This window comes from Schistocerca piceifrons, chromosome 4 (assembly GCF_021461385.2).
Source record: "Schistocerca piceifrons isolate TAMUIC-IGC-003096 chromosome 4, iqSchPice1.1, whole genome shotgun sequence".
Taxonomy (NCBI): domain Eukaryota; kingdom Metazoa; phylum Arthropoda; class Insecta; order Orthoptera; family Acrididae; genus Schistocerca; species Schistocerca piceifrons.
This window is the reverse complement of record NC_060141.1, coordinates 195,510,561-195,582,649: the sequence shown is the minus strand read 5'-3', so window position 1 is coordinate 195,582,649 and position 72,089 is coordinate 195,510,561. Positions and strand designations below refer to the sequence as shown.

General features: G+C 45.1%; 1 protein-coding gene across 1 annotated transcript; it reads left to right on the top strand.

The window, feature by feature from the left end:
* The first annotated feature begins 36,447 nt into the window (after positions 1 to 36,447).
* Positions 36,448 to 62,701, top strand: LOC124795726 (paired mesoderm homeobox protein 2B-like). Its single transcript, XM_047259808.1, has 3 exons — positions 36,448 to 36,630; positions 61,873 to 62,343; positions 62,627 to 62,701. The coding sequence occupies exons 1-3, from the start codon at positions 36,448 to 36,450 to the stop codon at positions 62,699 to 62,701; spliced, it is 729 nt and encodes a 242-aa protein (XP_047115764.1).
* Positions 62,702 to 72,089: the final 9,388 nt, after the last annotated feature.

Genomic DNA, 72,089 nt, shown 5'->3' with positions numbered 1-72,089 from the left:
CAACTTACCCCTCTCCGCAGCCGCACAGTAGCGGCAGAACGCCGGATCGTGATTGGCCTTGGCAGTAATCGTCGCAAAATGCTCTGCCATCGTCAGAACGTTGTCTGGAGACACCGGTATCAGCACTGCTGCTTTTGGTAAACGACTGTTCAAATGTTAAAATGTGTGTGAAATCTTATGGGACTTAACTGCTGAGGTCATCAGTCTCTAAGCTTACACACTACTTAACCTATATTAACCTAAAGACAAATACACACACACACACCCATGCCCGAGGGAGGACTCGAACCTCCGCCGAGACCAGCCGCACAGTCCATGACTGCAGCGCCCCAGACCGCTCGGCTAATCCGGCGCGGCGGTAAACGACTGCATTTACGAGAAATCCTCTTGATGGTTTCCCATATTTTTGTAGAACAATTGGAACGGTTGAGCCTTGACTCTAGCAACTCAAAAGGCTGCGTGGTAGTCTGCTGTGGTACTCTTCAGTCCACAAATGTACAGGTTGCCTCCAAAGGTGACCTGAGGACTGTGGAATGGATGTCAGCGATTAGATGGGTCACTCGTGTGATGTGATCCACACATTCCTGGATGCTGCCTCGGTGTTCTAATGCAGTGGGTGCGTCGGTTTGCTGTCGGACTACCTGCCCGCGCCGACCGCTGCCTACCATCCCACAATCCGCCAGTGCAGCAGTCAGGTAGGGTCCGCCATCCAGTGTGCCCACACACACACGGCCACGTGGGTCGGCGACCTGCTCAGCGTTTGGGTGACGGGGGGAGGGGGGGGGGGGTCGACCAGGCAGGCTGTGAATGGGCAGCTTAAGAGAGTTAAGTCGATGACATGCTAGTCATGCGCTGAGGCTGTCTCGCCACACTGCTACGTATGAGGAACAGTACCCAATTGAATGCGAACAGTAGTCCAGGCATGAATAAACATAACAGCAGAACCTGCAGCACATAAAAAAGACTGCCGGGTCGGTCGACGAAGTATTGTGCGTAAAATCGAAACAACAACTCAGCAGAAAACTCAGAAGGGCTCTGTTAATCAGTCGCGCCGATAAAACCAGAGAGATCAACTTATTATTTATTTATTTATATAACTAACTATTTCTCCACTTCAGCACCGCTTCTAAGCAATTGCAGTTCAGAGAAATAGACCCTCTGAAAAATATCCGCCCAAAAATTTCAGTAGTAGCCTGCCTGTGTCATGAAAATTATGTAAGTACTTTAACAGCAACAGACTCACAAATTGGACAACTTTATAATTTACGCAGTATAAAATCGATGTATGCACTCACCGTTATCAGATTATGATTGTGTTAGTGGGGGGAGGAGTGGACGACATTTCCTTCAGTACTTTACGCCTAAGTTTGGGAAGTCAGACCTCCTGTGTCGTATTATTTTTTCTTGTGAACGGCCTCTGTCTTTCTGTTTTGTCTTACTCAACTTCCTGTGATGTGCTGGTTCTACCAGCTGGTTCACAAACCGCGTCGTCTCGAATGTTTTCAGAAGCCGATCACGCGACAAGCCTATCTTTCTCAAAAGAAACTGAAAAGTGTCCTATGTTAATCATATCTCCGTATTTGCCACCTCCTGGTGTCTACTGGGACCACAGCTGTAGTTGTTTCTAACATGCGGTTGCTATACCACCGTCAGCTGTATTTACTGGTTTTATTCCTATGAAACTCGTTTCGATGTTACCAATACACCGTCTTCAGGCACTTCTGTGCTGCTCGGTGATCAAGAAGGTGTCGGGAGTCACTACAGTGCTTTGCGTAGAAGATCCAGAAAATAATCTTGTTCGGAGACCATTCACTGCCGCCATACGCACCACACACGATAGAAGCTTTGTGGACGCCAGGTTTTCTGCGGATAGTATGGTGATGTTTCCCTATGCTTACGTGATAACGCAGCGACACAGAGATATTTGAAGATGGTGTATTGTAACACCGAAATTGTTTACATGTAAATAAAGCAGTAAATGCCGCGCGGGATTACCCGAGCGGTCTGAGGCGCTGCAGTCATGGACTGCGCAACTGGTCCCGGCGGAGGTTCGAGTCCTCCATCGGGCATGGGTGTGTGTGTTTGTCCTTAGGATAATTTAGGCTAAGTAGTGTGTAAGCTTAGTGACTGATGACCTTAGCAGTTAAGTCCCATAAGATTTCACACACATTTTAACATTTTTTGAACAAAGCAGTAAATATAACTGATGGTGTTATCTTTACTGCATAGAAGACTTGCAGCATTCTAGAATTCCTTGAGATTGTTGACACTCTTACCTTTCATACTCTCTGGAGGACGACGGTTCAAACCCGCGTCCGACCATTCAGATATAGGTTTTCCTTGATTTCCCTAAATCACTCCAGGCAATTGCCGGGATGGTTCATTTGAAAGGGCACGTCCGATTTCATTCCCCATCCTTGACACACTCCGAGCTTGTGCTCCGTCTGTAATGACCTCGATGTCGACGGAACGTTAAATTGAGTCTTTCTTCCTTCCTTTACCTTCTGTGCGACTCCGCGTAAGGTAGCTGAGAAATTCAGAAATGGCTCTGAGCACTATGCGACTGAACTTCGGAGGTCATTAGTCGCCTAGAACTTAGAACTAATTAAACCTAACTAACCTAAGGACATCAGACACATCCATGTCCGAGGCAGGATTCGAACCTGCGACCGTAGCGGTCGCTCGGCTCCAGACTGTAGCGCCTAGAACCGCACGGCCACTCCGGCCGGCCCTGAGAAATTCGGTAATTGATACTCGGCATGTAAAACCATGAACGCCTCCAGTAAAGTGTTCTTTGACGCGACGGAGGGTTCCATATGCCCTCCGCCTGCTCACCACGTCATAATTCGAACGGGAAACTGCCGAAGTGAGAGGCTCGAACTGCCCTGCAGTTCGGAGTCTGAGGCAGGGCAGGCCGACAGCACTTGTTGCACTCCGCCGAAGTGCTGGCCAAAAGTCGAGAGGCGACGGCAGCAGCGCGGCCGAGCGCGGACGGCTGCGCTTCCTCGTGTTTTGCACGGTGCGCCGCCCCCGCCGCCGCCCATACTGATGCGCGCACGCCCACGCACGCGCGCGCACGCACGGCGCGGCGCGTCTCATGTGGCGCGGGCGGCTCTTTGCAGCGCGACACGGCCGCGCCTCGCATATTCATGCGCCGCCGCTACCGCCGCCGCCTGACAGCCGGAAATGGCCCCCCTCCTGCAGACAGTCGCCGCCGCTGCCGCCGCCGGTGCAAGACATGCTAATTGCGCCCCCGCGTGCAGATCTGTCGCGCTCATACCGATGCGGCCGCCTTGGCGCACGGCTCACGTCTCACGTGCCGGCTCTGACTCTCTCACGGCCCTACGGCCCTTCCCAGAACTGGCCGCGTCTCGCCAAACTACCACCCACAAGCGGCCTTCTCCTGCACATTCGGATTTGGCCACGCGCTTCACTCACGGCCTTTCTGCAGCCTTCATCTCTCGTATACAAATGCCGTTACATTGCCTATATCGTTACCGTAAACGCTGCTGGGGTTGTAGGTAACCGGGTCAGGGAAATGATCCAGTATGTGAAGGTGACAGTTGGGGAAATGCTGGCGATCAAAGAGTTACACACCTTACTTCCACTTCTATATCTGCGTCTACACTGCGCAAGCCATTTGATAATGTGTGGAGGTGGCTACTCTGTGTACCACTTTCACATCCTGTCCCACTGTACCACCTTCACATCCTGTCCCACTCTTTCGTCATCTTCACTGTAATCCGTAAAGAAGTTGTTGAATTCTGGTGTAAGACAGCAGGGGGATGGATAATTCAAGAGCTACACTTTATTAATTCATATGCCTGCGTCAGAAAGACGTCGAATACAGCATGTTAGCCAAATTGCTGTGTCGGAATGGAAGAGTTTACTTTTGGCAGTGGTTACAGAATCGGTAACCGGTTTGAAATATTTATACGAATAGTAGCAAGGGGCTTCGACAGTCCAGTGTCGTTTCGCAAGAGGATATTTCCTTCCGCGAATTTGCGGATTTGCCAATGACTTCCTGTAGTAATCCATGTTGTGTACTACAGTGCCCAGTTGCATCAGTGGGACCTCCTGTCAAAAGCCTGAATAACCGCCTTTTGCCGCGCAGACAGCTGTGAGAGGTGCAGGACGAGAGTCATTCATGCTCTGAAAGGTATTGACAGGGATGTGGAGCCATGCAAACTACATTGCCGTTGCCAGCTGTGTTACTCGGTTGAGGATCCAGGGTGGTCCCACAGATTCTCCACTGGATTTAAATCTGGAGAGTTTTACGGCCAGGGGAGTACAGTAAACTCACTCACGTGCTCTTCGAACCACACACGTACACAGCGAGCTGTGTGATAACTTGCGTTGTCGTGCTGATAGATGCCGTCGCGCTGAGGAAAAGAAAACTGCGTGTAGGTCTGAACATGGTCCCCAAGGATAGATGCATTCTCCCAGAATGATGAAATCATCAGGGAATCCCACGAAAATATTCTCCAGACCATAACGCTCCCGTCCCTGTCCTGGACCCTTCTGACGACCGTTGTAGGATGCTTGCTTTCAGACGTTTCACGTCCATGGAGCATAAAATGTGCTTCATCTTAAAAGGCCACCCTGTCGCCACTTTAATGGACGTCCTGTTTAGGTAATGGCGTCCAAATTCTAGCCTTCGTCGCCGATGAACAGCAGTCAACATGGGTGCACGGACCAGGCGCCTGCTGCGGAGATGCTATTGGTAGCTCGTTGGTTCAGGTGAATGGTCAGTTGCTCGACAGTTGCAAGCCTTCTCTCGCGTATTGCCATGCACGGTATACTTCAACCATGGCGGAACGCGAACAGTTTATAAACTTAGCCGTTTCGAAAATGCTTCCACCGTTGGCTCAAAAGCTAATGATCATGCCCTTGTGGACATGAGGTAAATCGCTTCGTTTCCTCATTACGACCACAACTGCACTGTTATCCGTGTCCCCCTCCCCCCCCCCCCCACCCACTCCCTCCCCACCCGCCCGCCAACAAGCGCAGGAGTTGAGAGACCGAAACGGCTAGCAATAAGATTTTATACAGCGTTACCTAGAAATACACCAAAAGAGGAAAAAATGTGGTATCGTCCTAAGTTCGCAGCGCCACACCAAAGTCAGCAATGTGTAATCGATACCACACACATTATCGATTTCCCGCTGCCAGCCCTGTGATGACTGGGAGCCGCTCCTGAAGCCACGCCCCCTCACTCAGAACGACAGCACCATCGCACGGAGGTCGATATAGAGCCGATCATGGGCTCACTCTGTCCCAGTTCGTGGCCTGCAATGAAGCAGTTAACATCCTCTAGCTAGGACACCACTGCTAATCAATTTACGTTGTAAATTACCTTTGCAAATGCTGAACTTCAAGGAAAGAGTTTGTAGTTGTGTGCATCTAGTGATGCTTTACTGTTCAAAGACAGATGTCGATATTCAACAAAGTCCTCTGGCAATGGATTGTATAAAGTTAAGTAAATCTTTTTATCATTCTTGAAATAAAGTGAACTTCGGTTTGCTGCACGATCCTTGAATAGGTTCTCAGTTCGAATATACACTACTGGCCATTAAAATTGCTACACTACGAACATGACGTGCTACAGACGCGAAATTTAACCGACAGGAAGAAGGTGCTGTGATATGCAAATGATTAGCTTTTCAGAGCATTCACACAAGGTCGGCGCCGGTGGCGACACCTACAACGTGCTGACATGAGGAAAGTTCCCAACCGATTTCTCATACACAAACAGCAGTTGACCGGCGTTGCCTGGTGAAACGCTGTTGTGATGCCTCGTGTAAGGAGGAGAAATGCGTACCATCACGTTTCCGACTTTGAAAAACGTCGGATTGTAGCCTATCGCCATTGCAGTTTATCGTATCGCGACATTGCTGCTCGCGTTGGTCGAGATCGAATGACTGTTAGCAGAATATGGAATCGGTGGATTCAGGAGGGTAATACGGAACGCCGTGCTGGAACCCAACACCTCGTATCACTAGCAGTCGAGATGACAGGCATCTTATCCGCATGGACTATCAGCTTGGAAACTATGGCTGTGGTTACCCTTGACGCTGCATCACAGACAGGAGGGCCTGCGATGGTGTACTCAACGACGAACCTGGGTGCACGAATGGCAAAACGTCATTTTTCCGGATGAATCCAGGTTAGGTATACAGCATCAATGATGGTGGAATCCTTCTTTGGCGACATCGCGGTGAACGCACGTTGGAAGCGTGTATTCGTCATCACCATACTAGCGTATCACCAGGCGTGATGGTATGGGGTGCCATTGGTTACACGTCTCGGTCAGCTTTTGTTCGCATTAACGGCACTTTGAACAGTGGACGTCACATTTCAGATGTGTTACGACCCGCGGCTCTATCCTTCATTCGATCCCTGCGAAACCCTACATTTCAGCAGGATAATGCACGACCGCATGTTGCAGGTCTTGTACGGGCCTTTCTGGATACAGAAAATGTTCGACTGCTGCCCTGGCCAGCACATTCTCCAGATCTCTCACCAACTGAAAACGCCTGGTCAATGGTGGCCGAGGAAGTGGCTCGTCACAATACGCCAGTCACTACCCTTGATGAACTGTGGTATCGTGTTGAAGCTGCATGGGCAGCTGTAGCTGTACACGTCATCCAAGCTCTGTTTGACTCAATGCCCAGGCGCATCAAGGCCGTTATTACGGCCAGAGGTGGGTGTTCTGGGTACTGATTTCTCAGGATCTATGCACCCAAATTACGTGAAAATGTATTCACAAGTCAGTTATAGTATAATATATTTGTCCAATGAATACCCGTTTATCATCTGCATTTCTTCTTGGTGTAGCAATTTTAATGGCCAGTAGTGCAATAAGTTTTTTTGAGACTGAGAAGCTTATTTCCACGAATCAGCATGGTTTTGGAAAGCATCGCTCATTCGAAATTCAGCTTGCCCTTTTCTCAAATGATACGCTGCGAACAGTGGTTGAAGAGCTACAGGCTGATTCCATATTTCTATATTTACACAAAGCTTTCGACACGGCGCCCCACTGCTGGCTATTAATGAAGGTAGGCCCCTTTGGAATCAGTTCACAGATACGTGATTGGCTTGAAGACCTTTTAAATAATAGAACCCAATATGTTACCCAAGACGGCGAGTGTTTATAAGAGACAAGGTTATCGTCAGGAGTGTCCCAGGAAAGTATGATAGGACAGCTGTTGTTCTCTGTATACGTAAACGATCTGGCAGACAGAGTGGGCAGCAGTCTGCGGTTGTTTTCTGACGTTGCCGTTGTGTACGGTAAGGCATTGAAGTTGAATGACTGTAGGAAGATACAAGATGACCTAGATAGAATTTCCGGTTGGTGTGATGAATGGCAGCTACCTTTAAATGTGGCAAAATGTAAGTTAATGCCGATGAGTAGGAAGATCAAATCTGCAATGTTCGGATATAGTATTGCTGCCGTTCTGCCTGACAGTCACGACGTTTAAATATGTGCGCAACGTTGTAAAGTGATATGAAACGGAATGGGCGTGTGAGAACTATGGTAGGGAAGGCGAATGGTCAAGTTTGATTTATCGGGAGAATTTTAGTGAAGTATGGTTGATCTGTAAACGCGACGGCATATAGAACGGTGGTGCGACCTATTCTTGAGTACTGCTCAAGTGTTTGGGATCTGTACCAGATCGGATTGAAGAAGACTTCGTATCAATTCAGATACGGGCTGCTAGATTTGTTACCTATAGGTTTAACAACACGTGTTACGGAATTGCTTCGGGAACTCAAATGGGAATCTCAGGAGGGAAAGTGAAGTTTTTTTCGAGAAACACTATTGAGAAACTTTAGAGAATCGGCATATGAAGCTGACTGTCAAACAGTTCTACTGCCGCGAAAACGCGTAACGTCCACGAAGGTAAGATACGAGAAATTAGGGCTTATACGGAAGCATACAGACAGTCGTTTTTCCCTCGCTCTGTTTGCGAGTGGACCACGGGAGGGAATGACTAGAAGTGGTAGAGGGTACCCTCCGCCACGCGCCGTATGGTGGCTTGCGGTGATCATCTAGATGTAGATGTGGGTATGTTGTAGTTCCGATCAGCCACCTTCCAGAGCAATCAAAGAACCCACAGTTACGACCGGACGATTGTAGTGTCGTCAGGTCCTAGGAAAAAGTACGCCAGTGAGCGTGTGTCACGCAATAACAGGTATATCTAAGCACTTACACACTGTACTACTCGGTACTCTGTGACTGACGTATGATTTAATACTTACGTGCAGAGTGAGTGTAGGGAGAGTACATCGACGAACGAGTAATATGATGAAGGATCAGCACCAGTTTGCTTTTGTTCTACAGTATTATTTTTATTGCCAACCGGTTTTCGTCTTACAAGGCCATCTTCAGACATTTAGTGAGTAAATGTCTGAAGATGGCCTTGTAAGCCGAAAACCGGTTAGCAATAAAAATAATATTGCAGAACAAAAGCAAACTGGTGCTTTTCATTTACTATTATAATGTTGTTCTACCAAGAACCGACGGAAGATTCTGTTAATATGATGAAGGATCGGAAAGTAACGCACAATAATTTTTGCTCCTCTGGTATTGTAGCTGAAATGTTGAAATTTCACGGCGACATAATTTGAAGTTTGTGCTACAGATATTATTTTGTTTTCATATGCAATGTAACGAGAGAAGCCTGAACTATGAAACAAACAAGACATGCATGTTACCGTCTTCAACTTGTGAAGAGCAGCGAAGTGTAGTTCGATATTTGCGAGCCAAAGAGGATAAACTGAGTGAAATTCACAGGGACATGCGTTGCGTGTACGGAGACGACTGTGTGGATCGTAGCAATGTCTCCACGTGATGTGCATTCTTCCAAGAGGGCCGTGTGATTCGCCACGCTCCGGGCGACCGATAACATCTGCAACCCTGTAAAATGTCGGCCCCATTTAGGCAGAAATTTTGAACGACAAGCGTGTGCAACCGCGAAGCGTATCACAGCAGTTCAACGTTTTCTATGTTGCGGTGTACGATTTGGTTCACAACATTAATGAAAACGGTGTCAAATTTGTTCTTGACAGTACTCGCACCCATGTTGCTGCTCCCGTCAGTGGGAAAATCGCCGTTTTCGGTTGGAGGTGCACCAGCTCCCACAATAGAGTCCGGAACTTGCACTGTCGGATTTTCATGTGTTTAGTCCCTTGAAGAAATTCCTGGCCGGCCAACGTCTTGCGACAGCTCGGTACGGGCTTTTGTCGAAGTCTCGAGAACATACCTTCGCCGAGGAGTCAAGCAGTATATTGCTCCCTCCTACGTATATATCGCGAAGAGACCATGAGGATAAAATTAGAGAGATTAGAGCCCACACAGAGGCATACCGACAATCCTTCTTTCCACGAACAATAGGAGACTGGAATAGAAGGGAGAACCGATAGAGGTACTCAAGGTACCCTCTGCCACACACCGTCAGGTGGCTTGCGGAGTATGGATGTAGATGTAGATGTAGGTGTAGACAGATGCTGAACTGAGATCAGCAGTCCGCAGATGGCTGTACTAACAGCCAAACTGACTTGCACGAGCGGGACGTACTGGAACTGGTACCATTATGGGAGAAATGTGTTGACAACATTGGTGTAAATGTAGAAAAGAAGGTAAAAGACGTAAGTTCATTTGTGATTTTTGTTTTGTTTTGTTATTTATCAAACTTTTTGGTGATAAAATTATTATGTGTTACTTACCAATCTTCCCTCACATGAGTCAGGTAAACGAGACTAAGTATCGTGATTATCCAGAATGCTAGCGAAGTAGAAGAAGTTGATAACGACAGGGGTATCATTCGAGCGAAGCCAGCTGGAAACCAGACTGAACAGTCCACTTTACGTCTTCACCAGGACTGCTACGAGCCATTCCGGCTCGAACCGGGATAGCCGAGATGAATTTCTTCATTCGCCACTGTCAAATTGCTGAAAAAGTGATTTGTACGATAGCGACCGGCTTTTGACAAGGGATAGTTAAGAAAATGGCAGCCTTTCAGTGCCGATCCTCCACCGGAGCCAAGTACGGCGTTCAGGAGGGAGCTCACTCGTTCGGCGGAAATGTCAGTCTCCAGAAAGAGGACGCAGAAGGGGAAATTATCTTCCGAGGGCGATCGACCCGCATCGTGCAATTATGACGGCCAAAAACGTCAGGGAGCCACGAACTGGCCGAAAGTATTGGAAAATTGCCGACCACTAGCAGCCGACCGCCCGGAATCAATCACGCCGCGTCAGGCGAGCAGTAACCGCCCGCAAAGAAGTTGTGTGCTCAGCGCAGGCACAGGCCGGGCCGGAATGCTGTACGCCGAGGCCGCGCTACACCACTTTGCGCGTCATCCTCTTCTTGCGGGACGGCCATCCATCACGGTCGCGCTGCCGGTAAAGTGCCTCGGGTAACGCGCGGGGCCGCGCGCAGTCGCCTCACGTACCGACCCGCATTAATGCTCGCTCCGGAAAAGAACTTTGCCTATTTTTGGCGCACTTTCCGCCGCGCATAGCTCCTGAGAAACCACGCCTGCTATGCGCCGAGGCGGCCGCCGCTGCCGCAGGCCGCATTTCGCGCGCAAGAAAGGGCAACCGGCGCACCGCCGGTATCTGCGGCGGACAGAACGCCAACGAAGACCACTGCTGCGCGGCTCGATGACGACCGACCGAGCTGAATTAGTTAACACGCGGGATGTGTTCCGAGCTGCCGTACAAGCGTTTACTGGCGTCGTCCGCAGGCATCTTGTGCTCCGGGTAGGTCTATGCCGTCCCAGAGACCTACTGTTAGTGCCTCGTGAGCATGTCATGTAGGCGGGATAAATTATACACTATTTTTCACTGGTGCACTGGACAAGTCGAGTACGTCACAGACAGTGTACACCTAAATAAATACAATTTCACATACTGTAGACATACAGTTTCTACAATAGCTGACATACTGCCAACTGGAATCTGCAATGTAAATGTATGTGTAATAATTTATTACTTTACAATCACCTAGATGCATAAAAAAATCCAAAATACCGGTTTCTGCAAATAGTTGCCGTCTGTAGATGTGCTTAATCCGCTAAAAAGCTTCGTTCGGATATACAGGGTTCATCATAATTAATGGCGTAAACGTCACACCGGTGATAGTATACAATACTGGAAACAAAAAAAGCCTCAGTAAACCTAAAACTATTTGCGAAATAATTGCTACTTTGTGGTTACCAGCCACAACTGGCTCCACACTGCGTAAAAGTCATCCCAGTTAGGTATTTTATCCACCTTCAGCAACTACTTCCCTATTTGTTGAAATAACGGGAACGATTTGCACATAAGAAATTTTATTCCTTTACAGTTTCAGGCACCTAGTGCCTTTCTTCAGAAGGTTATAACCATCGCATCATTTGCCAGCATCAAACGTAAGTTCTTTGGTCCCACACGATTACTCCTTGGACCTGTGCTAGTAGCCCTAGGGTCTGTGCTAATAGCTTCATTTCCACTGCCATTAACTTCTGTATCTTTTTCGTTTCAGCTCTAGTTTGTTTGGCGTAAGTCAAATCAGGAGGCACTATTGTTTTATATATTTTTATTTCCCCCCCAGTTGTCCTAAATTTGTTTCTCTGTACAGTATTTTGCAGGCATCCGGCTATCCTTTACTACCTTTTTCACTTGATTTTTCACTGCCACGGTTAAGTCTTTATAGCTGGTGATAACAGTCTCTAGACAGAACAAATGCGTCGACAAGGCAACATTGTGGAATACAAAATATGAATAAATGGATGAAGACGGCAAAAATAAATTAGAAGGATCATCTGGAAAGGATGGATCCTTCAAGACTAGCTAAAATTTGAAATCACGGGCGGCCGCAAGGGAAAACGACTACGCGGACGACGACCCAATAGGTGGGACAATAGTTGGTCGAGTACATCCACGAAATGAGACAGATCCTAGTCAGCATTAAAAAAAATCAAACATAAGTAGATGTATGCTGCTTACATCTGGTTACGTTTAACGCTCGCAAATAATGCGATAGTTATAACCTTCCGAAGACGGGCACTAAATGCCTGAAACCGATAGCCGGCCGCGGTGGTCGAGCGGTTCTAGGCGCTTCAGTCTGGAAACTCGCACTGCTACGGTCGCAGGTTCGAATTTTGCCTCGGGCATGGATGTGTGTGATGTCCTTAGGTTAGTTAGGTTTAAGTAGTTCTAAGGTCTAGGGACTGATGACCTCAGATGTTAAGTCCCATAGTGCTCAGAGCCATTTGAACCATTTTTTGAAATCGATGAAGGAATAAAATTTCTTTTCTGTGTATGTTGATCTTTTCAGAGCTGGTTGCGGGTGCGGGATCTCGGCTGTTCGGTAGAGAATGTGAGATTAAAAACCATTTAGCTATTTAATTTGCAAGCTGTTATTTTACTGGGCTAACAGTTTCTGCGATATATTACGCCGTCTTCAAGCCCCGCGATCGACGCATAGGAAGATTTCTACCTCGGTTCCGGTCAAAAGTGGGGCCAGCATTAGAAGACTGGTATCTATGGATTCCTACTTGATCCAGCAATCACTTCAAACATCATCTGCCGACACTGTTCTCTCGATATTTTTTAAATCTTTATTTTAAAAGAAAGTTCAAATGACTCTGAGCACTGTGGCACTTAATATCTGAGGTCATCAGTCCCCTAGAACTTACAACTACTTAAACCTAACTAACCTAAGGACATCACACACATCCATGCCCGAAGCAGGATTCGAACCTGCGACCGTAGCAGTCGCGCGGTTCCAGACTGACGCGCCTAGAGCCTCTCTGCCACAGCGGCCGGCCATAAAGTGAAGTTGATTATCTTTCTCTCTCTCTCTCTCTCTCTCTCTTTCTCTCTCTCTCTCTCTCTCTCTCTATATATATATATATATATATATATATATATATATATATATATATATATATTCTCTCTCCCTTCCTAGTTGGAAAATATAAGCACTCACAGAACTATAGTAGATGCTTCCACTACTATCAAAACAAACCAAAGACTAACACAGCCCTCAATAGTAAAACAAAACACGTGAAATAGCGGAAGAATAGTGATACGTGAAATGGCGAGAGGACAGTGATAGTTTCCAACACAGGAATACAGGAATGTAAACGTGTTAATTGAAGTGAAAGTGGTGTGTGCAAGAACTCAATAATACATGGAAAACTAAGAAGAATGAAATAAAAAACTGTGAGTATCGAAAAGAATAAAGACTAGTTACGGTAATAAGTAAAGAATGTGAACTGTTAATCATCGTAACAAATAAAATTGTAAGGGAAAAAAAAACCATGTTGTTATAGTGACCACTGAAGTCGCTTTAAAATAACGCAAATCGCGTCTGGTCTTAACGAGACTGTTATTACAGTCCCTAAACATGTCAGTTAAGCTATACAACTTGATAGTTAGACACTCGAACTCGATCGTTATGAAGATGTCTTCAGCCTGAAATTTTGCTGGCTGGAATGGCATTATCTTCAGTAATGAATTCCGCTCGAACAGGGCCCTGATGACAAGGAAAGACATTTCTGGAGACGCCCCAGAGAGCGGTCGGATACCAGCCTAACTGTCGCCTGCCATATGACGCGACAACCAGGAGTGATTATCTGGGATGACATTTCTTTTCATAGAAGGACCTCTTTGGTTGTCACCCGCCCTACACTTACAGCATAGCATTGCGTCGACGGTATTCTACGCCCCGTCTTGTTGGCTTTCATGACAAGCCATCCTGGCCTTAAATTTCAGCAAGATAATGCCCACCCACACGCCACGAGTGTTTTTACTGCTTGTCTTAGTGCTTGCCAAACCCCAACGTGGCCAGTAAGGTTCACGGATCTTTCCCCAGTTGAGAAAGTTTGGTGTATTATGGGCGAGGCCCTCCAACTGACGCTGGATTTTGAAGATCCAGTGCGCCAATTGGACAGAAATAGGAACGATATCCCTCAGAAGGACACGCAGCAACTCTGTCAGTCAGTGCGATGCTGAATGACCGCTTGCATAAAGGTCAGTGGTGGACCAACGTGTTACTGACTTGCTCAATTTGTGAAGTTCTTTCTCTTGAATAAATTATCGATTTTTTCTGGAATTGTGATCATTTGTTCGTCTTTACATGTACAGCACATGTACCGACTTCCGTCCCATTCGGATAATTCCTTCGTGGTGCGTCTTTTTTTGTGTGTGTGTGTCCTAGAATGTAGCGCCCATCACCCCGTTTTGGGGAAGGTTTCGGGAGGTTTTCCTCAGCTGTAAGCCAAAAGCTGGAACTGGAACTCTACTTTCAAATATTCCCTCTGCTACAGTACGAAAAGTGCCTGACACTACAGTGAATGAGAAGTCGAACAAACCGCGTTGCCTAGAGAATAATAAGCATGATAAGCACTCACATTTCTAATATGAAAGTGGACGATCGTAAACTAATTTTCCAAGGTAAATGCAAATCTAGTACCAGAATTTCGTTTCCAAGATTATTTTAGAGACACTTCACAGGGAAGGAGACTTCTCATAAATACGTCGAAAGACGTCTCAGTTGTGTTGTTTCCACAATGGAAATAAAATGTCCTCTTTCGCAACTGCGTACACCAGCTCGACTTCAAATGTTTACGACTTCTTAGGAAGTATGTTAATTTCATTGCAATGCACTGAAAACGGAGGAATAACACTTGGCGACTTCAAAGTAATTGCAGTGGTAGGGCCTACTGGGAATACAAGGGTTCACAGAGTATGCACGTTTATTTTGTGAGATGGGATTCATAACAAAAAATTTGGCTATGTGACTAAGATGTTGACTAAGTGAAGTTGGAAAATGAGCAAAAAGAAAAATACTCATATCCTACCTCTACCACTTGACACTAAATTTGGCATAATGAAATCGTTCACATTACCATTCATCGAATAGGCAGACTATATGCATATCTAGCGGACACAGTCGCCCATCTTTCAGCTGCAGAGATAAAGGAGTCCGCGAATCGATGATCCCGCTTTTCCACTGCTCTCGACCCACGGCTGACAGCCTGATTCTCAGTGCCTCAGTGGTCAGCCCTGTATCAGTCACTGCCTGAGCGCCGCCGCGAATGCTAATGGAATACGAGTAGCAGTTCGTCCCTCCACTTCATTCGCAGCGCGAAATGCTTTGCGTGCCCGGTTGTCAGCAACACAAGCGGCGGCGCTACGCGACCACTAAACACGAGCAACCGTTTGCGTTAAATGACCTATACAGTACTAAAAAAATTATGATCTTTTTCTGAACATGGGACATCTCTATAATGTTACGATACATCATAGCATCTTTGACACTCATATGTTTGTAAGCACTTTTTATGTATCAAAACATGTGGTGCATGTTAGAAATCTATTCTGTGACAATTCTAAAGTGTTCAGTGAGAAAAATTCAATTGTGCATCGATAAGAACGCAGTGGGAATGTATTCACATCTGTTGGACGTAAACTATGAAAACAAACATTCCAAACCGACGTTTCACGTAAGTCACATCCAATGCAAATCTGTAACTCAACCATGTGTGACGTGCTTATAATTGTGTATTATTTATATTTTAGGACAATTAATCTGTAAAAGAACGCACCACATGTTGTAATTAAAGCATGAAAACCGTCTGCAGATGAATCGTAATGATTCGAAACCGGTAACGGTACCTTTTGAATAAAGGAACTGAAAATAAATTTGTGGTTGGTTGCTGTCTCAACACCATCAACATTTGTCTTCAAATAACAGCCACGGTCTCCAGCCATGTCATCATATGACAATTGCATTATTATTCGTGTTCTCACTATTGCGAAGTAGATTTGTACTCCTGACCGAAGTCGTGTAGATGTTCAGACGCTAAACTGGTTTTTAGGAGTGATTCACAAATGACTATCGAAATCCTTCGATATGCGAAAGCCGCAGCCAGTTCGTTCCCCCCTGCTGGCCGGTACCTGCCAGACGCGGGGTGTAGGTGTGGAAAGCGGCGACCCCGGCCTTGCCTCCCCGGTCACGCCAGGCGGCCATTAGCCGGGCTGACAAGTGGCGCCCCTAATCCGGCTATCGCATGCCGGCCGCCCGTTTCCGCGGCCTTGGCCCTGCCTCCACTTCGCGCCCGGCTCACCCCAAACTACGCACTCCCGAGGGGATTACACGGACGACCAAACTCGCTTCCGAGCTCTCTGGTCCGGCGTCCGCCCACCAGTCGACACCGACTCTGTACGTCACCTGCCCGCGTACCTGCAAAATTTCATACTCTGCACAGCGTATTGGATTCACAATGCGCTTCACGCATCAGTTTTTATAAGGCTTTCAATACTGGTGTCCGAATTCTACACTACTGGCCATTAAAATTGCTGCACCAAGAAGAAATGGAGATGATAAACGGGTATTCATTGGTCAAATATATTATACTAGAACTGACATGTGATTACACTTTCACGCAATTTGGATGCACAGATCCTGAGAAATCAGTACCCAGAACAATCCACCTCTGGCCTTAATAACGGCCTTGATACGCCTGGGCATTGAGTCAAACAGCTTCAACACGATACCACAGTTCATCAAGAGTAGTGACTGGCGTATTGTGACGAGCCAGTTGCTCGGCCACCATTGACCAGACGTTTTCGATTGGTGAGAGATCTGGAGAATGTGTTGGCCAGGGCAGCAGTCGAACATTTTCTGTATCCAAAAAGGCCCGTACAGGACCTGCAACATGCGGTCGTGCGTTATCCTGCTGAAATGTTGTGTTTCGCAGGGATCGAATGAAGGGTAGAGCCACGCGTCGTAACACATCTGAAATGTAACGTCCGCTGTTCAAAGTGCCGTCAATGCGAACAAGAGGTGACCGAGACGCGAACCATTGCCTCCCCATACCATCATGCCGGGTGATACGCCAGTATGGCGATGACGAATACACGATTCCAATGTGCGTTCACCGCGATGTCGCCAAACACGGATGCGACCATCGTGATGCTGTAAAAAGAACCTGGATTCATCCGAAAAAATGACGTTTTGCTATTCGTGCACCCAGATTCGCCGTTGAGTACACCATAGCAGGCGCTCCTGTCTGTGATGCTGCGTCAAGGGTAACCGCAGCCATAGTCTCCGAGCTGATAGTCCATGCTGCTGCAAACGTTGTCGAACTGCTCGTGCAGATGGTTGTTATCTTGCAAACGTCCCCATCTGTTGACTCAGGGATCGAGACGTGGCTGCACGATCCGTTACAGCCATGCGGATAAGATGCCTGTCATCTCGACTGCTAGTGATAAGAGCCGTTGGGATCCAGCACGGCGTTCCGTATTATCCTCCTGAACCCACCGATTCCATATTCTGCTGACAGTCATTGGATCTCAACCAACGCGAGCAGCAATGTCACGATACGATAAACCGCGATCGCGATAGGCTACAATCTGACCTTTAGCAAAGTCGGAAACGTGATGGTACGCGTTTCTCCTCCTTAGACGAGGCATCACAACAACTTTTCACCAGGCAACGCCGGTCAACTGCAGTTTGTGTATGAGAAATTAGTTGAAAACTTTCCTCATGTCAGCACGTCGTAGGTGTCGCCATCGGCGCCAACCATACGTGATTGCTCTGAAAAGCTAATCATTTACATATCACAGCATCTTCTTCCTGTCGGTTAAATTTCGCTGCTGCAGCACGTCATCTTCGTGGTGTAGCTATTTTAATGGCCAGTACTGTATGTTCTGATCGTCACATAAGCTGCTGTTCGTTTCTCAGACTCTGCGAAGTGGTACATCAATTTCAGCCGAAATGGATGAGTTAGAAGCGGCCTTGCAAAGAAGTCGGAGAACATACAGCGCTATTCAAAAGGAATAAACAGATTTCAAGCATTCATTGCTTCCAAACTGCAGAAGACAGAAACTCAATTTCAGCGTTCCTGGAAAGGGAAAAGTTCAAATTGTTATGCATTCAGTGTGAACACCATACGTTACACGACAAATATGAAAATGGTGGCTCATTTCCTGCCACACACGGAGCAGCTGGTCTCTCGTTACCGTATTCACATCTTCAGCAAGAGACACCGCAGACTTTCAAGAGTGTGAGGCACAGAGGGAATCAAAACGGTGTCTTTTACGTTACCCCACGAATAAAAGTCACAGGGTGTGAGGTCTGGAGACCTGGGAGATCACCGTCGATGAAGTTCATCTTCTGCTCCTCCTCTTCCAATCCGACGTTCTGGAATGGCGTCATTCAGATAACGTCGGACGTGCTTAGAGAATTTCTCACTGTCAAAGCTTCACCCCCCTTTACCAGAATTGGAGGGTGAAGCTTTGACAGTGAGAATTTCTCTAAGCGCGTCCGACCTTGCCTGCATAAAAATTTGAACTTTTCTCTTTCCGGAAACGTTGAAACTGTGTGTCTATGTTTTGCAGTTTGGAAGCAATAAATATTTGAATCTGTTCCTTCTTTTTTAATATCACTGTAGTTACAAATCGAAGTGTTTGCAGCAGCGGCTCACAGAGCTGTGTAAGGCCTACAAACTCGAACTGACACCTTGTGAAATGAAGGTGGATATTCGACTTAACATTTCAGGTGTTTTTGCTCGACATCAGTGTTGCAAATGGCTAGTGCAGTTTGTGGGCGATGGAAATAATTCTAAGATGCTTTTTTTTACCACGTTTTTATTAGGATGCTTGAAACGTCCCCTTAGAAAAATTATTGAATTACTGTGCTGATAAATCTCTTACATTATTTGATTTTCAAACAGCTGAACAAAACTGAACGTACTCAGACATTTCGCTTTTTACCTATTCTGATCAACACTAAACTGACACACAATACTTTTTTTAGCGCAACGCAATCTGACTTTCAATAATCTCTACAAAAGAATGGCCCTGACTAACATTAACCTATACCTTTCATGAATCACTTACCTCACAAAAATCTTCGTTACTCGAAATACTGCAAAAGAGCGAGCGCCAATACTGCCAGCTAAATAAAAGATTCTAACTACTGAAGGCACTAACTACTGATAGGCATAGTTAGCAAATGAAAGATTTTGATAGAGAACAAGCAATGTATTTACCTTAATAGTGTTCTAAAGTCATAATATATATAGCTGTTCATGACATCCATTCTTACAAATGTACTGTTTCTGATGGACACACGTCCAGATCATCCGCTCTCAAAAATCCGCCATCTCACTTCCCCACATCCACCACTGCTGGCGGCTCACCTCCAACTGCACAACGCTACGCGCTGTTAACAGCCAACTGCCCAACACTATAATGGCGAATATTACTCCAACAATGCAAACCAACCACAGCCTTCACACTGCACAGTCAGTAATTTTCAAATAGAGCGCTACGTGGCGTTACCAATATAAAAACCTAGACAGCCTACTTACATACTTTCTTGTCTCTCTGTTCGGTGCAAATTTCTCAGCTGATTTTAAACTAACTTCTCAATGAGTTGGACGCTTGAAATTTTAAGCATAACCCAGAAATGGATGACTGTGTGACATTAACTCGCTTTCTTGTCGGTCTGATCAGAAGAGGTGGGAGTAGGGGGGGAAAAGTTTGGTACACCTGACACGTAGACTGCCCAACACGACTTGCATGTTTATGTACAACTGCCGTTTCACCCTTTTCCTGTTTCAGTCACGAATGGTTCATGCAAAGAACGAAAGCTGGTAAGCCTTCACGTGAGCTGGGATCTCTCTAATTTTTACCTTGATGGTATTTGCGTGAGATATGAATAGGAAGAAGCAATGTATTGGTTGGGTCAGCTGAAGAGAAACTGAAATATACCTGAAATTTACCACATGTTTCTGTTGAGTTCTCATCAAAATGTTTGAAATAGGTTGAAAAATTTTATATACGCAAGACTAAAAAGCAGAAAGTAATTACGTAAATAAAAATGAATTTTTAATATATCACGTTTTTAAATTCGGCTACACGTAATTTCTGCTTGCCCCATACAGATTCCTAACCCTATACAAATAATCCTGAAGATTTGTGGTTGTGTATTTTTAATAGCTGTGAAAATACTTGTAAAATTTAAAACGAAAATCGTGGAGTGGATGGAATAAATAATCGGTGCATGAGTAGTTTACCTCCGCAGTATTACAGTACTTACTAATTGTAAGTTCATCTCCTTTCTGTTGCGTTAAGTCCACGTTTTGCGTTCCAGATCTCTACAAGTGTTCCATAGCTATTAGAAATCCACAGTCTCAATTTTCAAGACTATCTGTATGGGGTTAGGAATCTGTAGGGGTTAGGAGGAATTATTTTATACTTTTGGGTCGATTGAGAAACATAGTAAATAAAAATTTATTTTTATTTAAATGGTTGTTTCTGTGGCACACGCAGAAGAGTCGACACTTGAGAGCTGAAAATCACTGATCAATCAGATCAGGAATCGCTGTTGACATGAGAAAGAACTGTGGTGTGGAACTTTGGTTAACACGAACTGTTGAACTGATCTTTCTGCACCAAACTATAGCTACTGATAGGCGCGTGAGCAGAGTGTTGCAACCTTTCTTTAGACAACTGACAGTGACGCTTCCTTTCATCAAAATCACCTCATAACGGTGTCATAGACACACTGGCTGTGTTCTGTTGCATGTCCTACGCGAAGTTGCTGTAGTTTTAGATAGTTTGTGATATCTTCGCCCGTAGACGTCAGGCAGCCAACATACAATGACCGCACTCTGAGGAAGGAGCTCGCCGCCCTCCTTGAAAGGCACGTACCTCTTGCAGAGAGGTGTCCTACAGCGCGTCACACAGCTTCTGTTGTACGTGAGGAGAATAAAAACGCTTCGCGCCCTACGAGCGGGCTGTCTGCCATTGAGAAGTGAGAAAACGGTGCAGACTCTGAACACATTGTCAGGCTGGAGATAAGGCCGGTATTACACTATCAAATTTCTTTGTCCAATATCTTTGTCAAAGATATTTGATAGTGTAATAGGGACTTTGTCAAATGTCGTCCAATATTTGATCAAATCTAGGGCCTCGCTGTATATTTGACCAAAGAAACCACTTGTCTTCTGTTCACTGCAATGTGACATGTTACCACATGGAGCGCTAGCATCGCTGCAGCGTTCTGTTGTCTGTAGTGTTTTTATAACCATTGCCGGTAAATACAGTTGGTGTGTGCCGACAACTACAAAATTAATAGAGATGTCTGAAGCTGATGAGGCGCTTTACAACGTGAGGCACCCTGAATACAAAAATAGATTAAGAAGATTGGAGACCTAACCTGACCTAACCTAACCTAACCTAACCTAACATAACCCTCTCCTGTAGCAAGGAATCGGAGTGTTATAGTGAGCCTGTCTTCAGAAGATGTAGCAGTTCTTAAGTGGATATTGTGCTTTGTGACATGAGGATACACTTCATTGAGCACATACAGAAATGTATGCTCATCCATTCTTAAGTAATTGATGTACGACTTGACGTCTTCCACTGTAAGCTCACGTAACAAGTTTTGTTGAATGCTTTTATCGTGTCGTCGTAAAACCCACGGCTTCACCCAGATTAGATTAGTTTTTTCGTTCCATAGATACGTGCTGAGGAGATCCTCGTGGATGTGGAACATGTCGATTTTTTTAAGCTGAAATAACAATACTAATAGTATGAATAAATACATCATTTGTTTCTATTAAAAATTTCGCCAATGGAGTAGAAGGAGTTGGCCAGTAGTAAGTCTTTCAGGCTCCTTTTAAACTGATCTTTATTTCTAACTAAATTTTTTTTGTTTGCTGGCAAATTATTGAAGATGAGTGTTCCTGAGTAGTGGACCCCTTTTTGAACTAAAGTAAGCGCTTTTAAGTCCTTGTGCAGATCATTTTTGTTCCTGGTATTGTATGTATGAACTGAGTTGTTTGTTGGAAGAAGAGATATATTATTTACGACAAATTTAATTAAGAAGTAAATATAGTGAGAGGCAGTAGTTAGTATACCCAGTTCTTTGAAGAGGTTTCTGCAGGAGGTCCGTGAATTTACTCCACAAATAATACGTATTACACGCTTTTGGACCTTGAAAACTTTTGTTTGACTTCAAGATTTACCCCCAAAATATTATCCCATATGACATTATGGAATGAAAGTATGTAAGTTTTTTCATTTTTATGTTGCCTATGTCTGCCAACACTCGAATTGCAAATACAGATTTGTTAAGGCCTTTCTGCAGTTCTGTGGTGTGCTCCTCCCAACTGAATTTATTATCAAGTTGTAATTCCAGGACTTTTAAGACTGTCAACCTCGTATGTATGGTTCCATTTTTCCCCCCACTTCTTTTCCGCATGTGCACACAATGCAATTGGAGTACGTAGAACTGCTGCGGTTAAATAACAAGTTGTTGTCAGCCATCTTGAACTTTGACGAAAAATTTGATGACAGTGTAATACCCCTTCTAGCGCTACGTCAAAGATCTTTGTCAAATATATTGGACGGAATATTGGATCACATCTTTGATCAAATCTTTGACAAAGAAATTTGATAGTGTAATACCGGCCTAAGAAGACGTATATGTATGTTGCCAAGGGAAGGAATGCTTGCTATGAATGCCTTTTTAAATGTTACTGCGTGATCCTCTGTAGTTAGAATTGTGGGATCCATATACACATTGTCAAGATGGATTGAAAGTAGATGTTTGCAGGTGCAGGGGTAGAGGTGGTGGTGATTCGACGGGACGCTTGATGTCTATTTTTAAGTGACAGTGCAGTTTGACAGGCGAGGGAAAGCTGTGTGACAGTAACGTGTGTGTGGTCATCCTGCGCGAGAATATTTAACAAGAACGTTGAACAGTAATCTGATTGGCTGGTACGTGAACACGAGCTGGAAAATCAGGCGTATCTACATCTACATGGATGCCCTGCAAATCACATTTAAGTGCTTGGCAGAGGGTTCATCGAACCACCTTCACAATTCTTTATTGTTCCAATCTCGTACAGCGCGCGGAAAGAATGAACACCTATATCTTTTCGTACGAGCTTTTCCCTTATTTTTTCTAGGTGATCATTCCTCCCTATGTAGGTAGGTGTCAACAAAATATTTTCGCATTCGGATGAGAAATTTGGTGATTGGAATTTGGTGAGAAGATTTCGTCGCAACGAAAAATGCCTCTCTTTTAATGATGTCCAGCCCAAATCCTGTATCATTTCTGTGACATTCTCTCCCATATTTCGCGATAATACAAAACGTGCTGCCTTTCTTTAGACTTTTTGGATGTACTTCGTCAGTCCTATCTCGTAAGGATCCCACACCGCGCAGCAGTATTCTAAAAGAGGACGGACAAGCTTAGGGTAGGCAGTCTCCTTAGTAGACCTGTTATATTTTCTAAGTGTCCTGCCAATAAAACGCAGTCTTTGGTAAGCCTTCCCCACAACATTTTCTATGTGTTCCTTCCAATTTAAGTTGTTCGTAATTGTAATACCTAGGTGTTTAGTTGAATTTACGGCTTTTAGATTAGACTGATTTATCGTGTAACCGAAGTTTAACGAGTTCCTTTTAGCACTCATGCGGATGACCTCACACTTTTCGTAATTTGGGGTCAACTGCCACTTTTCGCACCATTCAGATATTTTTTCTAAATAGTTTTTCAGTTTGTTTTGATCTTCTGATGACTTTATTGGTCGATAAACGACAGCGTCATCTGCAAACAACCGAAGGCGGCTGCTCATATTGTCTCCAAAATCGTTAATATAGATAAGGAACAGCAAAGGGCCTATAACATTACCTTGGGGAACGCCAGAAATCACTTCTGCTTTACTCGATGACTTTCCGTCAATTACTACGAACTGTGACCTCTCTGACAGGAAATCATAAATCCAGTCACATAACTGAGACGATATTCCATAAGCACGCAATTTTACTACGAACAGTGGTACAGTGTCAAAAGCCTTCCGTAAATTCAGGAATACGGAATCGATCTGTAATCCCTTGTCAATATCACTCACCACTTCATGTGAATAAAGAGCTAGTTGTGTTTCACAGGAACGATGTTTTCTAAACCCATGTTGCCTGTGTGTCAATAGACCGTTTCTTTCGAGGAAATTCATAATGTTTGAGCGCAGTATATGTTCAAAAACCCTACGGCATATCGACGTTAACGATATGGGCCTGTAATTTAGTGAATTACTCCTACTACCTATCTTGAACATTGGTGTGATCTGTGCAACTTTCCAGTCTTTGGGTAACGGATCTTTCGTCGAGAGAACGGTTGTATATGATTGTTAAGCATGGACCTAATGCATCAGTATACTCCGAAAAGAACCTAATTGGTATACAGTCTGGACCAGAAGACTTGCTTTTATTAAGTGATTTAAGTTGCTTCACTACTCCGAGGATATTTACTTCTACGTTACTCATGTTGGTGTTGGTAGCTGTTCTCGATACGAATTCTGGAATATTTATTTTGTCTTCTTTTGTGAAGGCATTTTGGAAGGCTGTGTTTAGTAGCTCTGCTTTGGCAGCACTGCCTTCGATAGTATCTCCATTGCTATCGTGCTGAGAAGGCATTGGTCACGCCCAAGGATATAGCTCTGGGGAAAGGAAAGAGAACGTCCTCGAAGACACTTGTCGTGGAGCAGACAAAGGAAACAGTTTGTGTTTAGCGTGTGAACGGCAGCTGGCTGTGCGGCGTCAGACATCCAGCGCAGGCGACTGACAGAGACGCACGCACCGCCCCGCTGAGACCTCGCCAACCCTAGCACACGTGCCCGCTGCCTTTACAGGTCACACCGCTACAGTTTGAAGCTAAGCAATTCCAGTGCGTCTACAGTTTCACCACCAGCAGCCTGGTCATCGCGGGGTACAAGCACTACCACTCTCTCATCCAAGTCCGTCCGCCAATTCATCTACATCTACGCGATTACTCTGCTATTCACAATAAATTGCCTGGCAGGGGGTTCAATGAACCACCTTCAAGCTGTGTCTCTATTCCACTCTCGAAAAGCGCGCGGGAAAAACGAGCACTTAAATTTTTGCTCTGCGAGTCCTAATTTCTCTTATTTTATAGTGATGATCATTTCTCTCTACGTAGGTGGGAAACAACAGAATGTTTTCGCAATCCGAGGTCAAAAATGGTGATTGAAATTTCATTAGAAGATCCCGCAGCAACGAAAAACGCATTTGTTTTAATGATTGCCACTCCAATTCACGTATCATGTCTGTAGCACTATCTCCTCTATTTCGCGATGGTTCAAAACGTGCTGTCCTTCTTTGAACATTTTCGATGTCATCCGTCAGCCTCACCTGATGCGTATTCCACACCGCACAGCAATACTCCAGAATAGGGCGGACAAGCGTGGTGTAAGAAGTCTCTTTAGTAAACCTGTTGCACCTTCTAAGTGTTCTGCCAATGCATCGCAGCATCGCAGTCTTTGGTTTGCTCTACCCACTACATTGTCTATGTGAACGTTCCAATTTAGATTATTTGTATTTGTAATCCCTTTGTTTTTAGTTGAATTTACAGCCTTCAGATTTGTGTGACTTATCTCGTAAACGAAATTTAGTGGATTTCTTTTAGTACGCATGTGAATAACTTCACACTTTAGTATATTCAGGGTCAGTTGTGATCTGTTGTTTGGGGGAAGAGGCCAAACTACAATGTTATCGGTCTCATTGGATTAGGGAGGGATGGGGAAGGAAGTCGGCCGTACCCTTTCAAAGCAACCATCCCGGCATTTGCCAGGAGCGATTTAGGGAGATCAGGGAAAACCTATATCAGGACGCGGGATTGAACTGTCGTCCTCTCGAATGCGAGTCCAGTGTGCTATCCACTGCACCACCTCGTTCGGTATATTCATGGTCAATTGGCGCTTTTCACACCATACAGATGTATCTAAATCATTTTGAAATTAGTTTTGGTCATCTGATGACTTTACAAGGCAGTAAATGACACCATCATCTCCAAACAATCTAATAGGGTTCCTCAGATTGTCTACTTTGTCGTTAATATAGATCAGGAACAGTAGAGAGCCTGTAACACTTCCTTGGGGAACACCGGATATTACTTCTGTTTTACTCGATGACTTTCCGTCTATTACTACGAACTGTGACCTTTCTGACAGGAAATCACAAATCCAGTCGCACAGCTGAGGCGATATTCCATAGGCATGCAGTTTGGTTCGAAGACGCTTGTGAGGAACGGTGTCGAAAGCCTTCTGGAATCTAAAAATAGCAATTTGACATCCCCTGTCGATAGCACTCATTACTTCACGAGTATAAGGAGCTAGTTGTGTTTCACAAGAACGATATTTTCTAAATCCGTGGTGGCTATGTGTCAACAAATTCTTTTCTTCGAGGTACTTCATAACGTTCGAACACAGTAATGTTCCAAAACCTTATTGCGAATCGACGTTAGTGATATGGGCCTGTAATTCAGCGGAGTACTCCTACTTCCCTTTTTGTGTATTGGTGTGATTTAAGCAATTTTCCAGTCTGTAGGTACGGAACTTCCTGTGAGCGAGCGGTTGTATATAATTGCTAAACATGGAGCTATTGTATCAGCATACTCTGAAAGGAACCTGACCGGTATACAGTCTGAACCGGAGGCCTTGCCTTTATTAAGTGATTTAGGCTGCTTTGCTACATCGAGGATATCAGCTTCTATGTTTCTCATCTTGGCAGTTGTTCTTGATTGGAATCAGGAATATTTACTTCGTCTTCTTTAGTGAAGGAGTTTCGGGAAACCGTGTTTTTAGTAGCTCTGCTTTAGTGGCACTGTCATCAGCGATTTCACCGTTGTTATCAGTGAAGGTACTGATTCTATTTTCCTCTTAGTGGTCTGTACAGTAGTTTCTCGATGTCGCCGGTCATAGTCTGATTAAAGAGTGGCACCATTCCTATACTGAAAGTGTTTTGCGAAGTTCAGTATCAGTGAGGTACAATGCTCCATTTACTTTAAAAGATTAAAAACGGGCGGATGCACAACAGACTGCCGAGATCAGATGAAGAGAAAATTAAAAAAAATAACTATTCATAGTTTAAAATAAAAGTAGGAAGTAGCTAGTCTGCTGCCTGTGTCTACATAGTATACCTTTCTGTGCTTGTAATCCGTGAAAACGGACAAATTAAAACGAAGAAAGTAGTTCTTGAACCACAGTTTTCACCCTTTAGCGCTGACTATTGCTAATGCCAAAATAGTGTTACGATCCTCAATTACAACGTGATTCTTGAGCGGAGTTTCAAAAAATTTGAATAAGCAGGAGAATACTGGTAACTTTTTGTAGTATATCGCCTTTTACCACTTTTAGAAGAAGAGAAGAACCACGGACGGACTATCTTTCTCTTTTATTTGCGTATTTAATTTAATATTTTGATCCTATGTATCTTGAAACCGAGGAAGTCAAAATTTTTCAACCTTTTTCGATTTCTACATTTACTACAGGGGAATAAAGGGAGGAAGATAGGGTTTAATGTCCCGTCGACATCGAGGTCATTATAGACGGAGACCAGGCTCGAATTGTGTCGAGTGTGGGGAAGGAAATGGGCCGTCCCCTTTCAAAGAAACCGTCCCGGTATTTGGCTGGAGCAATTTTAGGGAAATCACGGAAGGCCTAAATCTGGGTGGCTGGACGCAGGTTTGACCGTCGTCCTCACGAATTCGAATCCAGTGTGCTAACCACTGCACCACCTCCCTCGGTAATAAGAGGAATTAAAAATAAATAAATAAATAAAAGAACGAAAATCGGTTATTTCAGAAACTAGTTATTATGGGCCATTTTAGCAGTCGGGTGGAAGTGACGTTGGAAAACTCGATATAACCTAAAACCGGTTGTTTCAGCATTAATCGTCATCTCTACCATACAACGCACCACCATGAGTTAGTAAGGCTTCAGGTTTAGCGGTGGATGGCTATGAGATTAGTTCCTCTGGACGTGCCTGCCAGTGGGGTTAAATGGGTCAATGATTTCCTCGAGCTTCTTTCCAAATCCACCTCTAAGGTGACTCTAGTATATACGAACGATAAAGAACTAATTCATAAAATTAAAGACCACCACCCTTAACACCACTTTGGTGCACAGTTCTCGAACATATTCTGAGTTTGAATATAATACATTTCCTTGAGGAAGAAAAGATTCTGTTCCCAAATAAGCACGGACTTAGAAAACATCTCTCGTGCGAAACTAAGAGTTCACTTTTCTCGTAAGATGTCTTGCGAATCATGAATAAAGGGCATTACCATATTCTTAGATTTCCGGAAAGAGTTTGACCCGGTGCCCGTCGCACGTTGTTAACTAAGGTGCGAGCATACAGAATAGGTTTTCAGATATGTGAGTGAACTGAAGACGTTCTAAGTAATGCAAACCAGTATGTTATCCTGGACAGCGACTGTTCATAGACGAGGTTAAGCAGCAGTATATGCAGGAGGATACTGGATGACTTTGACATAGTTTTATTTGACGCGATGACTGTCAGCTTGCTCTAAATGTGGCGAAAGTGTAAATTAACGAAGATGAATTGAAAAAATAACCTTTTAGTGTTCAAACACTGAATTAGTGATGTTCTGCTTGTTAAAGTCACGTCGTTAGATCGTTGCAAAGCGTTATGAAATGGAATTAGCACGTAAGGGCGATTGCAGGGAAGATGAGTGGTCGATTTCGGTTTATCGGGAGAATTCTAGGAAAGTGTAGCCCATCCATAAGGGAGACTGTATACAGTAAACTTTTGCGACCCATTCTTAATTACTGCTCCAGTCATTGGAATCGCTACCAGATAGAGTGAAAGAAAGACGTGGAAGCAATTCCGAAGTGTGCTGCTAGCTTCTGTTACCGGTAGGTTCGTTCAGCACGCTAGTATTACGGAAGTGCTACATTAACTCAAAAGGGAATTTCTGGAGGGAAGAAGACTTTGTTTTCACGGAACACTATTGAGAAAGTTTAGAGAAGCAACACTGGCTACAGACGGCAGCGCGATCCGACTTTCACCAAAATACATCTCACGAATGTATTCGCGTTCTTTTTAACATACAACGCACGTCTCACTGCCACACGCTCCCCGAAGTGAAACTCACTCACACCCACTAGTCCATCGCTGTAAGTCGTTCATGCCCATCCACTCCCACTTGCCGATTCTCACACACTCATTCAGCCCAACTCACTATCATTATCTCTTTCTGTCCCGGTGCACTGTCTCCACTGTCACTGCCACAGTGCCATTCCTTATGTCCTCGTAGTACTGTCTCCTCTCATTGTCACTCTCTCCCCTTTGCTCTCTCGTTCTGCTACTATCTCGTTCACTCCTTCCCACTTCTTCTGTCTCTTCTCAGTGTTACCATCTCTCTCTTTTTCGTTGTCATTGTCATGTACTTTGCCTCTCACTATCATCCACTTCCACTTCCTCTCTATCTTTATTCCTCCTCAATGACAGTGTCTCTTTCACCTCTTTTCCTAGTACTGTACCGTCACTGTCAACTATATTCCACTGCCACTGTGTCCCTCTCGTTCTCTCACACTGTCACTGTATCCTTCGGTGTTTCTATATCACAACCACTGTCTACTATCGTCCAGTATTTATTACTTTTTCGTCTCCTTACCACTGCCATTCTCTTCTTCTCTCTCATCATGAGAAATCGCAAGTATGTTCGCGTGCTAAAATTTGTGGCAAAACTTTTAAAGGTGCTGAGGAAGGTGCAAATGGCTCTGAGCTCTATGGGACTTAACTTCTGAGGTCATCAGTCCCCTAGAACTTAGAACTACTTAAACCTAACTAACCTAAGGACATCACACATATCCATGCGCGAGGCAGGATTCGAACCTGCGACCGTAACGGTCGCGCGGTTCCAGACTGTAGCGCCCAGAAGCGCTCGGCGACTCGAACCGGCTGCTGAGGAAGGCAGAATGAGGCAGCTGGACCCCACTTTTCACTCAGTAGTTTAAATAAACAGGAATATATTTGTATTTTTTGCGCTTGGATAGGAACTTTTTTCCTCTGGTTGCCTTCTTTTTCCCTGCTGCAGCAGGGCATGTGAATCATATGAAAACAAATGTATTGGTAAGTAAAATGTGGATAGTTTTAGCCGGCCGGAGTGGCCGTGCGGTTCTAGGCGATACAGTCTGGAGCCGCGTGACCGCTACGGTTGCAGGTTCGAATCCTGCCTCGGGCATGGATGTGTGTGATGTCATTAGGTTAGTTAGGTTTAAGTGGTTCTAAGTTCTAGGGGACTGATGACCACAGCAGTTAAGTCCCGTAGTGCTCAGAGCCATTTGTGGATAGTTTTCTGAGAGCTATGCATGTGCTTCAGTACTACAACATGAGAGTTCCCAGATAGTAACTGAGACACTTTACAGCACATTTCTCAGGGCTTCATCACTTTATCAACTACATTCTTATCTCACACCGTACTTAAAGTGTACAAGTAGGCTAACTTTGAATCTCTGCGTCTCGGAAATGGATAAAGTTACGAAGAAAATTTTCAAGGTTGTTCGATATCGGGGTCTTAGGAATACATCGTGAAAATTTCAGCCATTTGTTGCGCCAGCGTCTTTGAATCCTCGGCTGGGTTTTGTTCCGCCGGTGACGGAAAAAACATATTAAAAAAGTCCTTTATTGGTGGTTTTCCGAGGAACTGACTATGATATAATGGTGCCTCCATAATTCCCATGCAGCCCACCATAGATCATATCAAATTCAAAAATTCTGTTTCATTAGCCTAACCAGGAGGAAGTGTGTAATATTTATGCTTTGACCCTATACTGTAGGACACTGATACCAAAACGATTTGTCTGTTCAGTAAATAAATGGTCCCTAGCCCAATGGGCATCGGAAACACTTGACACTACGTTTCTATCACCTATAGAACCCGAGGTATGACTACTGGAAAATACCGTTTTTATGTGCGGTGTTTTGGATCGTATTAGGTACGTATGCTGTCGCTTGCATACCAGCAGAAGGAGACAGTGACTGTCAGATCTTTCCTGGAGTCCCTACTTATCCACAAGGCTTGATCGCCAAGATCACTAGTGGCCCGCATCTAATTAAGAAAGGGTTCAAAATGGTTCAAATGGCTCTGAGCACTATGGGACTTAACTTCTGAGGTCATCAGTCCCCTAGAACTTAGAACTACTTAAACCTAACTAACCCAAGGACATCACAAACATCCATGCCCGAGGCAGGATTCGAACCTGCGACCGTAGCGGTCGCGTGGTTCTGCCAGACTGAAGCGCCTAGAACCGCTCGGCCATACCGGCCGGCTAAGAAATGGTTCAAATGGCTCTAAGCACTATGGGACTTAACATCAGAGGTCATCAGTCCCCTAGACTTACAACTACTTAAACCTAACTAACATAATGACATCACACACATCCATGCCCGAGGCAGTCTAATTAAGAAATAGTTGACACTCTAGGTGCTTTAAAGTGATACAGTCACTGACGGAAGTACCAGCCTGAATCTTGAAGGCGCTAAGGGCATCGAATGTGTTCGGGGAGATGTGCACGACACGATGTTACTGATATGGCGGTAGTAAAAACGTTGGGCCAGTGGGAAGCCGTGGTGGAAGAAGTGCCTGGTCAGCACGTTTCTCTGATATCAGAGATGTCGCATTTCCAACCACAGTTTCATTACCCGGAAGTGATGGACAGCGAAACCCCCTCCCCATTCCCCCTCTCCCCCTCCCACGGACACTTTAACGGCAGAGACACATGTTTCTGTCCTCGCCGTACGAGAGCAGAATAGTAGCGGCCCTGACCAGCTGCGAGCCGCCCGCCGCGTTATAAAGTGCCTCCTCGGGGGCTCCCCGGCGATACGTCGGCGCGACGACACTCGGCGCCCTCTCAACTGCGGCGCGGGAAAGCTTGGCGCAAATAAAAGTCGCTATGAAGTTATAACGCAGGTATTAACATTTCAGCAGCGGCGTTGGCGGCGGCTCGTAAAGCGAGCGCTGTAAAGCCGCCCCTTTACGACGCCGGCCAGGGGAGTTGCGGTGCGGTGGCAACGACTGCGCCGCTACTGCCGGCCGGTGCGCAGGGGGCAGCCGGCTGCGTGCAGGCCGGGGGCGGGGGCTGACCACCGAGCTGCCAGGCATTGTTAAGCACGTGACACGAGCGTCTTCGTGCCGGTGTTAAAGGGCATCTTCGTGTTTCACTCACAAGTGGCCGTGGGAACAAGTGTATACTGCAGGCGAACTACAACACGAAGATGACGTGCTACAGCCGCGAAATTTAATCGACAGGAAGAAGGTGCTGTAATATGCAAATGATTAGCTTTTCAGAGCATTCACACAAGGCTGGCACCTGTGGCGACACCTTTAACGTGCTGACATGAGGAAAGTTTCCAGCTGATTTCTCATACACAAATAGCAGTTGACCGGCGTTGCCTGGTGAAACGTTGTTGTGATGCCTCGTGTAAGGAGGAGAAATGCGTACCATCACGTTTCCGACTTTGATAATGTTCGGATTGTAGCCTATCGCGATCGCGGTTTATCGTATAGCGGCATTGCTGCTCGCGTTGGTCGAGATCCAATGACTGTTAGCAGAATATGGAATCGGTGAGTTCAGGAGGGTAATATGGAACGCCATGCTGGATCCCAACGGCCTCGTATCACTACCAGTCGAGATCACAGGCATCTTATCCGCATGGCTGTAACGGATCGTGCAGCCACGTCTCGACCCTGAGTCAAAAGATGGAGACGTTTGCAATACAACAACCATCTCCACGAACAGTTCGACGACGTCTGCAGCAGCATGGACTATCAGCTCGGAGAGCACAGCTGCGATTATCCTTGACGCTGCATCACAGACAGGAGCGCCTGCGACGGTGTACTCAACGACGAACCAGGGTGCACGAATGGCAAAACGTCATGAATCCAAGTTCTGTTTGCAGCATCATGATGGTCGCATCCGTGTTTGGCGGCATCGCGGTGAACCCACATTGGAAGCGTGAATTCGTCATCTCCATATTAGCGTATCACCTGGCGTGATGGTATGGGGTGCCATTGGTTTCACGTCTTGGTCACCTTTTGTTCACATTGACGGCACTTTGAACAGTGGACGTTACATTTCAGATGTGTTACGACCCGTTGCCCAACCCTCCCTTCGATCCCTGCGAAACCCTATATTTCAGCAGGATAACGCACGACGGCATGTTGCAGGTCTTGTACGGGCCTTTCTGGATACAGAAAATCTTCGACTGCTGCCCTGGCCAGCATATTCTCCAGATCTCTCACCAATTGAAAACATCTGGTCAATGATGGCCGAGCAACTGAATCGTTACAATACGCCAGTCACTACTCTTGATGAACTGTGGTATCGTGTTGAAGCTGGATGGGCAGCTGTACCTTTACACGCCATCCAAGCTCTGTTTGACTCAATGTCCAGGGGTATCAAGGCCGTTATTGCGGCCAGAGGTGGTTGTCCTGGGTACTGATTTCTCAGGATCTATACACCCAAATTGCGTGAAAATGTAATCACAAATCAGTTCTAGTATAATATATTTGTCCAATGAATACCCGTTTATCATCTGCATTTCTTCTTGGTGTAGCATTTTTAATCGCCAGTAGTGTATACAGCGAGGATGCGAGAACACGACATTCCTCCCCCACCCCCACCCCCTCTCTCGCTTCCTGTCTTTTCAAACCACAACGTTACTCAGTGAATCACATTCGAATAAGACAAAAGTGAAAAGAGTGACAGCATTTAAAAGAGAATCCATGTATAGATTACAAATGCAGAACGCAATACCTATCCGTCTGAATGGATGCATATTCACAGTCTCCAGCTAAATCGATGGCTCGATTTTGGCGTCTTTAGCTTACGTATAGTGCAACAATTCTCTCGAAAAATCATCTTTTTCACTTAACTGCCAATAATATTTAGTAGGGAGCATATTGTGCTCATGTGGGAGCGATCTCGGTGCTTGTAAAACAATAAACTGGTAGCTGAAAAAAATGCTACGAATGAAAAACATTACGTATGTATTATTTGAAGTCCTCTGCGTGGGCGCGCCAAATTTCCGTCATTTCCGACAGGTAAAGTATCTGCAGGACAGTTTCAAAGTGGCATCTATAGGTGATGTACGTTACAAGCGACGTGCCGTCATTGAATATCTCACTGCAGAGAAAGAAACTGTGGGGAATATTCACAAACGCTTGTGCGAAATCTATGGAGCATCTGCTGTCGACAGAAGCACAGTTAGTCGCTGGGCACGAAGGGTGAGGTCATCAGAAGGCGGTTCGGCGGAGCTCCACGATTTGCAGCGGTCGGGGAGACCATGCACGGCTGTCACATCTTGACACACCTGACCTAGCTCCCTCGCACTTCCAGTTGTTTGGGTCATTAAAGGACGTCATTCGTGGAGGACACTTTCAGGACGATGAGGATGTGATTCATACCGTGAAGGACTGGCTCCGGCACCAGGACAAGGAATTGTACCAAAAGGGCATAAAAGGATTCGCGCTAGAGGAAAGCCTTAGAACGGGTTGGAGATTACGTGGAAAAATACGATGTTTAGATAAAACACCATTCTTTCGTGTGTGTAATTCTCATTATGTTCAATAAAGAATTGTTGAAGAAAAAAAAATGCGGTGCATTACTTTCTGAGCAACCCTCGTAGTCACGATTTTTTAAAATTCGGATGATTCTTTTTGATACACCTATATTTGTTTCTCCCTGTGCGGACATCAAGAAACGTACGACCATACGGATTGTAAACCCCGTGATATATGGAGGTTTGGATCTGTGCTGGAAGCATGCTTTTATAGCCCAAGTGATTAAGGTGACCATTAGAGATAAGCGGAAAATACAGGTTCGACTGCCGACACGGCATTCGTCACTTACCACAAATTGTTGATGTAAATCCGTATCTTGCCAGAAGAACTGATATAAGAAGATCTGCGGCAAAGTTTGTTCTAAGATTGCTTTAAGACAGTCAGAATTAAAATCGTGTGAAAAGAGCCACAAGACGATCGAAATTTACTTTCAGAGGCTGTTATTGTGATGAAAGTTGGATTGACGGCTACGACCTTGAAACTAAGCAGCAGTCGTAGCAACGGATGAGTCTTTGTTCATTTCTGCCAAATATACGAGTAGTTCGACAGGTCGAAAGTAACAGCAAGTCCTTGCTGACCAGTGTTGTCCTCATATCGACGGGATTTTTCTAGAGAGGTCGAACCTCGTGGTCAAACATTTAAAAAGAGTTCTGTCGAGATGTTCTGAGACGTTTGAGGAAGGATATTAGAGGAAAGGCCCACAAAAGTGTCGTAAAAACGACTGAGTACTCCACCATGTCAGTGTACAACCACCGGAGGCCTTCATTATTCAGGAAAGTTTGACTAAAAATGTGATGACAGTTGATTCATACCCGCAGTAGTCACTAGACTTCGTGTGACTTCTTCCTCTTACGCTAGAACATCAGTCAAGTTATCAAAGATTTGGTACAGTGGACGCTGTACCAGCGCATCCGTAAAGGGAACTAAGCACGAACAAAGACAAATTTCAAGTATTCATTTCAAAATTGGCAGAATCGTTGGGATTGGTGTATTCGCTCCGAAAGTGTAAGCTTTGAAGATTATGGTGCACAATAAGATCTAGGCAAGGTGTAACAATTTTAATTAATATATTTCTGGAGCTAGAGGATACCACCTTTTATCTTGAACGAAGTAGTACATTGCCTGATTATTTTGACACATGCCTTGCGTATTTTAACAGCAAACCTCTTCTTGAGGTTCTACGTCTCTCCTGTGACGTTTGCTGCTGAAGTTTGTGGAGCATATCAGTGTTGCTATGGCGCTGAGTAAACAGACCAGTAAAGCGAAATATTCCGCTCCTATCTGGAGTCTTTCCATTTCAGTTCCCCGTCAGGAGGTTTCAGTGCAACAGACACTCCGCAGCATAGTGGGGGTTACATTTAGGAAAGTCCAGGATCATTCCACAACTATTTTTTTCTTTTTTTCGAATATTATCATTACGGAAATTCGGTCAGCTGGTGCCGTTGAAGAAAATTGGCTTCTCACCGATTCTGCTATCACATGGGATGGCAGTGTCAACGATCCACAATTTCTTTCAAAATGGTTCAAATGGCTCTGAGCACTAGGGGACTCAACATCTGAGGTCGTCAGTCCCCTAGAACTTAGAACTACTTAAACCTAACTAACCTAAGGACATCACACACATCCATGCCCGAGGCAGGATTCGAACCTGCGACCGTAGCTCTCGCGCGGTTCCAGACTGAAGCGACTAGAACGGTGCCGTTGATTTTGACTAATCTGATGCTGGTAGTGTTGCACAGCAGCAAAATAGGGGAAGTGCGGCACGTGCCGGCTTGTACTCATTTCGCAGGGGCGCAGTGCGCGTTCTCATTTGTATGCAGGGCTAGAAGGTCCGCAGGTCCGCGCAGAGTTACCGGACGCGATACTGGCTCATGAGAATGGCACCGCGTTACCCCGCAAAGAGTCCGCACAACTCACAACAATGAGCGGGCCCGCAGTAATCCATTAGCCCGCGCGCGGCTGCCCGGCCACCCGGCTACCTGCGTGATTAGATGGGCAAGTTACTGACGCCAACTTGCCCGCCAGCTTTAAATTCCCCGCCGGGCGCCTGGGCGCGCTCGCGTCTGTGCGCCTCGCCTTCTACACGGGCTGCCGGTAATTATATTTGCAGCTCCGTGCCACTTCCGGACGGACCGGGCTTTCCAATTAACGGTGAAAAATGTCAGTTGGCTCAGGTAACGCAATTGCAGCGAGACGAGGTAACTCAACGGCTTCGTCCTTCGCGAAAGGAGCGTAATATCAGCACGACGCCTACGACTGCTAACAGAGCATAGGCGCCTATGGAAACCAGACCAGTTCGTCCAAGTGCAGTTTATACGTTGACAAAATGTAGCACATGTTACGATTGTCCATCGATCCTTCCAGTAACAGCATATGTATGACACATGTGCCAGTTTAAACAGCTGATAGAGGTGACGCAAAGGTTAAGGTTCTGGACTTCTATTCGGAAGGAGCGGAGTTGAGACCTTCCAGGCTATCCCGATTCGCACGAAAGTCAGGCAATAAATAAGTCGCAAGAGACAGAGTACCGCATATCGCTTTAAATTTGGCGCCTGTACGTATCTAGAAGGTGGCAACAGACGTCGCGTGGACAGTAGCCAATACAAAGCGTTCCGCGGTAATTGGCTACTGATCTGCAATCAGGTTAAGATGGCAGATGAGCTACGAGTATGTATCCGACCAGAACAACGCGACTTTTGCGAACCGACGGACTGTCCACAGAGCACGTCCATCGTGAAATTCGTCCACGTACCGTTATAACCGTATGTCAAAGTAATAAATGCTCAGTTGGAAGAAGAATATAATAATTCCAATCCCAAAGACAGCAGGTGTTGACAGATGTGAAAATTACCGAACTGTTGTTGTTGTTGTTGTGGTCTTCAGTCCTGAGACTGGTTTGATGCAGCTCTCCATGCTACTCTATCCTGTGCAAGCTTTTTCATCTCCCAGTACCTACTGCAACCTACATCCTTCTGAATCTGCTTAGTGTATTCATCTCTTGGTCTCCCTCTACGATTTTTACCCTCCACGCTGCCCTCCAATACTAAATTGGTGATCCCTTGATGCCTCAGAACATGTCCTACCAACCGATCCCTTCTTCTGGTCAAGTTGTGCCACAAACTTCTCTTCTCCCCAATTCTATTCAATACTTCCTCATTAGTTATGTGATCTACCCATCTAATCTTCAGCATTCTTCTGTAGCACCACATTTCAAAAGCTTCTATTCTCTTCTTGTCCAAACTATTTATCGTCCATGTTTCACTTCCATACATGGCTACACTCCATACGAATACTTTCAGAAATGACTTCCTGACACTTAAATCTATACTCGATGTTAACAAATTTCTCTTCTTCAGAAACGCTTTCCTTGCCATTGCCAGCCTACATTTTATATCCTCTCTACTTCGACCATCATCAGTTATTTTGCTCCCCAAATAGCAAAACTCCTTTACTACTTTAAGTGCCTCATTTCCTAATCTAATTCCTTCAGCATCACCCGACTTAATTAGACTACATTCCATTATCCTTGTTTTGCTTTTGTTGATGTTCATCTTATATCCTCCTTTCAAGACACTGTCCATTCCATTCAACTGCTCTTCCAAGTCCTTTGCTGTCTCTGACAGAATTACAATGTCATCGGCGAACCTCAAAGTTTTTATTTCTTCTCCATGAATTCTAATACCTACTCCGAATTTTTCTTTTGTTTCCTTTACTGCTTGCTCAATATACAGATTGAACAACATCGGGGAGAGGCTACAACCCTGTCTTACTCCCTTCCCAACCACTGCTTCCCTTTCATGTCCCTCGACTCTTATAACTGCCATCTGGTTTCTGTACAAATTGTAAATAGTCTTTCGTTCCCTGTATTTTACCCCTGCCACCTTTAGAATTTGAAAGAGAGTATTCCAGTCAACATTGTCAAAAGCTTTCTCTAAGTCTACAAATGCTAGAAACGTAGGTTTGCCTTTCCTTAATCTTTCTTCTAAGATAAGTCGTAAGGTCAGTATTGCCTCACGTGTTCCAGTGTTTCTACGGAATCCAAACTGATCTTCCCCGAGGTTGGCTTCTACTAGTTTTTCCATTCGTCTGTAAAGAATTCGTGTTAGTATTTTGCAGCTGTGACTTATTAAGCTGATAGTTCGGTAATTTTCACATCTGTCAACACCTGCTTTCTTTGGGATTGGAATTATTATATTCTTCTTGAAGTCTGAGGGTATTTCGCCTGTTTCATACATCTTGCTCACCAGATGGTAGAGTTTTGTCAGGACTGGCTCTCCCAAGGCCGTCAGTAGTTCCAATGGAATATTGTCTACTCCGGGGGCCTTGTTTCGACTCAGGTCTTTCAGTGCTCTGTCAAACTCTTCACGCAGTATCATATCTCCCATTTCATCTTCATCTACATCCTCTTCCATTTCCATAATATTGTCCTCAAGTACATCGCCCTTGTATAGACCCTCTATATACTCCATCCACCTTTCTGCTTTCCCTTCTTTGCTTAGAACTGGGTTTCCATCTGAGCTCTTCATATTCATACAAGTCGTTCTCTTATCTCCAAAGGCCTCTTTAATTTTCCTGTAGGCGGTATCTATCTTACCCCTAGTGAGATAGGCCTCTACATCCTTACATTTGTCCTCTAGCCATCCCTGCTTAGCCATTTTGCACTTCCTGTCGATCTCATTTTTGAGACGTTTGTATTCCTTTTTGCCTGTTTCACTTACTGCATTTTTATATTTTCTCCTTTCATCAATTAAATTCAGTATTTCTTCTGTTACCCAAGGATTTCTACTAGCCCTCGTCTTTTTACCTACTTGATCCTCTGCTGCCTTCACTACTTCATCCCTCAAAGCTACCCATTCTTCTTCTACTGTATTTATTTCCCCCATTCCTGTCAATTGCTCCCTTATGCTCTCCCTGAATCTCTGTACAACCTCTGGTTCTTTTAGTTTATCCAGGTCCCATCTCCTTAAATTCCCACCTTTTTGCAGTTTCTTCAGTTTTAATCTACAGGTCATAACCAATAGATTGTGGTCAGAGTCCACATCTGCCCCTGGAAATGTCTTACAATTTAAAACCTGGTTCCTAAATCTCTGTCTTACCATTATATAATCTATCTGATACCTTTTAGTATCTCCAGGGTTCTTCCATGTATACAACCTTCTTTCATGATTCTTAAACCAAGTGTTAGTTATGATTATGTTGTGCTCTGTGCAAAATTCTACAAGGCGGCTTCCTCTTTCATTTCTGTCCCCCAATCCATATTCACCTACTATGTTTCCTTCTCTCCCTTTTCCTACACTCGAATTCCAGTCACCCATGACTATTAAATTTTCGTCTCCCTTCACAATCTGAATAATTTCTTTTATTTCATCATACATTTCTTCAATTTCTTCGTCATCTGCAGAGCTAGTTGGCATATAAACTTGTACTACTGTAGTAGGTGTGGGCTTCGTATCTATCTTGGCCACAATAATGCGTTCACTATGCTGTTTGTAGTAGCTTACCCGCATTCCTATTTTCCTATTCATTATTAAACCTACTCCTGCATTACCCCTATTTGATTTTGTGTTTATAACCCTGTAGTCACCTGACCAGAAGTCTTGTTCCTCCTGCCACCGAACTTCACTAATTCCCACTATATCTAACTTCAACCTATCCATTTCCCTTTTTAAATTTTCTAACCTACCTGCCCGATTAAGGGATCTGACATTCCACGCTCCGATCCGTAGAACGCCAGTTTTCTTTCTCCTGATAACGACATCCTCTTGAGTAGTCCCCGCCCGGAGATCCGAATGGGGGACTATTTTACCTCCGGAATATTTTACCCAAGAGGACGCCATCATCATGTAATCATACAGTAAAGCTGCATGCCCTCGGGAAAAATTACGGCTGTAGTTTTCCCTTGCTTTCAGCCGTTCGCAGTACCAGCACAGCAAGGCCGTTTTGGTTATTGTAACAAGGCCAGATCAGTCAATCATCCAGACTGTTGCCCTTGCAACTACTGAAAAGGCAGCTGCCCCTCTTCAGGAACCACACGTTTGTCTGGCCTCTCAACAGATACCCCTCCGTTGTGGTTGCACCTACGGTACGGCTATCTGTATCGCTGAGGCACGCAAGCCTCCCCACCAACGGCAAGGTCCATGGTTCATGGGGGGGGAATTACCGAACTATCAGTTTAATAAGTCACGGCTGCAAAATACTAACACGAATTCTTTACAGACGAATGGAAAACTGGCAGAAGCCGACCTCGGGGAAGATCAGTCTGGATTCCGTAGAAATGTCGGAACACGTGAGGCAATACTGACCCTACGACTTGTATTAGAAAATAGATTAAGGAAAGGCAAACCTACGTTTCTAGCATTTGTAGACTTAGAGAAAGCTTTTGTCAATGTTGACTGGAATATTCTCTTTCAAATTCTGAAGGTGGCAGGGGTAAAATACAGGGAGCGAAAGGCTATTTACAATTTGTACAGAAACCAGATGGCAGTTATAAGAGTCTAGGGGCATGAAAGGGAAGTAGTGGTTGGGAATGGAGTGAGACAGGGTTGTAGCCTATCCCCGATGTTATTCAATCTGTGTATTGAGCAAGCAGTAAAGGAAACAAAAGAAAAATTCGGAGTAGGAATTAAAATCCATGGAGAAGAAATAAAAACTCTGAGGTTCGCCGATGACATTGTAATTCTGTCAGAGACAGCAATGGACCTGGAAGAGCAGCTGAACGGAATGGACAGTGTCTTAAAACGAGGATATAAGATGAACATCAACAAAAGCAAAACGAGGATAATGGACTGTAGTCGAATTAAATCGGCTGATGCTGCGGGTATTACATTAGGAAATTAGACGCTTAAAGTAGTAAATGAGTTTTGCTATTTGGGGAGCAAAATAACATGATGGTCGAAGTAGAGAGGATATAAAATGTAGACTGTCAATGGCAAGGAAATCGTTTCTGAAGAAGAGAAATTTGTTAACTTAGAGCATAGATTTAAGTGTCAGGAAGTCGTTACTGAAAGTATTTGTATGGAGTGTAGCCATGTATGGAAGTGAAACATGGACGATAAATAGTTTGGACAAGAAGAGAATAGAAGCTTTCGAAATGTGATGCTGCGAAAGATTGCTGAAGATTAGATGGGTAGATCACATAACTAATAAGGAGGTATTGAAAGGAATGGGAGAGAACAGAAATTTGTAGCGCATCTTGGCTAGAAGAAGGGATCGGTTGGTAGGGCATATTCTGAGGCATCAAGGGATTACCAATTTAGTATTGGAGGGCAGCGTGGAGGGTAAAAATCGTTGAGGGAGTCCAAGAGATGAATACACTAAACACATTCAGAAGGATGTAGGTTGCAGTAGGCACTGGGAGATGAAGAAGCTTGCACAGGATAGAGTAGCATGGAGAGCTGCATCAAACCAGTCTCTGGACTGAAGACCACAACAACAACATGTTCAGTTAGATACAGGAATTCCACAAAGGACAAGAAAAAGTCACAAACGTCTTTGCTACCTTGGTTATCCAGTCTAGGGGATTTGGACACATCGGTCTTGTGGGCTGCAGCAATTTAAGGAACCAAATGAACATGTTATATCCCGATATGCCACTCGTTAGATTCGAACGCTGTCAAAAGAATTCTATGCTGCAGGCTTTCAACTCCTTGTCGAACGGTGGGTGTTGAAGTTTACAAGGGAAGTATGGTGAAAATAAATTTCAGGTTCATTTCCATGGTCTGCTTATATCGCTTAAGCCGAATATCTTGAAACTTCGATTGAAAAGGACACGACCAATGTTCCGTCCCTCTTCATTGTTTTCATGCTGGATCTCGTGAACTCTGCGGCCGTTGATAACGCATCCAGCTACAAATACTTCCAAAAAAGGTTTATTTCAATGCCGTAACTAGTTTCGGACCACCACGCCCATGACGAGTGTTTCCGATTGCACTAATGTTTTCGTCAGCAGCATGCCGTCCGCTCGTGCACTGCACAAGAATATTTGAAAATTTAGCGCCACTTTTTACGTTTTTTTCTACAGTAAAAAAACCTAACGTGTCTGCACTGGATTACATGTATAGTGAAACAGTTGTATTAAAAAAAACCAACGTGTCTGTACTGGATTACTTGTAAAGTGAAACAGTTGTATGCATTTACATATGTTGCAGCTGACGGCTCTTTGTACGAATTCGTCCACTCAGTTTTTGACACTGTTTGATAGCACCACATTTCAAATACTTCCAGTTTCTTCTCTCTCATTTCTAGATGCCAATAGTCTTGCCGTAGTGATAAAACTTAGAACTACTTAAACCTAACTACCCTAAGGTCATCACACACATCCATGCCTGAGGCAGAATTCGAACCTGCGTCCCTAACGCTCGCGCGGTTACAGACTGAAGCGCCTAGAACCGCTCGCCCACACTGGCCGGCATTTCCTGTCCATGTTATGCAGCTATACTTGTGTACAGTCGAAAATGACTACAGCATGTCTGATCAAGGGAATGACCCAGGTATTGAGTGCCTTGACAGTATTAACACGATTTAGTTTGATTTTCAGCATTTTTCCAACCCTTTGTCTCCGCTGTTTGCTGACCACATTTCTTACGTGCCCATGCTTGATATTGTCCTAATTGTAAAATTCCTAGGTATTATTATTATTATTATTATTATTACTAAAAACGCTTAGTTTCAATTGCTCCTGAATGTGTAAAGTACTGTGCAGTAATTTGGTGCATGGTAGGAAATTTCGTTCCCTTCAAGCATTAAGGAGTAAATAAAAGTGATATTCCTCAATATTTCATATAGAATATAATACTTCACGGAAGTCTGCAGTATAATAGACACAGAGTGCGATTGGCATAGGCATTAAATAAGGTCTCATCTTTAAAGTTCAAAAAGACTCATATTTATTGAATGACGAGCGTCCATTTGTAAGCTCGACTTCGTGTAACAGAAGCGAGTGAAACGGTGCATTATTTGTTATGCCCAGAGTGCACTAAAAATGTAATGGAATTTACTGGCGACAATACTTACTTGAAATTTAAAGCAAGCTTATATATGTCAGCGCACACTCCGCTGCAGAGTGAAAATCTCATTCTGGAAAGCTTATACCATTTCAATACGTTTTGTGGAATTAATTCTTTAAGTCGTGTTTTCTCAAGTGTTGCATTTTTATTTGTTTCGCTGTTCTCGCCGGGGTGCGATATGGGAGGCGTAATGTTCAACTGTCTTCTGGCGGCCGGCCGTGGTGTCCGAGCGGTTCTAGGCGCTACAGTGTGGAACCGCGCGACCGCTACGGTCGCAGGTTCGAATCCTGCCTCGGGTATGGATGTGAGTGATGTCCTTAGGTTATTTAGGTTTAAGTAGTTCTAAGTTCTAGGGGACTGATGACCTTAGAAGTTAAGTCCCATAGTGCTCAGAGCCATTTGTCTTCTGGCCATCAGCTTAAGTTCTGCAGTTTTCCTAAATCGCTGAACAGTAATGCCGGGCAAAGGACACAGCCATTTTCCGTCTCCAACCCAGACTGTGGTCTGTCAAATGACATCGCCGTCGACAGGACTTCAAACGTATTTCCTCGTTCCTTACACAACCGAAACGCTCATCGCAGGCATTGATAGCGCGGCGGAAAAACCGGCGTCATAACTCGCCGCCCGCAACACGCGTCGGCCGGAGCCGGTCTCCAATTACGGCGCTCACGGCCGCTTCCAGGAACGGCGCGCCCTTATCTCCCTCGCTTATTAGCCGCCGTAGGATGCGGCGTTTTTCGTCGGAAGTTCTTTCTAGCACTTTATTTCCGGAGATAACTGTGCGTGACTGTTTGCCGTTCTTCATCTGCTTCCGAGAAGTGGCACGTGTTAGTGCGATAGGCGGCAGAAGTAATCCGCGTTGCTGCCTCCGAGCGGTGAAATTTAATTTAGTGCCGAACATCATCACCGCTCTCTCCGCCTTCCGTTACGCTATTACTGCTTCAAACAATGTATTCATTTACACGCATCTAAGGTAGACCTAAATCATAACTCCCCAATCGTCGGCTGACCTGTTTTGCTTCGACAAAAGGGGACATTTCCTTGCTCAGTTTCCATAAATATGTATCTTTCCTTCTGCAATAGTATTCTTGTTATTTCGTCCAACAGCTGCTATAAATTTCTGGAAAGAACCCACTTTACAGCGCGAGGCGTTTTCTTATTTCGAATAAACAGTTTATTTAATTTCATTTCCGATTTTCTTGGGAATTGTCAAACGACATCACGCAGTATGTATCATGGACCGCAATATCCTGAGTTGTGGGGCATTGTAACATTTGCTCGATGTTGGACTGCTTGGGAACGTGAGGCCAAGGGTCTTCGCCGTCGAGGTTCCAGTCAGTCACGTCTGATTACCACAAGGTTGGATTGCCGTATTGTGCACCAAGTACATCGTAAAACCGTGACTTCGCCGCGCCTGCCATTTGAGAATTGTAATGCACCCCTGGAACGTTCTGTGTCATCCCGCACCATTGGTGGAGGACTAGCAGCAGCGGATTATGGTAGTATCGTCCCATGCACAGGTTGCCGTTAACACAACACATACGGCTGCTTTTGCAGTTGAGCCGTAACAGGGAAACATTGGTTGCTGGTGAATTGCGTCCCATTGTCTTCAGTGATGGCCGTCGTCGTCGTCGTCGTCGTCGATGACAACGTTTTGGAAAGGCAGAACAGTGTTCCTGCTGGCGTGGGGTACGACTGCAGGTCACGGCAGGTAGTGATCGAGAGAACTCTGGTGGCACAACGGTACGTCACTGACATCCTGCGCCCTCATGTGTTACCTCTCACGCGACAGTATGCCATTTTTCAACGGGGCAGTGCTCATCCACACATGGCAAGTGTCTCTACGAACTGTCTGCGTGATGATGAGGTACTCCGTGGAGAGCAAGATCCTCAGGTCTGTTTCCGATGGAACAAGTGTGGGACCAGGTCAGACGTCAACTCCGTCTCAGTGTCCAGGATATCAAGGTCCTGTCGCAACAGTTGTGGGCCAGTTTGCCTCAGGAGAGAATAAAACGGCTTTAAGACACCTTTCCCAACTCAGTCAGTGCATCAGCGCGTCCAGGCCAGAGGAGGTGCAATGTCATTTTTCCAAGTGCGCTCATACTGGCAAGTTCCTTGTAACTGTGGCTCGATATTGTAGTCACTCAGATAACATCACCTGAGATTTTTTTTTTTTTTTTTTTTGGGTTCTGCCCTCCCTTCTGGGTGCTTCAGTTCTTCTTTCAGGCAGTGCACATGAAAGCCCATGTTCTGAACATCTGAAGATGAGTGATTACCTACTTGAAACTACACAGTCCAGTCACATTAATGTGACCGCCGCCTATATTCGACATCAACGTGCAATAACCACGCACAGAAGGTGGATGGGAGCACTCGCAGTCATTAAATTTTCTCACATGTCGTCTCTCACTGCATTTGCCTTGTCGAAATATCTGCGGTTGTCACAGACATCACCCGGTATGCATTCCCGTAAGTTGTTTGACTATTTTACACGCCGAGACAAAACTCAAGTTCCATACTAGTTCAGAATTATCTACCGTCTGTGTAATGGTTAGGTGCTCTCTGTAGTCACTGGTTCATTACACACATAATTCAAATGTCTTGTTAAAATATCTTTTCAACTCTTGTGTACGCTAGTCTTTTAACCGGCATTGAGAAACTGTAGCGCGCCAAATAACTACTAGTACTGCCAACATTTTTCTCGGCACCGTTATTGAAACCGACGTCCTCGTCTTCGAGTAATAGTTATTTCAGCACAAAGGTATGTGAGCTGCTTCTATCATGGGAGGAGTACCTGCATATTCTAAGATACCGCCTAAGTAGGTAGGTCTTTACGTTGTCCCTTGCAAATATTGTACGAACCAGCTACGGGCAGTAATATAGCTAGCTGATGGCAGTGTGTAACTAAATGCCTATTGGCTTCACGGAAGGCGTGCGTAAGACCTGAAAGTTCATTACTTTTCCTTAATTCCTTTCTCAGTCTTCTGTGGTTATGTTTGAGTGGTGTCGTGCGTAAAGACAACTGAACTGTTATCAATTTGTAGAGCAGATGTCGTAATGGAGCAATGTAAAGGCGATATCGCTTCGGTTGCTGGACTGGAGCGCGCAGTATCCGTACGTGGCAGTAGTGGAGGGTATACAAGAGTGTAGGGGGGGGCGGAAAAACAGTGCAGTCGTTGCCGTAATGGGGAAACGGAGCGATTTATCTGACGTCAAAAAGGCAATATGATCTTCAGGAAACATTTCCAAAACTACTGAATTTGAAAACTTGTTCGCGTGTTGGAATGGTTAAATATATCGTGCATAGCGAAATTTTGCTATCTAGAACTGGCACCGAGGCAACTGTGGTACACCGTGGCCGTAGATGACACGGTCGAACGACGGCTGCGGAGTGTGTACGAGCGAACAGACGTGCAGTTGTTGAGCAACTAATTGCCCAGATAATCCAAGAGACTACCAACAATGTTAAAATTCATGGCTAAAACTTCCAGCTGTTATTTATTTTGCACAGTTCGCTAGTAGCTTCGGTCAATGACCATTATCAAGCGTAGGTGGCATAGACAAAAGTAATTTTCTCTTTTAAGCCCACCATAGTACGTAAATAATAACTGTGTACGATAATTTTCGTCGAGAAACAAGCCCACATCGGCAGTTACTTTCGCACTGTATTACTTGCTGTGAAACACTGTGTTACTAGCTGTCGATGTGGACTTGCTTCTTGACGAAAATTATCGTACACAGTTATTATGGTGAGAAATTTTTTACGTACTATGGTGGGCTTAAAAGAGCAAATTACTTTTGTTCAAATTATGATATAGCTTTCGTGCCGTTTACGCCAGCTAAGCTCGGTAATGCTCACTGACCGGAACTAGTAGCGAATTGTACAAAATAAATGACAGCTGCAGGTTTCAGCATTAATTTTAACATCTGTATGGCCGCTGAATATCCCCATCTGCAAACACACATATACTGCCAACAATGTCTCCTTAACGACCGTTCGGGCGACTGTTTCTTGCACCCATACTGACTGCTGTTTATCGACGTCGAGGGCTGGCATTTGCACTCAGCTGGACGTCCACTATGTGGGTACAGGTGGCCTTTCCAGATGACAGATCGCCGTTAGAGTGTACGGTGTGAAACGTCTGAAAACAAACACCCCGGTTCTAGATGCTTCAGTCCGGAACCACGGGGCTGCTACGGTCGCAGGTTCGAGTCCTGCCTCGGGCGTGGATGTGTGTGATGTCCTTAGGTTAGTTAGGTTTCAGTAGTTCTAAGTTCTAGGGGACTGATGACCTCACATGTTAAGTCCCATAGTGCTCAGAGCCATTTGAACCATTTTTGAACAAACACCCTGCAACAGTCGTACGAAGATTCCAGGCCGCAGGAGGGAGCAATATGGTCTGGTGAATGTTTTTCGTGGCATTCCCTGGGTGACCTTGCCATTCTGGAAGGCACAGTGGATCAAAACAAGTGTGCATCTCTCCTCGTGGATCATGTCCACCCATACGTGCAGTTTGTGTTTCCTCGGCACGACGACATCTACCAACAGGACAATGCAACTTGTCACACAGATATCAGTGTACGAGCACGATTCGAAGAACAGCGGGGCGAGTTTACCGTACTCCACGGCCACCAAATTCCTCGGATTAAAACCCAATCGAGAATATGTCGAACCAGCTCGATCGGATTGTTCACGCTGTGGATCCTCAACCCAGAAACCTATCGCAGCTGGCCGCGGACCTGGAGTCAGCATGGCTCCACGTCCCTGTCTGACCCTTTCAGAACCTCACTGACGCTCTTCCTTGATGTCTCGCAGCGGGTCGCGCTGCAGAAGGTGGTTATTCAGGCTATTGACAGTTCGTCACATCAGTGTGACTGGACAGTGTAGTTACGCATTGTAAATAAACAAAGAGGAGTCAAAAGTAATTGTTAGCTGAAGTTATATTAGTACTTAAAACACAGATTTCGTTTTTCCGGCCGATTTCCAGCCCCATCTTTGCCCGGTCTGTGCTTCTTCTCCAATAACACCATCGCCAACGTGACGTTAAACCGTACTTTCCTCTCTAGAGCACAGAGCGCATCACTAAAACTTGCGTTTCCTTCCTCTGGAAGACTGGTAGCCGCCGTCTCCTTTCACCGAGCGTTTCTCGAATAACGACCGTCCCTCCAGCCTGTAAACTTAACATTATGGCCGTCCGACTCGCGTAGCTAAACAGTACATAGTGTGCGTTCAAGATCGGTAATGCTCTCCTTGTTTTAGTGGAGCAGCTAGGCGATAGATTATGTCGAAAGCTTTCCCGTACAAGCTGAAGGTTACACTCCCAGCACCTGTGTGGCAGCGGAACCGGGCTCCCATTCCATTTATTCATGGGAGCCGTGCCTGCAAACAGCACGGTCCCGCCTTTACAGGTAGGCAGCCTTTGTCCCCGGTGGGACTGCAGACCGAATCGATGCGGGTCGCGCCTCTACGACTTCAGCGGGCACACATCCTCGCTACTGCCACGTACGGAAACTGCGCGCTCCAGTCCGGCAACCGAGGCGAATCAACTTCACATTGCTCCGTTATGACATTTGCTCTCCAAACTGATAACCGCTCAGTTATCCTTGCTTACGACACCACTCACACATGCACACAGAATATTAAGAAGGGAATTAACGAAACGAAATGAACTTCAAGTCTTATGCATGCCTTCCATGAAGCCAATAGGCATTTAGTTACACTGTGCCGTCTGCTAGCTATGTTACTGCCCGTGGCGTGTGTCGTACAATATTTGTAAGACACGACGTAAAGACCTACCTACATAGGCGGAATATTAGTATATGCACGTACTGTTCCTATGATAGAAACAGATAATGACATATCTTTGTGCTCAAATCACGATTATTCGAAGACGAGGGAAGTCGGTTTCAATAACGGTGCCGATAAAAATGTAGGCAGTACCGGTAGTTATTTGGAGGGCTGTAGTGTCTCAGTGCCGGTTACACATCAGTTGAGAGGCACTTTTTTAATGAAATCATTAAGCATTTGAAGTATGTGTGTAACGAACTACTAAATACAGGGAGCACCTAACCATTGTACAAGACGGTACATAATCCTAAACTGACTATGAAACTCGTGTTTTCTCTCGGCGTGTAAAATACTGAGCCGGCCGGGGTTGCCGAGCGGTTCTAGGCGCTACAGTCTGGAACCGTGCGACCGCTACGGTCGCAGGTTCGAATCCTGCTTCGGGCATGGATGTGTATGTTGCCCTTATGTTAGTTAGGTTTAAGCAGTTGTAAGTTCTACGGGACTGATGACCTTAGACGTTAAGTCCCATAGTGCTCAGAGCCATTTGTAAAATACTGAAACAACTTACGGGAATGCGGCGGAGTGACGTCTGCGGCGACCGCCTGTATTTCGACAGTACAAATGCAGTGAGAGACCGCTATGTGAGGAACTTCAATACCTCGTTAGGACGGTCCACGCCGGCCGAGAAACCATAATGCACCACATACAGAAAGGCAACACACACACACACACACACACACACATACACACACACACACAGATATCGTAAACTACTAGCGTCAAGACGACCACCTTCAGAAGTTATCGACTGTGAATATTAATACCCAACGCGTAAGCTAGAACTCCGTCCCTCTGTTGCCTGACCAGGGAGGGAGCAGGATTTTTGTACAATCTAAGCAGAAACCTCCGTCTCTATTTATAAGATCACTCGCTAATTTAATCTCAAATGCTTCCTTAGTAAAACTAGCCCAGTAACTGGAAGTGCACACCAAAACCTCCGTGTTGTCGTATTCTATAGGATGATCGGTACCAAGGCAATGAATGCACTGGAACAGATAATTTACTGGGCCGTTGAAAGCACGTGTGACGGTTATGCTCTATATACCGGTCCTCCATGGTCCTGACGGTCTGACGAATGTACGATATGCCACAACTCCAAGGGCTACGGTAGACATCCGCAAACCAAAATCATCCTAGATCAGACGCACATTCTAAATTGCGTGAGTAGTGAAAATACATAGGTGGCACTTTTTTACCTTACGCAGGCAGCATTCAGCGGAAAAACGGTGTGAGGTCTTTCTTTGGACCGCCATCTAAGACTGGGACCCTTTTAGGGTCTGAAAAGGATGATCTTGGTTTTTTTGCGTAAGACGTCAAATGGCTCTGAGCACTATGCGACTTAACTTCTGAGGTTATCAGTCGCCTAGAACTTAGAACTAATTAAACCTAACTAACCTAAGGACATCACACACATCTATGCCCGAGGCAGGATTCGAACCTGCGACCGTAGCGGTCGCTCGGCTCCAGACTGTAGCGCCTAGAACCCCACGGCCACACCGGCCGGCGTAAGACGTCAACCAGTTGCATTCCCGTAAGCTGTTTGAACTAAACTTGATATTTTGACATAACGATCCTGTGGTCAGAAGAGAATATTTCAGGTGATAACAAAGCTTGAATGAGAAATTCGTGTAGATCACGCGACTGCGAAATGCTTATGTTTTGCCTGCCATATACAGGGTGAAAAGTATTTAAACCGACAAACTCTGGGAGGTTGTAGGGAGGTTGTAGGGGACATCGAAGCAAATATTTCTCCCTAATATCATTTTTCCCTATGAGTAGTATTTAAACAGGTAGAGGAAGATTTCTTTGGCGGCAAATCAATTAAACCAACAAACACTTTTCCATTTTTTTATGACCAAGAGACAACACATTAACACAACCCAATTTCATTTACAGTAGATTTTCAAAATTGCCTCCGTTTTCACGTAAACAAAGGTTACACCGTCGTATCATGTTCTGTCTGACACGGGCAAAAACCCCAGGAGTACCCTGCATTGTTCCTGCTGCTGCTGCTACTGTCCGGGCAACCAGATCCTCTTCTGATGCAACATGAGTTGCGTAAACAAGATTGCGCATCTCTCCCCACACAAAAAGTCCAGAGGGGACATGTCTGGGGATCGAACAGGCCATGGTACAGGACCACCTCTGCCAATCCACGTTTCTGGGAACCGTCGGTCCAGGAATCGACGCACACGACGACTGAAATGTGCCGGCGCCCCGTCATGTTGGAACCACATGCGTTGTCTTGTAGGGTGCGGGACGTCTTCCAGCAATACTAGCAATGCTCTGGCGAGAAAATTGCAGTAGTGCCTGCCATTTAATGGCCTAGGTAGCAGATACGGCGCAATTAAACAGTCCCCAACAACACCGACCCGCACATTAACGAAGAACCGCACTTGATGAGCGCTAGTAACTGTGGCATGTGGTTTATCCTCACTCCAAACATGCGAACTGTGCATGTTGAAGACTCCATCTCGCCCGAACGTTGCTTCATCTGTAAACAACATAGATGATAGAAATGTAGGATGCATTTCACACTGTTCCAGGTACCACTGCGAAAACTGTGCTCTAGGTGGATAATCAACCGGTTCCAGGTTGTGGACACGCTGTATGTGAAATGGACGTAACAATTGCTCTCGAAGGACTGTGCATACATTCGTCTGATTCGTCCCCATGTTACGTGCAATTGCACGAGTGCTGATCGAAGGATCCCGCTCCAAATGCTACAAGACAGCTTCCTCAAATTGCAGCGTTCTTACTGTGCGACGGCGTCCCTGTCCAGGTAATCTGCAAAATGACCCGGTCTCACGCAGACGTTGATACACAGCAGCAAAGGTCGTATGATGCGGGATACGGCGATTAAGATATTGTTGTTGACAAACCCGCTGCGCAGCTCGTCCGTTGTGGTGCGCTACGTAGTACGCACCAACCATATCAGTGTACTCACTCCAGGTGTATCGCTCCGTTAGTAATCAGAGACAATGCACTACTACACTGGTGGATAGCAGTTACCTACAACTGAAGATCGTAATACGCCCTCTAACAACTAAAGAGCGTAATACGGCCTCTACCGGTTTAAATAATCCTCATAGGAAAAAATGACATTAGGGAAAAATATTTGTTTTGATGTCCCCTACAACCTCCCAGAGTTTGTCGGTTTAAATACTTTTCACCCTGTAAATGTTGGTGGCGCTATCTCAAAAAACAAACGCAACCGTTTCTGATGTGTCCACGATGGAGTTAAGCAGTGTGCGCAGTTCGTTACTAGTTGTCGAAAACTGAACATTACTCATTTTAAAAACTATCAAACACATACACGGTCCAGACACATTAACCTGGCCACTACCTAGATTCCACTGATATGTGCACGCCAGTACTGCAAAGTAACGTCCAGTGGGTGGCGACAGGTGACCATCGCAGATGAGACACGTTTTATGCTCCACTGGATAGATGGGCGTTTGCGTGTACGGCGTGAAACGTTCGAAAGCAAACACCTGCAACAGTTGTAGGAAGGGTCTAGGTGGTCTCGTCGTTCTGCAATGCACAGTGGATTAACACAAGTACGCATCTATCATTGGGATCATGTGCACCCGTAAGTGCAGTTTGCTTATCCTCGCCACGAGTCATCTACCAGCACCACAATGCACAAGTGTGACACAGCTGGCAGTGTACGTGCGTGGTTCGTAGGGCACACGACTGGCCACCAAACTCCCCGGATTTAAACCCAGCCGAGAATCTGTTGGGACCATCTCGATCTGGCTGTTCACGCCACGGGCCCTCAACTAAGAAATCTAACGCAGCTGGCCACCGCACTTGAGTTGGCATGGCTCCACGTCCCTGCCGGCACCTTGTAGAAGTTCTTTGACTCTCTTACTGCGGTCTGCGCTGCACAGTGTGGCTATTCAGGCTTTTGACAGGTGGTCACATTAACGAGACTGCACAGTATATTTACTGCGTAGAGCAGCAGGACGTTGTGCCCGGAAACGGAAAGAATGTACAGAGAAAATATCCGCAACAGGCATCATCTTAATCGGAAGAAATGTATCGCTGTGAGAGCCAGGGTTCTCGGAAGTAATTGTTAGCACATTAGATTTTGAGAATGTGATGTGACATTATGTGGGAGAAGAGTGATCAAGATTCATCATGAGTCCCAGTCAACTTGTCCTTGAATTCCATATTTTGAAGAGTAAGGTATGGAAAATACTGGGACAATAATTGTAATTATCTGCAACTTCGACTTCATGTCTGTCAGTGGGTTATCCAGCGCGGCAAAACAGTGCCCAACCACCTATAGTTTTTGTTATTCATCGATAAGAGCCATTTCAACTGCGGTTATTTTTCCTGTCGCCACTCTTGCCATATCTGAAATGATGAAAATTCATTCTCGTCTCAGATCATCAGCAACGACTCTCTGTGAGTGTGTGCACTCAGATTGCGGTTCTCGTTTCCAACACTTTATGTGAGGTGTAAGTTGCTCGCGAAAGGAAACAGATCTTTGCACAGAAACTTGGAAAAAGAAAATTTTTCTCTTGTCTGTTAGTTAACTTCATTCCTGATTAGTGATCGCACATTTATATCACGCCGTAACTGGCCCGTTTCTGAGCCGATGTCAGCTTTAGTTAAAAGTAACGAAGCTACTTTTTTTTTAATTACTCATATAATATGGACATTTTTTGTAATGTTCTATAATTTTGTAGACTTTTTTTACAAAATTTTGTTATAAAAAGTTTTTTTTACACTGACGAACCGAGCCATGTGCTGCAGGAATTCGGACATAGCTCACGTACTGGTGAGAAACGACGTTCAGCTCGCCGTCCGGCCTTGCTGACATAAAACGCCCGTAGTTTCCCGAAATCAGCTGCGTTGGAAGTCAGGTCGTTTTGTCCAAAACGGCCTCGGTACACACTCATTTAAAGTTTAGCTTGCGGTTTGTCTTTAATGACCGAGATGTCGACGGGGCGTTAAACACTAATAAATTTCATTTCTTCTTTCACTGTAAAGCTGTAGCCGGCCGGTGTGACCGAGCGTTTCTACGCGCTTCAGTCCGGAACCGTGCGACTGCTACGGTCGCAGGTTCGAATCCTGCCTCGGGCATGGATGTGTGTGATGTCCTTAGGTTAGATAGGTTTAAGTACTGTAATTTATACTGCGAGGATAAATTGCAGCTGCAATATCCATCTTGGAGATAGCAGGCTACCATCAGACGTCACTAGATCGCGGAACGAGAGCTCGAGTATTTAACACAAACATGATTCCTAACTCTTATTTATTGATTAGTTGCCATTGTTCTACATGGCATATACCCTAGAAGATATTTTACTCCGTGTTCAACTGTTAATCTTATTATTAAAATCCACAGCGCGATACTATCGCTAAGGCAGGTGGATATAGTACCAACAAAAGCCACTAGATCGCCGTCTCATCAAAAGATCGAACAGAACCCGAGATTTATCGGACTGTGACGTAAACTGTTCGAACAATTCGAGTCGTGCTCAAACACAGCCCTACTCGAAACAGTGAAAACTGAATTGAAACAATGGGAGACGAATTTTCCAAAAACTCAACGAGATACTTACCGCATAATGTAATAACAGATGGCGCAAAAAATCATTTTTTCATACAGGTGAAAACCAAAGTATTCATTCGTCGCTTTCTGTTGACATCCAGTGAATCAAATATGCTCTCCTATTTTATGCGACTGTAGTCTTCCATGCAGCTTGCATTTTCTGTATCAAGGCACAGGGTCAATCACTTCGTATGGCAGGTATTAAACGTCCCAGGTGACGCCGGGCGCAGCAGCTGGTGCCTAACAAAACGAAAGTGATAGCAGTCACACGTTTGGTACAAATAAACATCGTCTGCAGGCTCAATGTAGAAAAGTGTAATGTGCTGCGAATACATAGAAAGATAGATCCCTTATCATTTAGCTACAAAATAGCAGGCCAGCGACTGGAAGCAGTTAATTCCATAAATTATCTGGGAGTACACATTAGGAGTGATTTAAAATGGAATGATCATATAAAGTTGATCGTCGGTAGAGCAGATGCCAGACTGAGATTCATTGGAAGAATCGTAAGGAAATGCAATCCGAAAACAAAGGAAGTAGGTTACAGTACGCTTGTTCGCCCACTGCTTGAATACTGCTCAGCAGTGTGGTATCCGTACCAGATAGGGTTGATAGAAGAGATAGAGAAGATCCAACGGAGAGCAGCGCGCTTCGTTACAGGATCATTTAGTAATAGCGAAAGCGTTACGGAGAAGATAGATAAACTCCAGCGGAAGACTCTGCAGGAGAGACGCTCAGTAGCTCGGTACGGGCTTTTGTTAAAGTTTCGAGAACATACGTTCACCGAAGAGTCAAGCAGTATATTGCTCCCTCCTACGTATATCTCGCGAAGATACCATAAGGATAAAATCAAGGATTAGAGCCCACACAGAAGCATACTGACAATCCTTCTTTTCACGAACAATACGAGACTGGAATAGAAGGGAGAACCGATAGAGGTACTCAGGGTACCCTCCGCCACACACCGTCAGGTGGCTTGCGGAGTATGGATGTAGATGTAGATGTAGTATACGGGAAATGGCTAACCAGCCACGGTAGTACCTTTCTAGAACACACAAATCCAGGATTACCCAGAGAGTACAAACATTAATTACGTTATAAGTGAATCTCTCATGAATATACGTTTAAACAGAGGATACGACTAGTTTTTACGGAGAGGAGGAATATGACGCACCATCTAACAGCCCTGTCAGCTGCCGAGTGGCTGAGAGACAGTTTGGCAGCTGCCGCCAGCATCAACTGCAGAACGCGGACCTGATTTATGGCCGAGCCGCCATTTAGATGCAGCACGAACGACGCTACCTCCAACGTCGCTTGATAATTGCTAATGACTCCGCCGGCTCACCGATGCTGGACACTGCTTTAATGCGAGAGTAAGAGCTACGCTGAGGTATGACGAATGACTGGGGCAGCAGTTAAGGAGCGAAGCAGGACGTAAATCACGGCCTGGCGCCGTGTTTTGCTGCCGCCGGTTCCCGCCCCACCTGACGTGTAGGGCAGGCTGGCCTCTTTGTCCGGCTGCGAGTGACAATCGGCCTGCGCAACTGCGGGAGCACCAGCGCGCTCTATTAGGGTACGCACTAGCACGAGCTGCACCGGGCCCTCTCCGACAGTCTTCACGTTGGCAAAGGAAATGGCTTTGCAATACATATTTAAATACACTTAATGTTATTTGGAAATTTACTTCTTTCCAGATATCTATAATCTTCAAGGTACCTTATGGCCGTCCATTCACAGGCTGACCTTTGCTACGACGCGCTAGCCGTCCCGCCTGACTGTTGGCAACGGCGACTGCTTGGCGGGTCCTACCTGCTGTCTGCACTGGCGGAGTGTGGGCTAGCAGGTAGCGGTCGGAGCTAGTAGGTAGCGGTTTCGTCGTCAAGAGGACGCAGCCAAACCACGGACCCGACCGCTAAAAAATCTCCCACACACAGGCGTGCGGCTTGGTAGATGCGCACGCAAATGGGGGACGGCCGACTAGTCGGCCTATGTATGGGGGTCTTTGCAGTGTTTGTCTGCCACTCTAGCTCAGTGGTCAGCACGTCTGGTTCCTATGCGGAGGACCAGAGTTCGATCCCTTGTAATTCCTCGGTGGTAGGGCTGGAACGAGCTGCACTCGGGTCTCGTGATACCAGTTGAGGAGCCATTTGAGTGAGAAGTAGTGGCTACGGCCGGAAGAGTATTTTACTAAGCCCACGCCTCTACACACAACATCCAAATGACTCAACTGGTTGAAAGTGACACAGAGGCCAGTCCCAATTCGATGGTCTGCATTAGAACGCAGAGCTACCTTGCAGTGTGTAGCTGTGTGATTCAAAAGTAGCTGTACACACTTCGTGAGTGTAATGTATGGAATTAAATAAAAGTAAAACGTTAAATAAAGTTTTGTCTCAACTTTATTTCAGCATCATGCAGGAGAGCAGGGATCACAAGTGCAACATATAGAACACAAAATTAATTGTTCTCGGAGAGCAATGACGTGAAACGATCCGTAATTCAACTCAACTCTGACCGAGACATGTTCAAAATGATGTCCATGTAGACAGTAGCAGTGATCAGCTCGACTTCTTACCACTCTCGGAATGTTGCAGGCTCCGTTCGTCTCATTCTGTGCAGCTGCACAGCTGTTTTCAGTTCACTGCTGTAGTTGAGCTGTCGCGCGGGATTAGCCGAGCGGTCTGAGGCGCTGCAATCATGGACTGTGCAGCTGGTCCCGGCGGAGGTTCGAGTCCTCCTTCGGGCATGGGTGTGTGTGTTTGTCCTTAGGATAATTTAGGTTAAGCAGTGTGTAAAAAAACTGGTTCAAATGGCTCTGAGCACTATGGGACTTAACATCTGAGGTCATCAGTCCCCTAGAACTTAGAAACACTTAAACCTAACTAATCTAAGGACATCACACACATCCATGCCCGAGGCAGGATTCGAACCTGCGACCGTAGCGGTCTCGCGATTCCAGACTGAAGCGCCTAGAACCGCTCGGCCACTCCGGCCGGCGTAGTGTGTAAGCTTAGGGTCTGATGACCTTAGCAGTTAAGTCCCAAAAGATTTCACACATATTGAACATTGTACTTGTACCACATTCTCATCTGCAACACCATACATGAGCGCCTTCAGACGGACCCAAAATTAAGAGATGCAGGAGTTAAGATCTGGAGATCTTGCAGGCCAAGCAACTGGTCCTTCATGGCCTGGCCACTTTGAGATGCTCTCTTGCATCCCAACTGAAATGTGTAGGTGCATCATTGACAGAGTAAAATTTGTCGATATGCAGGTGAACAGGACATGCCAAAAGCCTGCACTGGATCATGACTTAATGCCTACCATAACTCGAAATAAAGCAGTTTCATATATATATGCGTTGGGACCCTATAGGATCCAACAGAGAATTCTGCCTCCTTTGAGCATGATTTCTTATCTTCCACGATTCTCTTATTTTTTTCTCCATGGAGTCCTTTTCTTTTCTCAGGCCACTTTGTCCCAGGTTCCTTTTGGACCTACATTCTGTGACCCAACATTCTATTTGTGTAGTTTGTCTCTGAGTATGGTCCTCTCTTGAACTTGGTGCTGGATGGATGTGTGCTTTTTCTAGGTCGAGTTTGACTTGAGTGAGCCATGGTGTTGTTGTCTTGCCCCCTAGTGTATATGTCAGAATTCTGTTGGTGTGTCTCGCTGGTGGTAGCCTTCCTATGTACACATAGAACTTTAACCTTCTTTTTCTGACATCTGCTGCTAGCTTTGACATCTTCTCCGTGGTTTTCCTAGAGTGTAAGCTTCGGGCAAAGAATTTTTCTCACGATTTTGCGTTCTTCCTTCGGTATACTTCCAATGTCGCTTTTCGCATTGAGTGTTAAGTGTCTCACTTCCATACAGTATTTCAGGCTTCATTGCTGTGCTGTAGTGTCTGATCTTTCTTTGAACAAACATGCATTTCTTATGTCTTGTGTCCTGCCATAAGCTCTCTTCATTTTTTGTAGTCTAGTCTTCTGTGAGATCTTTACTCCTCCTGTAGATTCCAAGTTACCTTGCCGTATTTTGCGTCTAATTTTTGTATTTTCAATTTTGAGCAGAAGAATTCAGACTTCTGGTAAGACTTTTACAGGCCAACTTTTTCTGCACATTCTTTTGGTATTTCTGCTTGTTGGTCGCTGTTGCCTCGTTATCCGAAAGTATGGCCACGTCGTCGGCGAAAGGTAGTTTTGTTTTGTGACATGTTCCCCATCCTACTAGGATGCACAGAGCGAACAGTTATCAAATCTAATCTATAAATGTCACTGACATCATTTTCTTCACACCTGAATGCGTCCATGCCGACATCTTGTGGTATCTTGTGGTTTATCACTGGCAATAAGTCGACTGCGTGTTCCACGAACGAGTGGCGTCGCTTCATGCAACACATCGGACAACTCGCACCATTCTTCTGCCTGCGGTGCGCCATGTGGGGTGGTACAACACCCTACTGACAAACACCGTCATGTTTAAGGCGACATTGATAACTGTGCAGGGTGGTTATAATTATATTTTCGCCCCTTGAACCAGTGTTGGATGGTAAACTGCATCTACATACATATTCCGCAATCCACCATACGGTGCGTGGCGGAGCGTACCTCGTACCACAACTAGCATCTTCTCTCCCTGTTCCACTCCCAAACAGAACGAGGGAGAAATGACTGCCTATATACCTCTGTACGAGCCCTAATCTCTCTTATCTTATCTCTGTGGTCCTTTCGCGAAATATAAGTTGGCGGCAGTAACATTGTACTGCAGTCAGCCTCAAATGCTGGTTCTCTAAATTTCCTCAGTAGCGATTCACGAAAAGAACGCCTCCTTTCCTCTAGAGACTCCCACCCGAGTTCCTGAAGCATTTCTGTAACACTCGCGTGATGATCAAACCTACCACTAACAAATCTAGCAGCCCGCCTCTGAATTGCTTCTATTTCCTCCCTCAATACGACCTGATAGGGATCCCAAACGCTCGAGCAGTACTCAAGAATAGGTCGTATTAGTGTTTTATAAGCGGTCTCCTTTACAGATGAACCACATCTTCCCAAAATTCTACCAATGAACCGGACTATCCGCCTTCCCCACAACTGCCATTACATGCTTGTCCCACTTCATATCGCTCTGCATTGTTACGCCCAAATATGTAATCGACGTGACTGTGTCAAGCGCTACACTACTGATGGAGTATTTAAACCTTACAGGATTCTTTTTCCTATTCATCTGCATTAATTTACATTTATCTATATTTAGAGTTAGCTGCCATTCTTTACACCAGTCACAAATCCTGACCAAGTCATCTTGTATCTTCCTACAGTCACTCAACGACGACACCTTCCAGTACACCACAGCATCATCAGAAAACAGCCGCACATTGCTATCCACCCTATCTAAAAGATCATTTATGTAGATAGAAAACAACAGCGAACCTACCACACTTCCCTGGGGCACTCCAGATGATACCCTCACCCCACTAATTACCGTATCTTTATGGGAATGATATTCAGGCTGTGAGCTGCAGGATTTGCCTTGTTAGTAGTGTCAGTGTCGTGATTTGTCGTTAGGTGCCGGTGCTAGCACGACGACGAAGGGCCGAAACACAAGCATCAGCGTTGCTCGCACTCAAGACAGGTCTGGACAAGGTGAAGAGGGCTTTACTCATAAAGCTGTTTTCCCAAAACAACAGCAGTTGTGCTGTTGCTCTTTGCGAGAATCGACGCATTTAAGGAATACGGTCCTCTCTTTCACTCCGGGGTTAAAGAAAAGGATTCGGAAATTCAAATTAACTGGCGATTGGGATCTGCTCCTGGGAGGAGCCAACAACCAATTGCGCCACAAATTGTTGAAGAAGTTGGTGTCGCCATGGCCGAGAATGCTGGATGCAATGTGCGATCTTTAAGAATTGCACGAGCTGTGTGTTTCGAAAGCTAACATTCCATGGTCCACCGTTTGAAAAGCGCTGCGAACAATTGTGCAATGGTACATGTAGTGCAGTTCGATAATGTCGCGGGTGCAGTTCATCGTCACATTGAGCAAAGTTTATAATCTGGAGTATAGACATAGTATGCTGTTAACAAATGGTTCAAATGGCTCTGAGCATTATGGGACTTAACATCTGAGGTCTACTTAAACCTAACTAACCTAAGGACATCACACACATCCATGCCCAAGGCAGGATTCGAACCTGCCACCGTAGCAGCAGCGCGGTTCCGGACAAGCGCCTAGAACCGCTCGGCCACAACGGCCGGCTGTAAACAAATCTTACCCTCTCATGTGGAAATTTAAATGTGTTTCTTTTGATGGTTTATTCGTTATTTATCTTCTGCAAGTGCATACAAGTGTTTCCTCTAAAGTTTCATTGTTCTACGATCACTCGTTTTCAAGGGAGCCCTCTCAACTAGCGGAAGTTTAATTACAATTGATAACTACCCCGTAGATTTCAGTTTTTCTGAACTGGGAAGTTGGCTATTTTGCAAATAAGTCTGCGTGGCATACTAGTCCTGGACTGTGAGCGATGCCTAGGAAGAGTAATGCGGTTTTTGTGGCTTCCAGATATGATGACCGCATAATAGTGTACTGCTTCCTGGATCACTGTACATTACACCAGTCGCTGAAACGAGTTCCACAAAAAGTTTTCCTATTTTTGAGGACCATCTCGCTTTCGATAAGTGACTGGAACATCAGCAGATTCGTTCATTTTCTGACATGTACCACTTCTTCGGCAATGTTCTCAATTTTATGACTATGAAACGACCACTGTATCTGATTTAGTCGGAGAGATAATCTTTGTGGCCACAGTGAATGCTTTCTCTCGTTCGTCGTTTTACTGGTAGTAGTGCCTGGCACTAGCTGTCTTCATCATCAAAATTGCACACTCAGAATTAAGAGGCGGAGGCAGCACAAAACAGACAGCGCTCAGCGCCCTTTGCAGCTGCAGCACCGCTCCCATCTGTTCCAGGGGAATCGACTGATGTGGCGTGTGGTCTTTGTCTTGTTTCAGGTGAAGATCTGGTTCCAGAACCGGCGCACCAAGTGGAAGAAGCAGGACAACATCAGCAACGCGGAGGCCGCCGAGCACAAGAACCAGGCGACGGGCAAGCCAGAGGCCGGCGCCGTCAAGCCCAAGGAGGGCGCGCCTGCCAAGCCGGCGCAGCCGGGGGCCAAGGCGGCGCCGTTGGCTGCGCTGCCCGGCGCCAAGCTGGGGGCGGGGGGCGGCGCCGCGCCAGCTCCCGCGCCGTCCACCGGAGGCGGGGGGCCCGCGGCCGCTCCAGCGTCGCTGCCGTCGCCCAGCAGCGGGGAGGACCACTCAAACGCGTCCGTCTTCACGGCCGGCGACGGCTCCGCCTCCGAGTCGTGCTTCGGCGACCCCACGCAGCCGCCGCCCCCGCCGCCACCACACCACGTGCTGACGGTGAGCGTGCAGGACAGCAGCCGGTCGCCCACCGTGTCGCCGCCCAAGACGCCGGCGCTGGCGCCGACGCCGCCTTCCGTCACCGCCCCCGTGCCCATGGTGGTGGATCCCCTGCCGGCGCCGACGCCCCCGACGCCGACGCCCGCCCCTGCCGCCGTCTCGACGCCGCCCCTCGCCGTGCAGATGCAGATGTCCGCTCCGCTGGCGCAACCCGAGCTGATGGAGGCGCCGAGGCCCGTGTCGCCCTCCAGCTAACTACGCGACAAGCAGCGCCGACAAGCAGGACTGCAGGCGCACCGCGAGCTCTGAGCGCTCACTCCCTACAAAACTTGTGTCTTTGTAGCTCCGAGGAGGGTCCTTCCCGAAGCTCGCCAAAGCTGGAGGAATTTGCGACGGCAGTGTTGTGCCACGCTTGTGACGAAATGACTCAGGACGGAGCGTTTCAGGTCCCATACGGGGGACAGGACATGACAGACGTGTGCCATACGTTCACGATGCTATTTTTCCTTACGTTCTCGTTACAGTGTTTGTTACTACAGCGCCCACCTGTCAGGGCAGGTAAACTCTTTGTACCGCGCCGTCACCAATCATTTTTTGCTTTTATCGGATAACGATCCAAATTTACGGGAATAGTTGTTTCTTTTGCCAACATATTCAGTAAGCCACCGTTAGAGATAGTTAAAACTGGGCATGTCAGATGCTTACTTTTTTTTTTAATTCTTAGCCCAGTGTCTCCCAGGACACTTAAAATGAGGGGGTAAACGAGAAAACGGGAGGGGGAAAAATGAAGGGGAAGGGTATGTCGCAGCGATACGTCGGATGCCAAATTATTTATACTGTTGGTCCAAACTGTAATCTAAGTGTAGGCCTTATTGGAGGTAGAATCATCTTCTGTGTTGGTCCTTCTGGTCCACGGTACTGCGTCAAGCTCCAAAAAGCAACAGACTTCTCTCTCGGACTTCGAATTTCCTTTAGCATTCGTTGAAAAAGGCGTTTTAATTAGGTAAAGTCCTTTATTGTACACCCACGGTAGCGCAGGGACGCACGTATCTATGATGGTTTTTTTTTTTTCATCTACTACGTTTCAATTTCAGTCCAGTGTTTCCGAGTCCTTCGTGTAGTAATTTTCGTCCCGTAGCTTTGCCAGAGCTGAGAGTGGTGGCCGAGAGCCCGTGGCGTTGAGCGGGGCGTGTTTTCTCTTTACGACGACCCAGATCAGACGACCGGAAGCTTAATTTCGCAAATATGGATGAGACAGCGGCGGTGCGGCGCTGCTGTCGGGGGGAACTAAAACAAACGCCGGCGGACGCGGCCAGCCACGGCCAGTGTACACTGCGAGGGCGGGGTGGCACACAAAGGGGGCGGCTCTCCCTCCCCCGCTGTCCGGCCACGCGCGAGGGCCAACGAGTCGGAAGGGCCGGCAGGTTAGGCGAGAGCGTTGGTGCCGGAGGCTGCTCGGACACTTACCCGCGACGCTGTTGGCTCTGCTCACGTTCCGCTCACAAATTTTATTTTATACGCTAGAGGCTCACAGCGTCACGACTCTAGAATTTGTAGGCGGCCACTGTGTTGTCACAAATTTGACATCTCTTCCGCTCTGCCAAACTGACCTGAGTCGTCTTCTCTACGTATCAATAATAAACGAGCACACAGCAGTCCGGCATAGTCGAAGTTTGTACTGATTGAAAAAAAAAAAAAAATATTGAAACTGTTCAACAAGCTATGTTGGAAACAAACATTTGGTATCGGTTGTAATAAAGATAACTCACAGCAAAAAGAAAGGTTCTGCACGAGCACTGTGAAATTAACAAATGCTTACGTCACGCAAGAGAGATACAGGTGACAGAAACGAAGTTCTTTGTTAAGACAAGAGATAGTGAGTGAAGGGAACCTCTCTGGTGACACGAGACTGATACCATTATTCACAACTGAAGGTGATCCAAAGAGAGAAGGGGAAAATATTATCGGAAGAAAGAGATAAAAATGGTTAAGGCATTACCGAATCGAGAATTTAAAAGAAGAGGTGCCAGTGTAGGAATTTTGTTGACAAGGATGTGCGAAGGAGAGACCGGACGAATAGTCGGCGTGCAGAAGAAAAATGGCTGTTTGTTGAGACGAAATGTGTCAACAAGAAAATTGCTAAAGTGTAAAGTCAAATGAACGCCGAACAAATAATCCGTTTCGTTAGTACTACGGGTACATTAAAAGCTGCAAAATAGAACCAAGCTTTTCAGTAACGGCTGGAAAAGGTTTCTGTTGTTTTATTCGGGGAATGTTTCCTGCTACATGGAGAAAAATTTGGCAGAAATTGCTGTGTAAGTGAAAACGAAGTACGGACGAAATATTGTACTGCTTTTGTAAATTCCTGCTAGTAAAACGGAAATTTTGCTGTTTAAATGGATGTATATGGCTTATGCGTCCCTTTTCCTATTGTCGCAGAAGTCTGTGACACTAGAAAAGTCATATTTTGCCATACTCGTCCAATAAATTAGTAATCTTCATTTGACTGATCCCGGCGTTAGCATAATTACCTTGCTGAAGGACATCATTCTCACTTTTGACTGATTAGTACCAATCATCAAGACTGCAGCTTCGTTTTTATACTGATTTTCAGTAGTGAACGCATTTATATAAACGTTTAGAAATCTTTTGAAATATAGAAACATTTCTTGCCATAACCACACCCACACACACAGGAAGATTTTTACACGGTCTTATTGTGGATTCCGTTGTTAGAACTAGGTGAAATATCAGCAGTAAATGTTTATTTACGAAAAAATATTTTAAATTTTTTGAAAAGGCAGGAAATGGTGCTCTTGAAAATGACGATTGCAATGTGGTTATCGACAGAGTCAACGATGAAAATGTTGGCCTTCAAGAATTCCTATACCACTATGAATCTTGCCTTGTGTTTGGATGTTTACTGAAAGGATAAGTAGCCAGCAAAAATTTGGACGTACGTATCTAGAGTGCACCTGGAAATGATTCGAAAACGGTTAATTTATGTTTTACGCAAATGAAATGGAAGGCAAGACAACGCTCACTTTAGAGACTATGATACCTTAGTAATTGGGATGTATAGCTTTAGAATTGTCCTAATGTGCAGATGAGTACAACGACTGCAACATGTTTATGGAGGTCCTCTTAAGCGCACGATTCTCGCTTCGTGACATTCCTCATTACAACAATGGTACTCTGGGAGCCTTATCATTTAATTACGAGCCACTCTGTAACTCAGAGCCATTTTAAATCGCCGCTGTCGCATTAGTACGGGAGCCTCGTATCTCCAGGGCAGGAGCCACTGCCGCAACATCTGTGCCCTATCTGTAATTTGTTTAACGTCACGCTAAGTAAATTATTAAGTATGACGTATCGGGCCGGGCAGTAAACATCGCAGCGGCGCTCTTACGGTCCCAGCCGCACACAATTCACCGCCGTAATCTCCGATCGGCGGCGGTCGCGGCCGGCTCTGCGGCCTCGCCACTCGATTATATCGCACTTAACGACAAACGTATGCAAATCGCTGTCATAAATATCGGCATTGTGAAACAAGATGTAATCACTTCCCGGCCCATAACTGTCGCGCCAGACGAGCTCCGGAGTTCCAAATACGGCCGTCGGTAACTACGTCGGTCGCCTATTAACCCTTCATAGCCTACCCCCGGACTCATGCTCTAGGCCGGACACGGGCAAATGCGCCGACACTGATACGAGATTTCGTCAGGTACTGGCTGAAACTAGAAGGAAGTTGGCACACGGAATCAGCATTAGGCACGACCTGAAAACAGTTCTGTGTAGAAATGTGAAAAATATAAATATTTTTTTCTGAAAGCAATTCCTAGAGTAAAACTGTGTTTCCGGAATACGGAGGGCGGGGAACTTGTCGCAAAGTACCGTGGACCACTCTCGCAAACTGCACACAAGCTCAAACGAGTCTGTTTTTTACGATATTGTCGTCGGAGTGTTACAGCTTAGAATTTTGTCGTCCCAGTCACTTAAAAATACTTATTACGTATGATCTGTTCTCTTGTTCGGTCACACGATTGTCTTAGGCTGTGTCCATTATTGTGGCAAAAAGTTTCTCTAATATATTTAATTTGTGTTTCGGTTTATTCTTTATTATGATAAAATATATACAATAGAAAAGAAAAATTACTAATTTGTAAATAAATTAAATTTGAAAGATGTCTTCTCTATTTGTTGTTTCGTAAATCGTATTTCCCTGTAACCAGTGTTCCTTTCCGCTTATACAGTGCAGACAGTTTCGGGCAAAAAGTTATTTGCTAAACATTATTACAAGAGGATATGTTTCATAGCATATAACAACCACTAAATTGATGACATGGCATTAAAAAAAACTGTTTTGCCAGTGTGAAACGAAGTTGTTCATTGTCCAAGTGCAAATGGTTGCCAATAAAATTTTAACTCTTTACATAAGCGGCTCTGCTGACAAAAGCTCGTAATACTGTGATAAGTATATCAACGACATGATTTGCTCTACACAAAACAAGCAAGTTATCAATAATAACTGGGACACTTTCAATGACACCATTGCACCAAAAAAACACAACAACTGGTAAATAGCTAGCCATGTAAATGCAATGCAGTCACATTATGATGAACAAAATGTTTTGAAACGGTAATGGCAGGCAGTGCGTTACACACACACACACACACACACACACACACACACACACACACATCGCTGTTCCATGTATTTTTTTATGTTTCTTTTGTTTCCTGTAAACATAGACGATTTTCTGTATTCCCTGCATGCATGTCATTCTGTCCAGTATTACACATTTATTATCCGACGCACATCTCTGTTCCTTGGTTCTATAATCGCCGCTTCTCCAATGGCGAGTCTGGCTGAAAATCCTGCCATTCGATCTCTTTAATTCCACATGTACGAGCTTCTTTTTCTGATGTAAATTTTCAGTTTGTTTGTTGTGATAAAGTCTTTGTTATGTTTTTATCCGAACTCAGAATCCACTGTTCATACAGTGAAGGCCTTTACGAGCGTATGTCTTAGTTGCTAGTGAATCTTCCGGGTTGTGTGGACGTGGTCCGAGAAACTTTTCGGATCCTGACATTTCACCCAGAGCTGCGCTGGATATCTTCGAAGGTGCTCCTGGGGCGATGCTGAGTCTTGCCGATTGACGAATCGGAAGTTGGAGAGCGACTTAAACACTGTGTAAAATGGGCGTGGTCTAGTTTACATGTGATCAGCAGAGATAATCCATGTCAGAGATGAAATTTAATTACCGATTGTCGTCTCTCAAGGATAAAACCTATGTATAGATTCTGCAGACCCATTGTCCATATATCACTGAGTATCATTGCTTCTTATGTTCTGTGAAATATATAACCATTGGCATGATTTTAACAGAAATGAAGAAGCCATGAAACTTAGTGACATATTGTTAGTGGTTCCGCATAATCGGTAGACAAGTTTTTATCCTTGACAGGCGACAATCGATAGTTATGTTTCATCACTGACAAGGATTCTCTCTGCCGATCACTTGTAAACTAGACCACGCCTATTTTACATAGTTTTTATTCTCTCTCCGACGTCCAACTCATCAGTTGGCAAGACTCAGCACCGCCAGGAGTACCTCCGAAGATGTCCAGCGCAGCCCAGGAAGAAACGTGAGAAATCGAGAAGTCTTGGACCCCAGCCATATAACCCAGAAGACTCACCAGTAAATATCACAATCCACTGTTTTCGGCGAGTCCAAGACATTTCCCATTTTCATCGCCCTTTACTTCACCGCTTCCAGTTTTTCTGACACATCTTTAAACCTCTCTCTTGTGAATAATGTATTGAAATTCGGAAAACCTTCTTGCTACTGCTTTTATGAGTTGGTTACCTAATTTCATTTTTCTTCTTGCTTTCTTTTGAAAACATAACGTACTAATTGGGTGTCAAAATTTTACACTATTATGCGAATATTATCGATATGTTACAATCTCACAATTCAATATTTTCATTTGGAAGACTGTTTTAGCTATAAGGATGTGATGCAATCTACGAATGTTATTATGACGTCTCCAATGAGTTAAATAAGTTTCAAATGATACGTCACACTATACATAGAACACCATCCAATAAAACCAGTAAAGTCACAGAGACAACATTCTGCCAAGTAATGCTAACGCCTGTGGAAAATAACTAACAAAGATCAAAGAAGTATACAGTCAGCTGAAGTGACATTTTTGTGGGGAAGTCAAATGGTATACTCTGAGAGACCAAACAAAGAATTCTGAGATAAGGAAAAATTTCAATTTATTTTGCGTGAACGAAAGAATATAAAACGGCATAACAAAATGGAAGAAGTATATTGAAAGATTGGGGGCAGAAAGGATAGGCAGAAATGTAATAGATTATAGATCTGTAGGAAAGAGAGATACAGGACGACCGAGGGAAAGGTAGGTTCTTTGAAAACAGAAGAGGCTTGCTATAAGCCTACTCCTTGAAGTGAAGAAGAGGAAGACTGTTTCCATTGATCTTAAGAAAATTACAGATTTCAGAACAAACTTAATGAAGCTGAACTCTAATCTTGTGTCTTTTTGAGGAAGCTGCTTAAATAGTAAATCCAGAGCGTTTCTTTGAATGTTATCGTTACACAGATCACGTTGCTATACCATCACACTGCAGTTTTTGGTAAGCATTATCACCATTAATGTCACGGTAGAAAAAAACTGCAGCGACCAGCGAATAACCTTTAACCCTGATGGTGAGGATGAAGACTGAGAACTCATTGTGGTATAGTGGAAATATTAGCTTGCACACAAAAACATGCCGTCACCTACAATTCATATTCAACATCAAAATGGTTTGTAAAATTTTATCGATAATTTGTTAAACGTAACAACAATAATAGTAGCCTACGATTATTAAAGATATTTAAAATCCGTCTTATAAAATTACTACTTGAGAAGATGGTTTCTAGATGCCTACAATAACTGTAATGCAACTACAGGTAACACGGCCATACAAATGAAGAACATAATAGTACAGTTTGAGATTCACATTTCATATAATAAGAGCTCAAGCACATAAACTGCAACATTGATACAGATTACATAGTCATCAGGTTGGATAAATTCAGTATCTGGGTAACAAGGAGTTTCAAAACATTATATGCTAAATAATGGCATTTATTCTACATCAACAACAGCAGATCACACACTTACGTCCCAGAAATTTTATAAAGCATTCACCATAACAACGCGACTGATAAGAGGCTGGAAAGGATTTCTTCTTCGACCCTACAGCTACCTGCTCCAGGTAAGTGGCCATCCTTACACTAAAACACGATATGACTACTTTTACATCCCTCCTCTCACGTTGAAAGTATTGTTCCTGGGTTAATCACACCCTTCAGTCTCACTAATTCAGTAGATATGAAGGTCATAGATGGTAAAAAATGTTCATTAATAAATGAACTTCCGATGCTCTTATAATGTAGCCTGGATACTCGTAGGAAAGAGACAAATCACTGTAGTAAATAAAAAGTTGCAGGTCCTTCCATTTAACGAAACCTCGTACCACACAAACACGCCGCCTTACACACTCCACGCTATCTACGTTTTTAAGGAAGCACGAAGCACGCGCCATACAATCAAAGGTCGAGAGTCGGAGTACGACGAGTAGGACCATTGAGCGACGACGAACAGTGGACACTGAATGGGACCATTCCAAAGGTGAGTAAATCACTTTTTATTATTATCTGTTGTCTCACAGTGCTTCCCATGAATAAACTTCGTGATGCCACAATGACTCGAAGGCGAAATTTCACGTCTTTTAATTTTGAAACAACGTAAACCAATAATAATAATAATAATATCTAAATCCTATGGTTTGAGAAATTGCCAACCGCATTGCCAAGTAAAAGCTTTAAAAACTAAGCTGAAATTTACGAATGTAATTCGCAAATAGAACATGTGCACACTTGCAATATGTCTTATTTTCAAGGAATGCACTGACATTAATCTGAAAAAGAAGCTACACAAAGTTCATTCTTTAGAAGAAATTGCTAAAGTGTAGGAAATTAAAGAGTTGGAGTCTGGATAAGTCGAAAGAACCAGAGGTCATTGAGAGTGTCAGAGGGAGAATTACGCAACGATTGACTTAATCCGGGGAAAGGAATACAGTAGTAGACGAATGGGTAGCTCTGAGAGAAGAAATAGTGAAGCCAGCAGAGGATCAAATAGGTAAAAAGACAAGGCCATAAGTCCTTGGATATCACAGGAGATACTGAATTTAGTTGATGAAAGGACAAAATCTAAAAATGCAGCAAGTGAAACAGGCGAAAGGGAATACAAAGTTCTAAAAAAAATGAGACCGCCAAGAAGTGCAAAATGGCTAAGCAGCAATAGCTAGAGGACAAGTGTAAAGATAAAGAAGCATACCTTACTAGGGGAAAGACAAATGCCACTTATAGGGAACTTAAAGAGGCCTTTCTAGAAAAGAGAAGCCGCTGTATGAATATAAAGAGCTCAAATGGAAAACCAGTACATAGCAAAGAAGGGAAGGCTGAAAAGTGGAAAGAGTTTACAGAGGTGCTATACAAGAGAGATAAACTAGAGGGAAACATAGAAAAGGAAGAGGATCTAGATGAAGATGAGATGGAAGGTATGATTCTGCAAGAAGAATTTGACAGACAGCTGAAAGACGTAAATCAAAACGAATCACCGTGATATAAGGCATTCCGTCAGAAATACTAATATCGCTGAGAGAGCCAGCGATGAAAAAACTATTCCACCTGGCGTGCAAGACGTATGAGACAGGCGAAATACTCTCAGACTTCGTGAAGAATGAAATAATTCCAAATCCAAAGAAAACAGAGGCTCTCTGTTGTGAATATTACAGGAGTATCAGTTTAATAAGTCGTGGTTTCAAAATACTGACACGAATTTCTTACGAAAGAACAGAAAATTTGATATAATCTAACCTCAGGGAAGATAGGTTTGGATTCGATAGAAATGTTGAACACTCAAAAAAAAATAATGGAAGGTAGTCGAAAGAAATCGGGTGATGCTGAGTGTTATGTTAAGAAAAGGCAAACCAACATTTATAGCTAATGTAGATTTAGATAAAGTTTTTGACAATGCTGAGTGGAATACACTATGAAATTCTGAAGGTAGTGGGAGTAAAATACAGGGAGCTAAAGGTTATTTACAACTTGTACAGCAAACAGACGGCAGTTATGAGTCGAGGAGCACGAGAGGTAAGCCTATCCCTGATGTTATTCAATTAGTATAACGATCAGGTATATATGTGCTGTCTAACGCACTGCTTTCCAGGTGGGAAGGCTTGCCGGTCCCCGGCACGAATCCGCCCAGTGAATTAGTGTCGAGGTCCGGTGTGCCGGCTAGTCTGTGGATGGTTTTTAAGGCGGTTTTCCATCTGCCTCGGCGAATGTGGGCTGGTTCCCCTTATTCCTCCTCAGTTACACTATGTCGGCGATTGCGGCGCAAACACTGTCTACACGTATGCGTACACCATAATTACTCTACCACGCAAACATTGGGATTACACTCGTCTGGTGTGAGACGTTCCCGAGGAGAGGGGGGGGGGGGGGGGGGGGGAGGACGCACTGGGGGCCGAATCGCAAAATAACCCTGGGTTCGCTTTGGGGCGGCGGTGGGGTGAGTGAACTGCTGTAGCCTGTTGTGGGGTTGTGAACCACTGCGGGCTACGTCGGGAACGCAAGCCTCTCCGTCGTTTCTAGGTCCCCAGTTCAATATATATAAACATTTATTGAATTTACGGGCCTTTAAGCCCTACTGCAGAATAAAAA

Coding starts and splice junctions, on each gene's coding strand:
- LOC124795726 (XM_047259808.1), top strand. CDS start 36,448: ATGGGCAAGTTACTGACGCCAACTTGCCCGCCAGCTTTAAATTCCCCG. Junction 36,631..61,872: donor AAAAATGTCAGTTGGCTCAG/GTAACGCAATTG, acceptor GTCTTGTTTCAG/GTGAAGATCTGGTTCCAGAA. Junction 62,344..62,626: donor CGCCCAAGACGCCGGCGCTG/GCGCCGACGCCG, acceptor GTGTCTTTGTAG/CTCCGAGGAGGGTCCTTCCC.